This window comes from Folsomia candida, unplaced genomic scaffold (assembly GCF_002217175.1).
Source record: "Folsomia candida strain VU population unplaced genomic scaffold, ASM221717v1 Fcan01_Sc004, whole genome shotgun sequence".
Taxonomy (NCBI): domain Eukaryota; kingdom Metazoa; phylum Arthropoda; class Collembola; order Entomobryomorpha; family Isotomidae; genus Folsomia; species Folsomia candida.
The window spans coordinates 6,109,794-6,172,620 of NW_019091196.1; the positions used below are offsets into that span (position 1 = coordinate 6,109,794).

Below are 62,827 nucleotides of genomic sequence, written 5' to 3' on the forward strand. Positions count from 1 at the left end.
TCCTGAGTTTTTACAAAAATATTTTTTTTATAATGCAAAACCGGAAATTGAACATTTCTTTAGAGCAAATCTTAATTACTAAAAAGATTGTGCGTACTTCTAAAATTAAATTATGGCGTAAAAATGGACAAAATTACGACTTTCATCAACCTTGAACTTCCCTTTTTTCTTCTTCTTTATTTATGTTTGTTTTCGCTTTTATTTTTGATTTCACATTTCAAGGTTTTCAAGAAACTGAAACTCAAACGTAGCTACATTTATTTACTCTTATTGAACGGAACTTGACCAATAAAGTGGAACTGTAAACTTGTAAAAGTGTTTACGTGTCCTTCAAACAAAAGTGTTGACCATCCCTCACGTTATGGTGACTGGATTTGATTGTCAGTCAGTCAGTCAGTAGGGCAGCCAGGCAACTAAATTTACAAAGCCAAGCTTACACAAAATGCAAGGGATTTTTAGAGGAATTATTTATTGGGCCAATTCAACAACGGGAATGGTCAAGCGAGTGGACTCTGGATTGGATTTGGTGACCATAGGACCGTTTTATTTCGGGTGAAACAAGTCGTAAAATGTTATTATGTGATGGACAGAAAACCCCAAAAACGTTAAGTTGACCACGTAGATGTGGATTTGGTTTATAAATAAGCGGAACAAATTTGTGTCCTCGTGCTGCCTGATTTATGAAATGTATGTATATAGAGGCAATTCACGTAGGGGTTGGTAATTTTGTAAAATCTGTAAATTTTGTAAAATAATTAAGCAGACGTCTATAAAATAAAAGAGATGCCCTTGATCTGAGCAAGTTTACAAAAATTTGGGAGCTATGTAATTTTCATTCTAAATATGAGTAAAAGTTTACGGATTTTGCAAAATTACAAAGTACTACGTGAAATGCCTTATAGTTAAATATATATGTAGCTTAATTTGTGAAGTGAAGATTTTCGTAAGTTTTTTTATGACCATTTTTTAGTACGCCAGCGGTCATTCGAAGAATCTAATCTCATTTTTTTATACTCAAAGTTTCACAAATTTTACATTTGGCTCCATAGTTGTGGGAAAAAATTAAAGCACATTTTAATCACTTATTTTGGTAAAATTCCTGAATTCTAAAATTGCATGCTATGCTTTTCTACCCTTTATGAAAATAGATCCGTACAAAACGAAAAGTTTCGTTAAAAAATATTTCTTGACAAATTGGCACTTGCAAAAATTGAAAATCTGCCCTCACCAGAAGAATGAAAATATTTTGCATACATATTCCGTCTAGGTTTGACACCAACCCAGAAATAATTAAAATTAATTCAATATAATTAATTAACAGATTTTGTCAGTATTAGACTCCAAATGTATTGGTTGAAGAAAATACATAATTCTCAAATTCACGCTAAAACTTGTAACCCAGTAAATTGTACAAGTTATGTAAATAATCTTACACATAGACACACAAAAATGATCTCTGATCGATCTCTGTAAGTTTAAATTTACAGAATCATCTATTTCCTCGTAATCTTTGCAACATTTCGAAAAAATCAATACATATTTTATTTTACTACTTTACAAACATCCTCGTGAAACCAAATTCTCATCTGCATTTTTCTCTTTACTATCAAACTTTATCTCACGCATTTTCTTCTCAAGTTTTCTTTGCAGTTATGCCTAAGATTTCCTTTGAACTTTTACAACTGCATTTTCACATCTTGTCTTGTCTCCCTTTGACGTGACACCCACACGGCTTGGGTGACACTTCTTCTCCCTTCTTTGAATCTGTCTCTAACTAATTGAGACTGAGAGATTCGTGGCAAAATGAGGCTACTTTTTGCCACACGCAGCCAAAACCAAAACCAAAGGAAGGACAACATTACGACCAAAGACTTTGTCCACCACTCTCTCCTCCTCGTGTAAATCAACGCCACGAGAAACAATGGATTCACCTGAAATGAAATGTCCACCGTGACGAAGTAATAGCCTCAAAGGAGACGTTTTAACGATACTTTGTTGGAATTTTTGGACAGCGGGTGCGCGTGTGGTGTCGACGAGGGCACCCTCCAATACCTGTGGCGAGAGGACTGGACGGTGGTTAATCAGGAGGGACCACCACCTTTTCGGAAATGGAAATAAAGAAATAAAAATTCCTAAGTGGAGAGAAAGAGTGGAGGGACTACCTCAACATGGAATTGTATAAGTTTTAGTCGGGTAGAAAAAGTTGGAGAAGAAAACATGAAAAGTTGTAAAATTCCTAGAAGTTTTTACTGTATAGTTTTGCGGTGAGGGGAAATTTTGTAAAAGTACAAAATTTCATTGTAATTAAACAAAATTTGGTGACTTTATTTTGTCTAATATCATTGAGTACTTATTTAAGCATTTTTTTATTAATTTGAAACTTTGTACCTGTACTTGTTGCGAATCTATTTATGTTTTATTATAGACAAACAATGACTGCTTTTCTCTATCGGCATTAATAAGTTGCAATTTAGTCAAAGATTTTGGTAATCATTAAAGAACTCACTATTCTAAGATTTTACATTTGTGCAAACATAAGACACCTGTGCGAATTTGCAAAAAACCTGAAATATCTATCTCCTTCTCATCGTAATTTTTATGTGCATCGGAAAATTTAAAGGAACTTCATTCGGATTTATGTAACACAATTTTTACGCTTTCTTTCTATTATGGAGATATACATGTAACAATAGGTATTAGTAAAATGGGTTATAAATTTGTACAAAGAGAACTCCAAATTAATAATAATCTTCTCAATTTACCAAGTTTGACCCCGCTATAAAACAAACAAGACTTTTAGTAAAGTTTATTAATCTATTAGATAGATTTCCTACATGACTCTAAATTAATTTACAATGAATAAGCTTTTGGAAATTACAAAGAATCAATATAAAAAAGTAACATACATATAATTCATAAATTGTATATTTCTGTCATGCAAATTTTGCCCAGCGCAAATTTTATACGCACCATAATGGCAAATCGCATCGATAACTGATTTATTGAGATATTTGTACCAAATGATGATAACCAGTTTTAAGTATCAAGCCCATAACTAAAAATAATTTTGCCTCGGGATAACGACTTTTTATAAAAAATACAGATTTTTATAGTAATAAATAAAAACAGATTTCCAGCATCTTTCACACAAGTGTAAATATTAGCTCGTCATCTCATCGTAATTTCTGCACGTGCCATTTAAAAAAATGTACTATGGTAAAATGCTAACAAATATTTTCATTTAATAAAATCCACGAAATTTTATTATAACTGACAAGGGACACTCACGACCTGTCGTTTGAGTCCAGGGTACCCACTATGTTTTTTAGAATCTACTAGGACCCCTGATGAAGGATTCATTCATATTTCCGTGTAAAACTCATATTTGGCCCAATGGCGTGGCGCCAAACTTAAAAATTTGCATTTTCGACCAATTTCAAACCCCCATAACTTTTGCAGTTTATGTCGGATTTTTAAAATTTTATGCTTAAAATGATCAGAAAAGTCGAAATTTTAGAGAAAAAAATAAAAATAAAAAATTTTAATTTTTGAGATATTTTTTAGCATTTTTTTGACGAACCCGAAATTTCGAAATTTTGCGAAAAGTTAAAAGCGATAATTTTGGAAAAAATTTCATAGAATACGAAAGTTGAACTCCTTGTCATGATTTTTGCCAAAAATTTTGAAAATCCGTCCAGGATTTCAAAAGTTACGGCGGTTTTAAAATGAAAAACCTTCAAATTTGGCGAATTTGGCGCCACGCCATGGCGCCAAATATAAGTTTTACACGGAAATATGAATGAATCCTTCATCTGGGGTCCTAGTAGATTCTAAAAAACATAGTGGGTACCCTGGACTCAAACGACAGGTCGTGAGTGTCCCTTGTGAGTTGTTTTACGTAACTTGAAATTCGTTTGGGTTGTTTGAAGCTAGAAAAATATTAATTTTGATGATGTTATTAAATATTATTAATCATAATATGTACGCTATGTTGCTGATAATTTGTCATTTGATTTAATTTAATTGTAATTGATTGATATAGGTTTTTTAAATTTATTATATTACCATTTTATTGTATAAGTTTGGTAAAATAATTTTATCAATTTTTGCATGAGTAAAGAGAGACGTTCGTTAATCATGTTACATTTATTTTAAATGTGCACCTATTTACTAGCTGATGTGCCATTTTAAAAAGTTGCAAAATCCTAACAAAAACTTTCATTTATCAAAATCAACGAAATTTTAATTTGGATGTTTTTTATAACTTGAAATTTTCTTGGGTTGGTTTGACGCCGTTGTTGGAAAAATATTTATTTTTATAAAGTTACTATTAAAAAGATACATTATTCCATGTTGCAAATAATTTGTAATTTTATTTTTATTGTAATTGATATAGATCTTTATCAAATTTATTTAGGTTGGTAAAATAATTTTGCAAATTTTTACAGACGTGCGTTAATCATGTCACATTAGTTTAAATGTGCTCATATCCCATGTTCGTAGATATGAGCAAGAAAAAAACTTGCCTTTGTGAGTGTTGCTATCTATTTAAAATTTATAGTAGACAAACAATAATTTTTTTTATCGACATTATAAAGTTCCAATTTAGAATTTAGCCAAACATTTTGGTAATCATTAAGTTTTTGATTTTTTTTACATTTTTTGTTCAAATGGAAGGCAGCTTTGTGTAAGTAAAGTGAAATGAATATGAATTTATTTCACATGCATTTCACCATAAAAGGGAAAAACGTGACTTATTTATATTCCTTTTTGTTGTCATTTTTACGTATATTACAGGAATTTAATTCGGGTTTATGCAAACATTTTTTTAGATCTACCGTCTCAATTTGTGCCAGAAACGTGTATACATAATTCTTGGCTTTTCTTTTTTTATGACGATATGCATGCAAAAAAATGGGTCGTAATGATTTATAAATATAAGAAAAATGTATCGAAAGAAAACCGAAGTAATAAATCTTAACCTTCTCATTTTACAAAGTTTGACGCCGTTACAAAAGAAACACGAGGTTTAGTAAAGTCAATAAAAGTATAGATGTACTTACAATGAATTTGAATAAAAATGAATTTTTATATTTTCAGGGATGTAATTCTGATAACAAATTGGGTTTATTTTTTGAAATCGGATTAAAATTCGAAAAGTTACAGCGTTTTTAAAATTCCGAATTTTGGCTGAATTTTTTTTTGAAAATTCCGCCAAGGGCGTAAACATGCCCATTCAGGAAAACGAAAAAATCCGGGTCCGCTTATTTTTGAACGTGAACAATTTAAAATTAGTCCGGTGGATATCGGCGATAACCACCTCACACCTCCTCATTGTTAGTCTTCAACTCTTAATTCACAATGAATAAGCTTGGAAATCATAATGAAAGAATACATATAAATAAACATAACACACATGAATAAAATTCATAAATTGTATGTTTCTGCTACAAATTTTGCCCGGTGTAAATTTGATTCACATCATAATGACAATTCGCACCGATAACTGACTTATTGAGGTATTTGTTCAAAATGTTGATAACCAGTTTCGCGTATCAAACCCGTAACTAAAAATAATTTACCCGAATATGTACCTAATTTGCATCGTGGTAATGACTTTCCAAAAAAATTAGATTTTTACAGTAATAAATAAAAATAGATTTCCATCTTTCACACAAGTTCTTAAATATTAAAATATATTTTCAAAAAATTGGCTATGGTAAGTAAAATCCTAGCAAACATTATCATTTAACAAAATCCACGAAATTTTAATTGGGTTGTTTTTTTAATTGAAATTCTCCTGGGTGGATTTGACGCCGTTGTTGGAAAAATATTTATTGCGATGATTTTATTAACAATAAGATGTATTCGTATAAATCTGTTCATATTTTGTGATTTAATTTTATTTAAATGTAATTGATATAAATTTTTATAAAATTTATTATATTACCATTTTACGTTTTAAATAAGTTCAGTAAAATGATTTTGTCAATTTGTACAGAGGTGCGTTAATCATGTTACATACATATTTTTAATGTGTACCTATGTACATATTTACAAATTGATTTTCGTTTCGTAATCTTTGTAAATTTGAAAATTCTGCCTCGCAATGGATGTCTCTCAGCGTATGTATGCTCTCCGATTTTGAGCAAACTATAGTGTCAATCGGTCACAAATTTAATTAGCATGTCATTTGCAAAATCTCCCAATTCTTAGAATTTGGCCGAGATATTATATTTGCATCCGAAGTTGAGAAATTTCGGATGCAAATATAAAAATAAATCTGAATAAATCTGGTAAATTTTAGAAGAGTAAAATAGGTCAACTTTAAGGCACGTTTTCTCCTCTTCGGATGCAAATATCTCTGCCAAACGTGTCCATTGGGGGATCGTGTCTTTTGCAAATTTCATCCTAGTTAAATTTGTGATTGATTGACACTAATTTGCACAAAATCGGAGAGTATACGCTGGGAGACCTCCATTCTTCGTCTCAATCTCCCCTCTAAAACGCAATCTGTATTCTACACACAATTCCTTACTTTACATATGCACAGGACACAATTCAGCTCAATCTCTGATCTGATAGTGCGTGGATTGGATTGGATTTGGCTTTTAGTGCGTAAGAAAACTATTAACTGACTCACTCACTCTATTCTTCCGTGTCCTGAATTGTCATTGTTCTTTTCTGATGAATGCCGACCTAGCAAACATGATTTTGATGCTTATCTATCCATCTCTATGCAGATATACCTATGCCAATAACTTTTTAGGAATTAGCATAATAATTTGTCAGCGAAAAAAAAATCTTGTCAATGCAATAAAATGAATTGATTTTTTGCCAGTTTTCGCATCCTTTTAGCACAGATGATCAGCGACGATGTATTTGTATGTATGTACACCATGATTAATTGTGCATGGTGTGGTCTGCATGAGGCGTAGTGAGACAATTATTTGCTAATCTGTATCATTCGTATTTATTAGCGTAGAGACGAGATGAGTATGCAGATGAGTTTGCGGATCACCTTGATGCGAAAAGATGCCGTGGTCCACATCCACCCAGTTTTGACTGGATGAGTTAAATTGATAGTGGTTGCAAAATAATAAATAAGTACTTGCAATTAATTCTTCTTAACTATTTAGCACTACTCGAGCTGATTTTTTTGTCAAAAATTTTCCTGAGTGGTCAGCAGGTTTAGTGGTTTGTTAATTTTTACGGATTACGGCGTTACGTAAATTGCTGCGATTTTATCGAACTTTGACGATGGATTGATCAGGAAGAATAATTAGTTGTGGTAATGAGACGAATTATAATTAAATAATTATTTTACCATGCCAGACGAGACGAAATACATTAAATTAAATTAAATTAAATGAATGAATGGATCAGAAAAATTAGAATAAATATAAAAAATGGGAATAAAGATATGTTTTTGATGCTGATGCAATTCACGGAGTTCTTGCTAACTTTGTAAAGTCCGTAAACTTACAAAATTTTACAAAATTTTTGAAATATTTCGTAGGAAAATTAGCTTCCAAATTTTTGTAAACTTACTCAAATCTAAAGGAAAATTTGCAACATGATTTTGCAAATGCACGGATTACAAATGATTGCGTAAATTGTCTCATTGTAAAAATTCAAATCGAAATTTGTCCACGTTTTCATTATGGTTTAATTTTTACATTTTTTGAACTAATGAACCTAACCTACTTTTTAGTTTTTATGTTTATTAACATCTTCGAAATTTAATTTTTGGCGTTAAAGTTTGAAATATTTAATGTTTAAAAATTTGCAAAATTATTTTGCAAAACCTTTTTACAAAATTTTTACGGAATTTACAAAGTTATAAAGTTACAAAGTTACCAACGGCTGCGTGAATTGCCTCATTACATAAGTTAAAGAATAAAGATGCCCAGATATAAAGTGGATTTCCTGCATACGTGCAATTATTTTGGCAACAGAAAGAATACACATAAAAATGCTTGTCTTATCTGGACAGGTTGGGATGTGATAGTGCCACAAAAAATTAGCGATGATTGATAACTCATCCTATTTACTGGCTAACTGACCATATGTACATTTAATTTCAGTAAGTGAGCAAATAATTGGGGCAGGAGGAACTTTGCAATACGCAGTTCTTGTGCAAAAAAAGATGGCATTGTTATTTGCACATCTTTTGCAGGCATATGTACCTGCATGGTCCGGCCCGGCTGACTAATTGCCTATTGATGACTAGCATCTTTAAAGCCAATACATATTTTTCGTGTCCTTTTTTTCCAGGATTTCTCTAGCATCATCTGCTCTTGTAATTCCTTTGTTTCATGGGCTGGGTAGCTTGGGTGGAGGCCTTGTGGTATAAATAGTGCGAATCGTGGGACAAACTGGATCACAAGTTTTGCACGGAATAATTTGCACAGTTGAAGCATAAATACATACATAAACTCCAAAATGAACAAGTTCTTCCTCGCATTTTTGGTAATTTTTTTTGTTTACGGGGAGAATTTGGGAACATATAATTAATTTTCGTAATTGTGTGTAGATGTTGGCCATGGTGGGCATCGCTGTTGGCCAGGCTCGCTACCCAGCCGGCGTCCATCCCGCTTCCTGCCCAAATTACCCGTTTTGCAATACTGCCGGACTCGGAGCCCCAGCAGGTATGTAAAAAATACGTTTACTCACGTCAACTTTCGCATATTTCGCAAATTGAGCTTATCAATATAATTTGCGAAATTCTGCAAAATTTTCGAGATTTTGTGAAGTCATATTTTCGTTTGCATATCTTGTAAATTAAGCATAACTTGCGAAATTTTGAGAAATTTGCAAAATTTGCAAAGTCATTTTTCGAATCCCCTCACGATATATCAGAAAATTTCTCGAGCCTCGAAATTTGCTAAATAAGTTGCAAAATGCTAAATGAGACTTTGTCGTGAGTGTGCCTATTGTTATTTAGTTGTCAAATTAATTATGCCTTTGATATCATATTATCATTAATTTTTTCTTGTAGGTTACAGCTTTGACCGAAGCCTCGGATGGCCAGCAGGCATTCACCCATCGACCTGCCCCAACTACCCATACTGCTAAATGTATAAAGGAGATACATATTTGCAATGTCCAATCCAACCGTTTTATGAAACCATTTTCGAAATTTTGTAATGAATTTTTGAATAAATTTTTGTACCAGCAAAGCAAATGTTTAGTGTGACGTACACACATAAATATTGTGATTGGAAAGTTGTGTTTATTTTCATGAAATTATGGAGTTAAAACATTTTTGGCATTATTAAAACGTAGCTTGCTAAATTGCGCAGATGTCAGGCTACATCTGCAGGATCAGAAATATGCATGTATGACTTCTTTAGCATACAATCAAAAATTGTGTGGACATAATTTACATATATATTTTCTACATATTTTTTATTTTTTATTAATTATTTTTATTATGATAACAAAAATATTTATGTATGTATGTACGAATTACTTGTTAATTTGATATTTAGTTAATTGTTTAATTTATTGCGACTTTACAAAGTCGGAATATGTTTTTAATAAATTATTAAATAACGTAATGTTATTTAGATGCAATTTCCCCACCTTCAAACAAACGGTTCTAATTAATTGGTGATAAATCATCTTAAAGCTTATAATACTTGTACAACTAGTTAATTATTCTATGTAACTCTAAGTTTTTCTACTAACTGTGCAATTAAGATTTTAGATGTCGGGGTCGTAAGAGTAATTATTTGTCGTCGATCTGCTCCTCCTCCATTGTCGCATTTTTACCTGCAGGGTTTGTGGGAACACGAGGATAAGAGGTACTAAAGATAAGAGGACGATAATCATCATCGCCGGAACTATTGGTGTCATGATCTTCAAGAGAAACTGGTCTCCTGACATGTTTAGAAATATGGTTTCACTGTCAAACTTGTGCAATTGTCAAAATCTGGTCTAGAGCCTTAATTTCATAAAAGTTCGATATTTTGCAAAAATTCATAAGATCACGAAAACAACTCCGTTGCATTTAACTTTATGATCTTCATACTATTTAATTGTCTTAAAACTTATAATTTTCTGTAATGGCATCACCCCTGACAAATTTTGTACTCTTCTTAAAAACTCGTTACAAAAAATTATGAAATTTTGAAAAATTGATTCCAGGAAGTAATAAATTCCAACATAAAAGATATCGTCAAATATTTTCTTTAATAATTTTCACTTCTTCTCACGAGGGAACCTCTTATAGTGCCCGGAGCTCCCAGCATAACCACTATGTACATTAAACGTAGATTTTAATACTAGTCCGATGATGTGACAAAATTTCCGTGTCAAAATGACATTTCGTCAAGTGGTGACGACTTTAGTGACGCGCCGAACGGTCACTTTCGCCCATGCTTTCAAAAGAGGAACGCTTTTCACCACTCGCTCCTCACTCATCTCACTTAAATCTCAACCCATTTTTTCGACATAATTTCGCATACGATGGATGGATTTATAATCACGAACTTTACTATACCTACGCATTGTCTTTTCTAATTTATTTCTTTTGGCACGATTGTAGAAGTTAAGAATATTCACAATCTCTTGATAGGTAAAATTTACACCGTCGACATCTTCTTCCTCCCATTCCTGTGAGGTTCGTTGCGACAGACTTGCAGAAGCTTCCTCGACGTCTTGCTCATCTTCGGAATCCTCATGAAATTCATTAATTGTATCACTATCACTAATTAAAACGTATGCCTCGACATAAGTGTCAATATCACAATCATAATCAAATTCTAAAGTAATAGAAGATTCAAAGTCCGTATTTGAATTATCAACTAAATCTTCCACAAAACGCAAAACCCGGTCAACAATTTCAACATTGTTAACTGGAATTGATGAAGCGTTCGAATCTCTCGAATACCTGTCCTTGGCGATTTTAAGAACAGACTCACAAATTGATACAATCGAAATTATAGACAATCTATAATTTTTAAACTCAACGACTATTTCAAGGTAAAAAATAATACTAAAAGGCTACAAATAGTAAACAAGGATCATATTGTCAAAACAGTTAAATTGGATGCGAGTTTACTCAATGAGTAAATGGGTTGAGATTTAAGTGAGATGAGTGAGGAGCGAGTGGTGAAAAGCGTTCCTCTTTTGAAAGCATGGGCGAAAGTGACCGTTCGGCGCGTCACTAAAGTCGTCACCACTTGACGAAATGTCATTTTGACACGGAAATTTTGTCACATCATCGGACTAGTATTAAAATCTACGTCGAATGTACATAGTGGTTATGCTGGGAGCTCCGGGCACTTTAAGAGGTTCCCTCGTCAGATCTGATTTAGAAGCATGCATAGGTTAATTTGGTAAAGGTTTTAACTGATGATGAGCTAAATTCAAGTTGATAATTGATCAACCATTAATTTTTACCTATCCAAGTTAGTAGAAAGGAGGAGAAAGTGGGTGAAATTTTAGACTACATGTTAAAAGACGTGTCTCAGATTTATTTTATTTTGTATGCGCATTTTATTAAAATAGATCCCTGACACTCCCTTTCAGGTCGGCAAAATACAATTAAAAAATATTTTAATTATATAAAACATTAGATTAGTCGAGCGATGAAATTCACTAAATTCTGTGTAAAAGTGTAAAAATTTGCAAAAATTACGAATTACGAAGGAAAATCAGGGTATATGTAAACTTAATGTGAAATGCTGACGGTGATCAAAGGGCCTTTCATTACTACAAAACAAGGTTAAAGCAAAAAATCGAATTTTTTGAGCCCATAACTGATTAGATTTATGAAATTGAGTACAATATTTTAACGTGACATAATTTTGAACTAATATGTATTTGAAAAATTCTAGAAAATATTTTTTCAGTTTTGAAAATGCCAAAAAGTGAGTAAAATAAAATAATTGTATTAAAGTACATAAATAATTTTCAGAATCTATTATTATAACCACCGAGTTAATACATACCCTATTTTTTTATCATGTATCTGCCTTATTTACTTAAATTAGCAATTTGGGATGTCCCACTTGCTACCTTTTGTAGCGGATTTAATGATGTCAAATAGAACATTTTTTCTTTAATGGCGTTAAGTTAAGGAGGAATACGTACGACCTTTTCAATGCCAGATCTTGATGCCCTTTGGATATGTTGTAGGTCTACACGAGTGTAGAAAAAGTGAAGGAGGGTTAAGGTCCATGGGCCCTAGTTCGCCAGCCACACCCCTTTGAAGGGGCGCCCAATGCCAAACTAGCCGCACTAAAAAACGATTTGCGGACGTAAACCACCCGCCATAAGCCACCAACCAAAAGCCACTCAACAAAAGCCACTCCCCAGGAAATAAGCCACACCAGGAAAAAGCCACTCACCAAAAGCCACATTGCATGAGCCACCGTAGGAAATAAGCCACTTCTAGAAAAAGCAACTCTTATAATCATCATCTTTGTTAATAAACCGGGGGTTGGACTACGCTTAGTCCTTGTGTTTACCACACAAGCTGGAAATTTAATATTTAAATTCTTAGGGACTCGATAGAGTAACTTACGCACATTTCTGAAATATGTTGTATGCAGCTAAAATTTGATGACCTGAGACCTCGGAGCACCGAAATTGACGTAGATTTTCAAATATTTTCAACCTTAACTAAAATTTGGGATATGAGTGTACAGTTTGAGAAATCTGGTATAAGTCACACCAGATCATGAACAATCATTAGTTATTGATTTCTCGGTATTAAAATTATCCCCGACCGTAAAAATTTGATACCAGTATATTAAAACTTTAATACCGAGCTATTATTACTGCACGGTATTATCTAATTACCAATGCCACCTTAGTTGAGTTATATATGAATACCGATTGGTATAATTTTAATAGTGGATTTCTAAGAGTTGAAGATATTCAATATATCGCGAAATTATATTACGGGTGTGACTTTCAGTGAATAATGCGACCTTAAAAGGCCCTGCAAAGTTGTTTGAACTAGGTTTTATCAATGAAGATGACAAAAGTAGCTTTTTCTAGAAGTGGCTTATTTCCTACGGTGGCTTATGGAAGGTGGCTTTTGGTGAGTGGCTTTTTCCTGGTGTGGCTTATTTCCTAGTGTGGCTTATGGGGAGTGGCTTTTGTTGAGTGGCTTTTGGTGGGTGGCTGGCCTCCGTATACCCTAAAAAACTCGCCAAAAATCCAATTGTGCTCGGATTTCAATAATATTTATATATTCTTGATCCCAGATAGTTGCTTTATCATATCCAACATCAAATTCGACCCTTTTCAAATTTTCAAAATTTTTGAAAATCTTCTGATCAGGGGATGTATCGAAAAAGTGTGAAATTTCGAAAAGGTTGCGTTTGATATTGGATATGATAAAGTAACTATCTGGGATCAAGAATATGTAAATATTATGGAAATCCGAGCACAATTGGATTTTTGGCGAGTTTTTTAATGCGGCTAGTTTGACATTGGGCACCCTTTCAAAGGGGTGTGGCTGGCGAACTAGGGCCCATGGACCTTAACCCTCCTTCACTTTTTCTACACTCCTATAGACCTAAAACATATCCAAAGGGCATCAAGATCTGGCATTGAAAAGGTCGTACGTACTCCTCCTAAGTTTGATTAAAATTGCAACTGTGAGAAGTTTAATTTTGACCCTGTAAAAACTGTAGAGATGATAAAATTCGAAAAATATGTGCAAAATAAAATTGAATTGACTGAATTAATTATAATCGAAGAATTTTCTCCATGTGATACTTTTCGTGGGTAAAAATAATGCATTAATACAATTTTGAAATAATTTTTCAAGCAAATTCATGTAAATCAAACTTTAGTAACAATGTAAAATTCCCAAAAATTGTCTATAAAATATTACAAACCTTTTACACAATTTTGGAAATATTTCGAAGGAAAATTAGCTTACAAATTTTTGTAAACTTGCTCATATCAGGGGCGTCTCTTCATTTTGCAGAAGTTTGAAAAATTTACTTTACGAAAAAAAGTATTTATCAAATTCCTATGCAAATGTCGCTATACGTAAAACAGTCGTTACAATTTCAATGAAATTTCCCAAAGAAAAAATGCTGTTATTTATCTTAAATACGTTATCATTGTTGTTAGAATATAATTTCTATTTATGATTCATTTTATCCTTGTCTGGTCATATATATCATCGTGGCTTATTTTTTGTCTATCTGTGCAAAAATGGATGTAAATAATTTCGTTATGCAAAAAAAGAAAATTTTATTACATAGAAATTACACAATTTCTTAAATGAGAAGAAATTTGTAAAGTAAAACGCCGTTAAAGGAAAAAATTGAGTTTCTGAGTTGAAGATTCTTTAAAGATGGCTAATCCATACATCATTAGATTTTTTTTACTTGAATGAGTACAATATTTTAACGTGTCATAATTTCAAACTTAGAATTTTTCCAAAATATATTAATTTTGGAAAAATTCCAGAAAATATTTTCGTAAGAATGTTTCTTATTTTGAAAAAAATTAAGCAAAATATTTACACCAATCTGAATCTGAATTAATAATCTGAATTATCTATCTCATAATCTCTCGTCACCGCGTTGGCATTTATCTTAAATGGGTTATTATTATTAGAATTGAATTATTATGGATGATTCATTTGTGCTTGTCATTTGTGACTCGCGGATTAATTTTTTTGTTTATTCGTGCAAAAATGATTGCAAATAATTTCGTTATGCAAAAAATAAATTTATAAAGTAAAACGCCGTTAAAGGAAAAAATTGAGTTTTTGTGAACAAAAATTCGTTTTACAGATTTTGAATGCTCTACTGTCTAATAAATTTTTTGACTAGACTATTTTAAGGTGAGATAATTTTGAACTTATTGTTAGAATTTTTCTAAAATAAACATGTTTTGGGAAAATTATAGAAAATAAAATATATTTTGTAAGAATTTTCCTCATTTAGAAAATATTGAAATAAATTTTTAAATCTGAATTCAAATCTGAACTATCCCACAATCTCTCACCACCACGTTGGCATTTATCTTTAATGGATTGTCATTATTAGAATTGAATTTTTATTTATAATTCAATTTGTCTTTGTCGTTTATGGCCAAACCAAATCTTCGCGGATTAATTTTTTGCCTGTATGCGCAAAAATGGCTGCAAATAATTTATTGTGCAAAAAAAGACATTCTGTTGCATAGAAATTACACAATTGCTTAAACGAGAAGAAAAATTGTAAAGTTAAACGCCGTTAAAGGAAAAAAGTTGAGGTTTTATAACCGAAAGTTTTGTTAAAGGTACCGAAATCCGACTGACCAGAGTTTTTTTTATTTGAGTGACTGCTATATTTTAACGTGACAAAAGTCTGAAAGTATAAAATTTTTTCAAAATAAAAATGTTTTGGAAAAATTGTAGAAAACATATTTTCATCAGATTTTGTCAGTTTTGAAAAAGTTTAACCAAAATATTTACAAATCTGAATTAACCTAATCACCGCCCTGGTGTACAAGATATTAATGTGTTATAATTTTAAATTAGGAATTTTTCAAGAATAAATGTATTTTGGAAAAACTATAAAATATTTTTGTAAGAATTTTTCCCATTTTGAAAAAATTTAAGCAAATTTTCACACTACAACAGAAATCAAATATAATTGATCTCGTAATCTCTCGTCACCGAACTGGCGTAAAATATTTTAACATGACATAATTTTGAACTAGGAATTTTTTTGGTTTTGTAAAAATTTAAACACAATACACAAGAATTCAAATATGAATTATCTCGTAATCTCTCCTCACCACGTTGGCACGACGCCATGCATTTTGTAAATACGACAAGAAGGACATAATAATTGAGCATTGACTCATATTCTGCCTTCCATCCAGTCCAGTCCGGCTTGCATTCTGTTGTATGCACAAAGCCAACCTTTTTTCAGGGACGAAAACCACTACACACAATTCCAAAGAGCTCTTTGGCCTAACATTTTTACGACTTTTTATGACCAGCCATAATTGGTAATGAATAAGTGAGTGAGTGAGCAGGATGGAGAATAGGAGACGCAGATAAGTCTGGTGGTAAGAGTGACACCAAGTGGATGAGGCGTCCCGATAAGAGGCAGAGACGACCAAACCGTTTATTACACTTATTATAAACACCAATAAATACAGGGACACAACAGATGCAAAAAAGTAGTGGTATTTATGTAGATGGACATAGCAGGAAAGTAATAAATGGCACTTTTGGCACGGTATTTATTGGAAGCATGAGTACGGCATGAAAAATTAACAATTGTTTACCACCTTTTGACAGAATTTAAGCCAATTTTTGGATTCAAATTATGTTAAATTGAATTGGAAAAATTAATAATAAATATTAATAGTTCTACAAATTAAATATGACAAATTAATATGAGATGAATAATTCTATGAACCATAAAACCCTCACTTTAAGGAATCTAAAAAATATAATTTTCTATTTAATTGAAATGAATTATAAAATTAAACTGTGTCGTCTAGTTGAACCAATCAAAAGCAGCCTATCTCCTTGATTTAAATATGTAACAAAATGTCTTCTTATTTAAATATGGTGCAAATAAGGGCATGCCATAAATTTCTGGGGCACGCACGTAGGTAAAATTCTCACTAAAGTTTGCAATTCAATTCAATTAGAAGTGCAAAAATAATAATTTGAAAATTTATAGAAATTTGATGTTACACGTTCCCCCAAATTTTCAAAATTTGATTTAAAATATTCAAAATTTACCGACATCCACATCTAACCCTGAACTGAAGGTTATTTTTTAACGAACGAGGTAATTCTAAATGTGAGAAGACCCAAATTAAATATTAAGATTAAATATTATCTCTTTCTTTCCCCACAGACGGACGGACAAACCGTTCCCATAAAGTATCCCGGGTTGTGAATTCTCCCTCAATAAATAAATATATCGAATTGGGCCGGGTGGATTGGATAACAAAAGAAGACGGAAAAAATCATCCACCAAAAGTCATAATATTTACAAGTCGTGACTTAACTTATCTACAGCACCACTTTTTCGTTTCTTTCTGGTATCGGAAGAAGAAGACGTAAGTAATAAGTGTCATAAAAATTATACAATTAACAATCCCAATTGTATCAACTAATTCAAAGGAATTATTATATTATGCACCTCACATGATGGCTTTTTGATCCCTGGCACCGATAAGGACGACATTCTGGGATTTTATGACATGAAGTTTTTCCCTAATAAATTAAATTTCAGGTTTGGCCGGGTAAAAATCGGGTTCGATTTTCATTCATCATCGTTAAAAAGGGATGATCATGATGTGATGAATTTGAGCTGGATGGGATGCAGCAGGTACCTGAGAGATGATTGGGTATAATTGAATCTTTGATTAAAATTATGATATAGTGAAATTACTCTAATTCTAATTTTCATGATTTTATTACTTATTTTATTACTCTGCTTAAGCTAAAGAAAAAAGTGGGAATGATATGATGAGGATTGAAAAATATGGAGAACCTTGTATTTTGATAAATAAATCGGCAAAATTTTGAGAAATGTTTTAGCTTTATAAATCTCAAGATTATTGCTTAGGATTGCGTCCGATATTTAATTTGGTGAAACAATTACACACATTTAATCATGTTAGGTACATGGTTCAAAACCCACAATTTCAGGATATGAATATATTATTGTCACCAAAAATAAATGTTAGCATTGAATTTAAACTTGATCTTGTTTCATAAATAAATCGGAATTGAATTAATTTTTAGAAATGCGGTTTCAGTTCTTGAAATTCGTGTACTTTTGCATCCGATATTTAATTATTGAAAAATGTTTACACCTTTAATCATGTTAGATCCATATTCAGGACATGAATGAATATCCTATTTTCACCGGAAATAAATTTAGGATTGAATTTAACTTGATCTTGTTGCATTAGTCAATTGGAATTGAATTAATGTTGAGAAATGTGTTTTGTCATTTTTTATGAAGTTTGTATGCTTTTGCATCCCATATTTAATTACTGAAAAAATTGCACACCTTCATGCTAAATCTTATTGCAATTAATACTTTCTAAATCCTAATTTCAGGACCGGAATGAATATCCTGTTTTCATCGGAAATAGGTTTTACCATTAAATTGAACTTGATACAGATATTTGGATTAATTATTAATATAAATCGGGCAAATGAAATTAATTTTGAAAAATACATAATTTTATAACGATATATAAAATTTTACCATTGAATATTAGTTGTACTTATAATTTGGTTGCATAAATAAAATAGGAAAGATGAAATTAACATTGAGCAGCGTGGCAATATTTTAATTGCACAAAATTTGTGATTTGTGTAGTTTTGCATCTGATATTTAATTGTTAAAAGAATTTTCTACTTTGTAACAAATTTAGATTTGTCTTGGGTTTTAATGTTTTTCAGGGCAAGTATTGTCTCCTATGTCCTATATGTCTGAAAATTAATTTGAAAAGTGACAAATTTCAGAAATATCCAGTAAATTGAGATTTTTACAATGAATTGTATTATTTGTGATATGCATTTTCACAGAAATCAGGCAAATGAAATTAATTTTAAGAAATACTATGTACAATATTATCTTATAACGGATTTTCCCTTGATTTGTGCAGTTCTTCATCCGATATTCAATTATTTACAGAATTGTATCTCTTTCATTGTTAAATCAGATCATCGGACTGAGATGGGGAAGTCTTGTGACATAATAATTGGATGTTTTTTAAATCTGTAAATCCTACTTTCAAAAATACCAGAAATTCACTGGAAATACAAATTTTATCATTAAATACACTGTGACTCAATAGCTATGCTTATAAAAATAATATAGGAAAGTTAAGTTAATTTTAAAAAGCGTAGCAGCATTTTGATTGTACAGAATTTTTGATTTTGCATCCGATATTTAATTGTTATAAGAACTGTCCACTTTGGGGTTTTCGGGGCAAGTACATATGTATTGCAAGTATGTATAGTCTTACAAAAATGAATTTGAAAAATCACGAATTTCAGAAATATCCTGTAAAGTCAGATTTTTATTTTTGCATTGAATTTTATCATTTGTGATATGATTTTCATAAATCGGGGAATGAAATATGATTCTATAATTTATAGCATAAATTTTATTTTCATTGAACGTTAATTGTATTCATAATCTGGTTTCATAAATAAATTAGGAAAGATGAAGTTAACATTGAGAAGCGTGACAGTATTTTGACTGTCATTTGTGTAGCTTTGAATCTTATATTTTATTGTTGAAAGAATTGCCCACGTTTTAACCAGTTTAGATAAATTTACGGTCTGGAATAGTTTTTAATTCAATTCCTTACATTAAGGTTACATAGGAGATTTTTATGTGCAATGTCTTTGAATACAAATTTCTAAAATGGCGTCAATTTCATTGTTTCATTGAGTTTTCAGATCAAAGCAACTTTTCATACTTTAGTGGAAAGTTAATTTTTAGAAAACATGCTAATCCACTCGCCATTTTTTTCATAATAAAATTTCCTCAAAAATTATTTCGCTAGTTCTGTTATGGATTATTTTATGTAGACCATCAAAATAAAATCCATATAATTTTTCAAACCTATACCAAATTTATTCCACATTTATTAGAAATATTGTAAAAAAAATATTGGAATTAAAAATATACAATGTTTTAAAACCTGAAAATTCAGAGAAAAAATTGCTATCACGTTAATTTTCCGACGACTTTCTCTCTTTCTTACTGTACTTTCTTCTGAGGAACGAGTAGTTTACATTGATCAGAAGAATCATGATTTTTTACGCAAATTTTTCTGTAATATTTGATCTTTTTTTCTACATTCCTTCATATATATAAAGAAGATGACATGGATGGAATTTAACAACTTTTTGAGATTTGCCAAGAATATTAGCAAATCTAGATTTTGTGAAAGTTCAAAATTTTCTAAAAATGGAAACCCATCGAAAATTATTACTTTCTTTCTTGGAGGAGGAAACAGAATAACTTTTACCTCCTCCTCATCCACCACGATTTCATTATTCACTTCACTTTTTCTTCCCCTCTCATGACACGAAACTTGAGCATTTTTTGTATGAAAACTACTTAAGTACATATGTCCTCTTGGTGTGGTATGGATCGTCCTCCGCTCTGGAGGTGGGTGTGTTCTTCTGAGCGAGGTAATAATTTCAAGTTTAGAGAATGATAAAAAATCCCGAAATCTTATTCGCAGCAATAACCTGTTCTCATCCCAAAGAAAAATTGGTACAGGAGACCGACTTTCTCCTCCCTGGCTCCACTTTCTCGTCAGAGCTATGAGTGGATTGGATTCATGCCGTGTGCAGGCAGGGTTCCAAAAAATGTGTGAATCTTGCAGGGAGGCAATTTACGCAGGCATTCGTAACCTTGTAAAATCCGTAAATTTTGAAAAAATTTCAAATTTTTACAAAATAGAGAGACGCCCTTGATCTGACAACTTTATAAAAATCTGTATTCTGAATTTCTTTGGAAATATTTTGTAAAGGTAGGTAAGTTTACAGAATTTAAGGATTTTGTTTGTACAAAAGTCAAGTCTGGATTTACAAGCATTTTTTATCTAGGTGCATAAGTTGCTTAAAGGCAACGTCGTTATTACAAAATCAACATTGATTTAATATACCATTTGGCTAAACAGATCAAGTAGGTTTGTCTCATTAATAACGAAATTCATACGAGACGTATGCAAAATTTTTGCGTGTGGTCGATTTCACCATAATTTCGTCATTTTAATAAATTCGCACAGGGTTTGATAACTTTGTAAAATTTGTGCCTTTTGTAAAATAATTTTTCAAACTTTTACAAAATAAAAAGGCGCATTTGATCTGAGTATATAAGAAAAATTTCTTTACCGGATAGAATTTGGAGTTTTCCACAACTTCCGGAACCCTACCGGGTCGTGAGAAGTGTGAGTTTTGTGCAGCCTGAATAATACAAGACGATGAAGTTCACTGATGAAATTCAAGTGTCCCCAAGGAATTTGCAGGGTGGAAAAAATGCGTCAAATTTCTCCCCCGAGATATTCTTACACTTTTTATTCTACACCCTTTTATTCCTCCTCCTCCATTACGATGCAATTTTATTTTCTTTAGGAAAAAAATCCATGCGAATATATTGTACACCTGATTTACATATTTGTCGCAGTGCTGAAATCTAGGGGTGGACCTGTCGAATCAACTAACTAATGGGTTAGATTTAGGATCTTAGATTAGATAAGATGTTAGATCCTTAGTTTAATAAGACACGTATTTTTTGCAAGTTTTCATTAATCTTGTAGTATTAGCTTGTATCAAAATTCGTGAAAATTCATGAAAATTCGAGACGAAATAAAAATATAGTCATTTATTAAGTTTTCTTATGCATTTCAATTTCAAAATTTACACGACGGACAACTCTTCATGCCAGAATCTAATCATTCTTTAAATTAGTAATGTCTGTAAAAATTTTGTAATTGGTGTTCAAGATAAAAATTATATATAATTTTGGTCAAAACAAAAACAAATCTGCACACGATTTTTATTTATTCACTAGTTAATTAGTTGGTTCTTGACAACTGTTGTCGGCAAGCTGAAAAGCTATTGGTAAGCTGCAGGTTTTTATATAAGCACATAATTAAATTATTTACAATATAGAAAAATTGTCCACATTTCTTTGTCACCATTGATAAATCTATATTATAAGCTGGAAATGTTTGTCTGCAACGGAAGTGAAAGTAATTTTCCGTGACGGAAGTGAAAGTGGAGAAAGTTAAGTTTCGAATGGCGCGAAAATTCAAAATAAATTAAATTCAAAAAATTAAATACCAGAAGGTGTGCTACTCTTTGTATGGGCTTATGGGGGTGGTGGTTTTATGGTGGTTATCTGGGGGTGGTGGTTATCTGAGGGGTGGTGGTTATCTGAGGGATGGTGGTTATCTGGGTGTGGTGGTTATTTGGGGGTGGTGGTTATCTTAGGGTAGTGGTTATCTTGGGGGTGGTGGTTATCTGAGGGGTGGTGGTTATCTGGTGGTGGTGGTTATCTAGAGATGGTGGTTATGTGGGGAGGTGGTTATCTAGAGATGGTGGTTATGTGGGGAGGTGGTTATCTAGAGATGGTGGTTATCTGGGGGTGGTGTTTATCTGGGTGTGGTGGTTATCTGGGGGTGGTGGTTATCTGAGGGATGGTGGTTATCTGGGTGTGGTGGTTATCTGGGTGTGGTGGTTATTTGTGGGTGGTGGTTATCTTAGGGTGGTGGTTATCTTGGGGTGGTAGTTATCTGAGGGATGGTGGTTATCTGAGGGGTGGTGGTTATTTAGGTAAGATAAGTGGGCAGCGAGTAGTACTGTGCCCAAGCCCAGCCCAAGCCCAGCCCTAGCCCAATCATTCCTTAGAGTTATATTGAAAATCACAGAAACTACCCCCGTACCGGAGACAGACTTATACCCTAGGTGTAAGTGGTCACTCCGCTGCGGATTGGAGTAGGAGTGGAGTGGGAGTGAGTCGCTAGCACACCGAAATGTCACTCGACTTGATAAAGTGGGAGTAAGGTCCCGTTACATTAATTGAGTACAACACCGCATCGTGGTTCATAGTTTGAAGACGGAGGTTAATACAATTGTACCTCCAATTTAATTTAACAAACACCGTGAATAAAGAAAAACGGAAGTATTCTGACGAAGGCACTAGACAGACAGAAAATTATTTAATTTACTTCGACGTGCTATTGTACTCAGTGAGTCTACATTAACCTCCCACATCGCAGCGAAATAGTCAAGATAACCACCCAAAATAACCACCATTTTACGACCATCCCAACATAACTACCATCAGACATTGAATTTTTTTAATTTAATTTGTTTTTACTTTTCGCGCCATTCGAAACTTGACTTTCTTTACTCTCCCTTGCGTTGCAGATAATTTTCTTTCACTTCCGTTACCGACAGATATTTCCAGCTTATAATTTTCACTCGCCCGGCGGGAGACGGGCTTATACGCTAGTATGTATAAAAAATGATCAAATTGTCTAAAATTCGAGTCCCATTTATAGTCCGGCTTATCTACCAGTTGTGACTGTCTGTCTGAAAAGATGACTTGTTGGAAACGCCAATAACATTTATAATTGGCCCATAAGTAAGTCCAATCTTTTAAGTAAATTCGCAAGCCCAAAATTTCGCAAATGTTTTCAACCTCTACTTATTTTACATTTGCGAGTCTAAACTCTGTCTCGGGCTATGGAAAAATCTCTCTACTGCCAAGTTTTTTTTACGACTTTTCACTCTCAATCAAATCAAAATCCTTTCCATTTCATGTCATGATTTTTCAATTTGTAAGCTCATCTCATCTCATCCCAACTTTTACAATCCTGGAGAAGAATGAGTCACTGAATTTGTGTCGTCTCACTGAATTGTTAGGCACGTCTTATTCAATTCTTCTGCAGCAGAATAAGACCCACCAAGTCGAAATGAAATGAGACAATAAATAATATAATACGAGTAGCGTGTGCTTTTTGTTGGTCTTGTTTTCCTCCTTCAAAAAGGGTTAATCTTCTATTTGACAGATTTTTCTATATTTCGGAGAAGCATTCATTTTTTGCACAAAAGTTCGGCACCGTGGGTCAAATTAGGTTTTGCGTAATCTTTACGAGTAGTAAAGTCACAAAAAAAATGTTTTTTTTCTAAAGGCAGACAACAATACAAGGCTACTTATGACTTATGGCACACACCATTATTAAGTACTCATGATTTTTTGAAATGGTTTACTCAAGTCTAGAAAAGTCATAATTTTGTGTAAGTAATGCAAGGGCAGAGATTTTGTGTGCCTCCATTCAATTCAATTTAATGACGTCCCCTAATAAAATTTTGAAGCCGGGGAAGAAATGAAGAAGAAATGCTAGAAATAGAATTTTATTTTCCTGCGCCACTATTTTTGGTGACGAATTTTATTTTATTTTATTTTACAACCTGCCGAGGAGAAGAATAGAACAGAACCATAAATAATGTGAAGTCATCATCAAGCGGTGGTACAGATTTGTTGACACTTTGTTGACGTGGTCTGGTCATCTATGCTGGAGAAGAAGAAGAAATGTAAGTAAGGCAGTAGTGCACTTGGCCTTTGGGTCAAAATTTGAACAATATGTGCACTGTTAGAAATCTAGTATAGTGAGGCAGGTGTTGATTCCTTGGTATTAAAGTTGCTAGTACCGCTTGGTGTTAAAATTGGTAGTACCGCTTGGTATTAAAGTTATGTTTATGTAAAAATTTGCTGCCGATATGGTAAAATTTTAGTACCGAGCGAGATTTTTACACCGTACTAGGTATGAATTTGATATAGTGATGTATGTATGTAATCTGGGATCGATTTTTCTACCTATCGATTTTTCGGTATTAAAATTGTTAAAGCCTGGTATTAAAATTGACCCCGCTTGGTGTTAAAATTGACCCCGCTTTATATTAAAATTGCTACCGCTTGGTATTAAAAATATGTTTACAGGTCCGTAAAAATTTGCTACCGATATGGTAAAATTTTAATACCGAGCTATTTAGTACTATACGGCATTACTTATCAATACCACGTTGATAGAGGCATTTTTATACAAATATTGCTTGTATTAATTTAATACTGGATTTCTAAATGTGTAAGAAACGCTGTTATAGATTAAATTTTGTCTCATTTTTGGGGTTGTTTGTCCTAGTAGAAATTTTATAACGGTACTGAATTCAAGAGATGTTGACGTAGGGCACGAGGTGACTAAATAAGTTGTTAATTTTTTTCATATAGTTTTTTGGAAATTTTGAAAAGGCATGATTTCTTTTGGAGAGAAATCCATGAAAAAAAGAGAAATCTTTCGAAGAAATGATACATGTTTTTTTGTTGCAAGAGATCTAATTTCTAAATTGCTTTTACTTGGAAGGAAGAATCAAGAAACTGATGGAGATGATGATAAAGTTATCGAACTGGCTGGAGAATTTTAACCCGTTGTTTACCAGGAAGGAATTGTTGTGTAACGGATTTTACAACTCTTTTTTATTATTTATTATTGTATTATATGGCTAAATTATGATAAAATGCGAGATGTCTGTATCTTACGTAATTCGTATCCCTTTTTTTTCATTTATTGCGTAGAAGGGTACGGACGGAAGGAAGGAAGTAGAAAGTCAATAAAATGTTGACTACTTGGCTACTTACTGATTGAAAAGGGCAAATATGATGAAATGCATAATTTATGTCTAGGACTTGAGAGACGAATAAAATGTTGAAGGTCAGCCAGATTTTTACTTCTGTTGAATTGTTGACAATGATGAACAATTAATTTTTAATTTTTAAATTTTAGTAAGACAATTTACGCAGTCTTTGGTAACATTGAAATATCCGTAACTTTCTGTAAACTTTTGCAAAATTTTACATCTATTTCGAAGGAAAATTGGGTTTCAAATTTTCCAGAAGGGCATATTTTTATTTAGTGCAAGTTTGTAAAATTTAAAAAAAAAAGCTAAAGGACGGCGTGAACTTCCTTATTATATATTTGTATTTAAATTACCAAATTAATCGAATAAGTTTTGATCTGACGTATATCGAAGATCTTAAAATGTTAAATTTTTGCAAGGGTGGTACAGCTAAGGAGGGAAGCTTGCGAGGTTGATAATAACAGATCTTGATGCCCTTCGCATATGTGGTAGTGTCCTATGAGTGTACTAAAACCCGGAAGTGGTTTGACTCCATGGCCACATTTGCGCCCGCCACACCCACTCAAAAATGCCCAAAAAACGCTTTCAATCGAGTTTTTACTCACTCGAATCCACCCCAAAAATTCAATTTTACTCGGATTTTGAAATTTCTTTCACCATTACAATCCCAGATAGTTGCTTTCTTCAATCCAATATAGGGAAAAAATAGGGAAAGGATAGAAATAATAATGTTTTGGCGTTGAACTCTCAAAATTAGCTAGTTAGTGTTTCTCATTGATTTTTTTTTTTGTAAAGTTGGATTAACTCATCATGACCATTTTGATGGTCATGATGAGATGCGGAACACCTCTTTTTTATTTCACACAATTATTTTTTGGAAAAGTGCAATTTCGAAAATTTCCCCCATAACCGTAATGCTATAACTTTTCAGAATTTTACTTTTCAAAAAAATCTCTGTATGCGTGTGTATAAAAAAAACGCACTGATGTATTCCAAACATCAAAACGGTCAGAATGAGTTGATCCTAGTTTACAAAAAATAAAACCACCACGGAAAAAATTCTAAATAATATGTGCGGCATGCCTTTTCTTATTGTTTAAATACGGCTTTTTGTACATAATAAGTGTTGCCAAATTATGGTGAAATGCGACATGATGAAGAAATATATGGCTAGATTAAACATTTTCATAAATCTGGTAATGGTAAATTACCATAACCAGAAATTCATTTCCTTTTTGTAATTTTCGGATTTCTTACATCTACAACTAAATATTAAATTATGAATTTTCCAAAAATTCTTATTTGGCATCAAGCATATCCAATTACTCTATTAGATAGACTACAAAAGCGCCTCTACAATTGGATTTTTTGGTATTTTCATGAAATACCTGCCTACAACCTATACATAAGTTCGTTTTACTTACGATGGCTGGCATCCCTTTTGCCTGCTTAATTTCTGTTTACGGAAGGAAGGAATGGTCACCGCGATGAAGTGATGTCCAGTCCAGCACGAGCTAAATGAGATTATTCGGGACAAAACATGCCACAATTTGTGACAGAGTTCGTCAACCTTCTCACAAATTGAAGTCATCTTAAACCAGGAAGGAAGTACCTCAGTCGTACATACGTACATACGTAATCAACCCTTTAAGTCATAACGGAATATCCAAAAGTTCATTCCCTTCCGGTCAAAATTCGTCCCTGAAGTAGGACGTTGATTTTGAATCTGATTTAAAAAGTGAACCATATAATAAAGGGTTAAGGAAACGATGTGCATAACATCACGCTAACAAGGACACCCATTGTGTAACATTATTATTGCTACTAAAATTCTGCTGCATGGTTGGTCGTATTTATTTATAAGGACGACGACATGACACGAATCCGATGGAGAATCCGTCTCTCAAAGGGTGTGACATGTATTACATTGTGTGACTTAATTTATTGGTGATGTTACGAATAACGAATTTGTAGGTTAACCCAAAAGGTATTTACCGTTTAAATGAGAAACGATAACTAAATTTCTGGATATATTTCTGGGTGGTGCGCGTATGTATATATGTAAATTTAGGTGTCGTGTCGTATAAGATGTACCAATTTGGGACTTTATTCTGGGTAAACATTAATAGTTTTTCTATTCAAATTAAACTACTTATAAATGTGCTTAGAATTTTGTACCAATTAAAATTTTGAGTCCAATCTACCATCTAATCTGGAAAAATAATTAATAACCCGAAAATACAGTAATTCACATTCGGACTTTTAACTCCTACAACTTTTTGGTAAAACCATATTAAATTTAATTAATCGATGAACAATAATTACATATTTTTAATACATTTTCTCATCTAAAAAAAGTCCCTCTTTTTTCTTTGAAAAAGAGGTCAAAATAAGGTCCCTTTCAATATAAAGGGACGTAATAAAGACGCTTCTTCTTCTTGTGCAGCGTAAAGCGTGCTGATGAAGTGGTTTAGCCTCGTTGGGTAACAAATGTCGTAAAATTATCCGTTTTCCAAGAAATTATTGCTTTATTGGGGAGAATATTAGTTCTCGGCCTCATTTTATTTATGGGTCCTCCTGCCCTGCCTGACACTTACATAAAATCAAAGAATGCCTTCATTATTAAGTGAAGAACCCGAAGTCCCGATTTACTTACTTAAGACGTACTAAGGAGCAGCCATTCTGTAACAAATTCCGTCCAAATTATGGAAAAGATGACCCAATTTCGTGATACACAGAAATTTGGATGGATGTTATGCATTACTTATTATTTAAATGAGGTTGGTAACAGTGGCCGCGGAAGCGCTGGTGGGGATAATGTCCCCACGGGTATTCGGTTTCCCAATCATCCTCCCATGTTATATAAACCCCTTCCTCCCCTGTCCTACAATGTTAGAGTCCCCACATGTCCCCACAGCTTCCGCGGTCACTGGGAGAATTCAGGGTACTTAAATGCATGGAAATAATGCAATGGCCGCGGAAGGGTGGGAACGGAGGGACAATGTCCCCACGGTTGTTTGATGCCCCCATCATCCCCCCATGTTATATAAACATCCCTACCCTATCTTACAATGTTAATGTCCCCCGATGTCCCCACAGCTTCCGCGGCCACTGGTTAGCTTGGTAATAAAAGGTTTTTAGAAGGAAAGCGAGTTTTTTTCGATTTTGTGTCACGTCATTTTGTTGACAACGGTGCTTTTTAAATCGGAAAAAAACGATATGATGGAATGACTCGTAAAATGAAAGTTGGAGAAATTGGGCCTTAAAAAAGTGTACCGTACCATAAACCACGACACCGTTAAATTACGGGTGCAATTTGAGTTGTAAAGAATTCAGTGAAATTTAGTAGGAGGGAAATTTCGAGAAATTCGTTTTTATTGCAGGCTGCATGCACCAGAAATTTAAAGGGGAGGATTTTCCAACGGTTTTGTGGCCTCTGTGGAATAAATAAATAAAACGTGTCCTTGTCACTTGTTGACGAATGACGAGTGTCCTTTGATTTTAGGATGTATGAAAGCTGGGTAAATTAAGTTTCGTAAATTTGTAATCCAGTCAGGAAATGTAATGTGTTGTTTTGTTGTCGGAATGGCTTTTTGATAAATTTTATATGAAACAAGTCAAATAAGTAGATTTTGAATGGCTTCGGGTTAAATTTACCCTATTTTGTACAAGTTTATTCACTAGTATTTGTGACTGGTCAAAAATACTAATTTATTTCTCGTTAAGAAATGTGATGTGCTATTTTGATGTCAGAAATGATGTTTTGATAAATTTTGTATTCAAAAATTGGAATAGATCTTGAAGGGTTTTGGGTTAAATTGACTCCATTTTGTACAAGTTTTTTAACTGGTCAAGAATAATGTCGAAATTCACTCGGATCTTTGTAATCGAATAAAAGAATCTGTAAAATTCCCACAAAAGAAAAATTATGAAGCCAAATCATATCACAAATCTGGTATACTTTTTCCTCATTCATTACATAACATTTTAACGATAATTTCAGGTACGATAAAAAACTACAGCATAAGTTGTTACCGAGACGATAATAATAATTATGTAAATTATCCATCGCGAAATTGAAATCCATTTCTCAAATTTCGTATGAATGACGCAAATAACACTGTAAAATCCGTAAATTCTACAATCCTTCAAAATTTTACAAATATTTCTCAGGAAAATTAGTTCACAATTTTTTGCAAACTTACTCAGATCAAGGGCGTCCCTTTATTTCGCAAAGATTTGTAAAATTATTTCACAAAACGTAACTTTTTTGCAAAGCTATGTGAACTGTCGGCATATATAATTTGATAGAAGATTGTTACCACTACGGTGACAATTTTGTCACCGCATTATTTATTTACCCTGCACCGCCAGAAAGGTTGACGTATCGGTAAATGATGCGATTCAATTTTAAATTTCATCCCCTCTTGAAACTGAAACCCCGAGAGAGGTTTCAGTTTCTCTTTGTCGTGCGTGTAAGAGGTAATTATTTCTCGTCGAGTTTATTTAATTCGATGGGTTGGAAATAGATTTTGGATTGAATTGAATTCGTTAATAGTTAATTTAATTATAAATTAATTCAATGAGATTCAAAACCAAGGGTGAAGTGGAGGGCATGCCATATGGCGTAACTTGTCACTTTGGGGGCAGGGATTGAATCCATCTTTCTGTGTCATTTGGTCATTTGAAGAGCGAGGTGATTAAAGAAATTATGAACAAGAGGGAAATTAATTGGTGCGATATTTCTCGAAATTTTATAATGCAAAATTTAAATTTTTGGAAAACATTTTGGTGGTCTTTAATTAGGGAGATTCACTTGGACGATGGTGAACTGCATATGTAAAGTTTTTTGAATTATTTTTGAAACTTTTGTAAATGAAGAGACATAAAAATTAATTGGTTCGATATTTTTCCAAATTTTATGACGTAAATTTCAAATCTGGGAAAATTTTGATGAGTATTTCTTATTTGATTCACTGGGATGAGCGTAAACTGTGTAAGGGTTTTTTAAATTAATTATTTTAAAGCCTTTATAATGAAGAGAGATAACAACGCCGTGCAAATTTGTACCCTGATTTTTCTTCATAATCCTACCAAATTTTTTTTAATGCACGAGTGAATTTTAGCGTTTTTTTTGTAATTCATCGCAGTGAAGGTCTCACCTTTCATGAATTTCGACTACAAAATTTATCATTTTATTACAATCATTTATCATTTTCGAAGTCAAATCGACACCTTAATTTTAAATGGTACACGTAGTTTTAGGATTTTTTATTGGGTTGCAAACACTAGAGTGAATTTTGACATAATTTTTACTTGTGCCTGTCATGATTATGACAAATTTTTTGTGATGCTCGGTAAAAGACTCACCTTTTTACTGATGTTAAATATAAATTTTATTAAACAAACTCATTTCCGACATCAAATCGACACATTTAATTTTTTACTTGTAAACGTGTTTTTAGGAAATTTACAACGTAAAATTGTGTGAAAGAAACAGTGCAATTTTATGAAATAATAATATTACAACACCCCACTGAATTGTGACATACATAATTTTTATTTAGGTTTAAACAACCAGTCAATCAAGATTATGACGAAATTTTTGTAACGAGCGGCTTGACGATCTACCACCTTTATGCCAATTTTGTAAAAAACATTTATGACAAAAGTCATTTCTGACGCCAAATCGACACATTTAATTTTTTTAATTGTAAACGTGTTTTTAAGAAATTTACAAAGTAAATTTGTCTAAAAAACGTATAATTTTATGAAATAATAATATTGCCACACCCGAGTGCATTGTGGGATACATAATTTTTATTTAACCAGTCAAGATTATGACAAAGTTTTTATACGAAACATGCATCGAAATCCCACCTTTTTACGAATTTACATTACTAAATTGATTCATAAAGTTATTTCCAACGTCAAATCAAACCTATATTTTTAAAATTATAAACACATTCTTAGGAAATTCGCAAACTAAATTTATGTTAAAGAGACCATGTAATTTTATGAAATTATAACATCACCACTTACTTATTAAAGAGAAAAGACAATACAAATTTAAGCGGATTAGTTACTCGTCGGTTTTGGTCTCATCCCGTTGTTTGTTTGGACAGGGACACGTGGATGAAATTAATGAGGGTTGGTTGGTGTCAAGATTATGACAAACTTTTTGCAATATGGTGCTGCGAATTATCCACCTTTTTACGAATTTTGACCATGAAATTTATAAAAACAAGTCCTTTCCGACGTCAAATAACATATTTAATTTTGTAAATTGTACCCGTGTTTTTAGGAAATTTACAAAGTAAATTAGTGTGAAAGAAATCGTGTAATTTTACAAAATAATAATATCGCAATAAAAATTTAAGCGGATTTGTTGCTCAGCTTTCTGTCGATTTTGGTCTCGTCCCGTTGTTTGTTTGGACAGGGACACGTGGATGAAATTAGTGAGGGTTGGTTGGTGTCAAATGAGGAAGAATTGAGTGTACGGATGTGCTAAGGGATCCAACAAATCCCAAAAGTCACCACTACTGATTTTGTTGGTCGAGGAAAGAAGGGGACACACAATGGCTGGGTGAGGGTCACAATCCATTATGTAACTGTTACATACGCACAAGCGTGAAATTTATCCCCTTCACGAGATAATAGGCGTAAAGAGGGAGAAAATCGTCTCACTTTTCCTGTGATGATTAGACAGAGATGCAATTCACAAGGGTGTTTGTAACCTAGTAAAATGTTTGCAAAGTTAGACACAACTTTGCAAAAATTAGGACACCAAATCAATCCAATTACATACACGCATTCCAAATTTACAAATCTGCTGTAATAAAACTTTGAAAAGTAATTTTAAAAAAGTTTGTAACTCAATAAAATTTGCAAATTTGAACTAAAAATTTGCAAACAGTAGGAAGGCAAATCAAATTATATATTGAAAATCTCTTTACTTTATAGCTTTTTGCGAAATAATTTTTTTTAATTAACAGCTTGGTTTGCAAATATTGGATTGAATTTCCTCAGTATTTGAGAAAGTTAGACGTCCTAACGCATTTTTGGGTATTATACAAATACATAAATTATGTAACCAGATATTTCACCTGGCTTGATTAATGGCAATGGGAGGATTAAATTGTCTTGATTTGTTACATACACAAGTCTCAAATTATTTGGTCCAAGTTTACAAAATATTTTCAAAAAAACTTGCATTGTTTACAAATATAGGAGTGAATTGGGTAGTAGAAATATTTGAAAGTTGGTAGAAATTATTTTAACTGTGCTATAAAAAGTAAATTAAAGTCTAACTGCTGATAATTTACTTGATGTAATAAAAATTATGAAGTAATTTTACATTGATGTAATTATTTGATCAAATAATTCATGTCAGACTGATCTTTATACCTTTATCTTTATACCTTTAGCCTTTATCAGATATAAATTTAGTTTTGCAAAGGCGTTGGACTTTGTGTGAAGTAAAAACTTGGTGAACAAAAATATTTATGTGTAAAAGTATTAGTTGTAATTCTTTATTAAAATTTTTCAAAATTCTTTATTTTGAAAATTGATAACTAATTATTTTTTCAACTGTGTAATTCTCATATTTGATCTAATTAAAATTGAAATCATGGTACGCAATTTTGCTAAATATGGCTTAAAAATAAAATATTTGTACTTGATTAAAAAGCTGGATTGCTTATATTTTGTCCGTTACTCATGCAATTAAAATAATTAAAAATAAGGTCCGGTTTTTTAAATAGGAAATTCCCGGACACCTTGTACTTTAGTCTACAAGGGAATATGAATCTTTTATTATGTTCAATTAGTTAACTATAATTTTTTTTCATAAAAGTCGTCAAAATCCACCAAAAATACGTCAAAATTTTTCTATCGGATCAGATTGATACTGAAAATACGTTGTAGTTTTTTTTAAATTAAAAATTCTTTAAATTAAAAATTCCCAAAAACTTCTTGATCACTTAATAATACAAAGGGAAATCGACATCTACTATTCCTGTTTAATTGCGTAAATATCATATTTTTTTCGTAAAAGCCGTCAAAATCGAGCTGAAAATGTAACAAAATTTTTCTCTCGGATCAGATTGACACTGATTACAAGTTACTTATTTCCGTTACAATTTGTCACCACTCTTTAATTTAATGCTCCTTTCCAGCCTAAATAACGGTGGTGGTGACTGCCATACGCAACTTGCTTACTTTTAACACGGTCCACAATAAGATAAATGATTCGAGAGAATGACAAAGATAAAATAAAATGGATTGAATGAAACGAAATGAAACCCTTGAATTGAAGAATTTTACAATTACAGTGACAACAATACGTAATTGTCGAGCGGGTGGTGGTGGTTAAAGATGCAATTTATTTGTCACAGGGACACACATGGCATGGTTATCATCACGGGAGGATAAAGATAAAAGTGGGACTGATTTCACCTCCTCGCCATTTGGTTGGCAACTCGTCTCATCTGTCCACGGATCGGTTGGTTGTGTTTTTTTTAAAGTTTTTTTTTATTTGTCACAGTGAGAAACTGAGAGTGAGATTGATCACAGTTTTATGGAGATTTTTTTTTGTTAAAAAGCGTTAAGTGATTTGATGTGATGACACCTTTTGTATTTAAGGGGAGGGAATATATAAACACCTTTTTTATTTTTTAAAAAGAGGATAATTAGTGTGGGGAGGGAGGGATGAAGTGAAAGTATAATGAATTGTTGAGGGGAGGAATGACGAGGCAGGTTGAGAAACATTGTATCGTTTGAAATGTACAGGATTTTTAGCGAGTAGGAAATTGTGGGGGGTTAATTGTGACAAAATGTTTGTTGAAATTTCAGAAATTGTCCCAAGTGTTATGAAGGACACGAATTAAATCGTGATCTGTTCACCGAATCAAGTATCCCATGCACAATTTGGAATTTTATGGGGACTCGTTTGGTTGAGATTTTTGCTAGACAAAGGGAGGATTTGTCTCATTTTTCGTCCCCACTGACTGACCACACGAGTACAATAAATATATACAAACTACAAAGATGTGCCTCCGTAGTATAGATAAAGGTCACACATTTACCCAAAGTGACGCCTCATCTCAGGCGTCACACTACTTACAGTACAAACTGTGTATCATTTAAACACTAACTACATATAACAACTCATTCATATTTTAATGAATGAACATCTATTAAAACAGTTAATTTTAGGGTTTTTAAATGAATGAATTCGTGTACCCTTATTTTCTTAATGTCATGAACGAACGGTACATATGAATTTTGGATAATAATGAAATCCTTGTAAACACACTTATCTTTGTGATATTGATGAATTTTGACCCTCTCTAAAAGAGAGGAAGTTTTGTCTATGGGAGATAAGACAAAAATAATACTGCCAGTAAATAAACGGGACTTAAAGTAGCGAGATTCTCGGCTGAGGAATAATGGACTTTGTGCTACGTACGTTAGGAAAATGTGGTGGATCATCTCCTTCGTGAAGATCGATCCATTACACGGCCGACGAAGAGACGAAGATTTTTTCGGAGACGGGATTCTCACTTCCTCCTCCGATCCAGAATCTAAAAATGAGGAGAAAATGTACATAGACTTTTACTCTGCCATCCAGAGTCTCAGTCTCCCCTTTGGACCAGATAAGGAGGAGGAAGAAGGGCTAGAAAAATTGTGAATGAAATGCATCATCAAACCCTTTTTACCGAGGCGAAACTTGACCGGAAGACAAGTAAATGAGTGTAGTTTGTTAAATATGTGGGTATATTATGCACCGTAAATAATGTGGGGGTAGAATTTTTAGGGAAATTTTGGTACGAAAATTTCCTTATTAGACTTTTTTTCACCAGGATGGGGAAATTAATTGTTTCTAAAGAATTTCAATGTGCAGAATTTAAATTTATTTAGTAGAGTAATTGTTGTGGAGCAAAAAACACGGGTGAGAGAGCTCAGTTGTAAGCTAAGAAAGTCGGAAACGCTTTTTCAAGAAATTTCATATCCATAAATTCAAACAGGTCGAAGAAGTTCATCCTCAGCCAAGAAGGTATTTCGTCATAACATTATAAACATTGGGTCTGGCTGGGGTAGCTTAAACGATTGAAAAAATTAAATAATACCACCTCGGTTGTTTGGAATAAAGTAAAGTAAGTTTTGTGCGTTACTGTTTTGTCTCGACGTCAGAAGTGAGTTTTTGGATACATTTCTAACGCGAAAAATGTCAAAAGATCCAATATTGTGGGTGTCGATATGTTTTTCGAATTTTTTTTTAACTTCCAAAAATTTTGTCAAATTTCGTCACATTACTGTTTCGTCTGTCCGGACTAAACTGGATCTAATGAATTGGACTAAATCTAATCTAAATTAGATTTGGGCTAGTTTAACCCATTTAAAAATCAAAATTATGGCACAATTCCTTCGGATCCTTAAAAATCTGCAAAACTACACCAATTTCTACAAGTTTACGTACTACATCCCAAATGAAAACCCCCAATTTTATCCCAAACTTATTTAGAGTGGAGACAAGTCTAGGGTAGAATTTGTGTAAAGAAAGTGACGACGACTGTCTGCAAGTCTCAAATGGAAAGTGTACATACTTTCGTCTCCTTCTTCTTTTTCCTTCCACTTCCTTAAACTCTGATGATAATTGAGCCCATAATTCATGAACGGATGAGGATGAAAAGTCTGCCTGCATGGAAATGTGTATTTGTACATACGTTTCAGGCGAATCATTCATTTCGGTATTGAGCACAGATAAAAAGTTATTATGAGAAAAATACCAACTTTTTAGGGCTCTAATGGGCTCATAAGTCCTCCGCTAAGTGAGACCGTTTACAGGGTGGCACCAGACCAGACAGCCTCCAAATCCTCGAAAATGTGTCTATTGGATCCGATTTATTTACGGATTTTGCAAAACAAATCTACATCTAAAAAGCGACGACTTAATGATTTCGCACCCAATTATCGTTATCGCGTCCTGACTTTTTGCCAACATCAACAACCATGTATTTGCATAAGTATGTATGTAAATGGATGGGTAACATGTGCAAAAATAATGATGAGTTGAGTATGCAGATGATATCAGAATTAGGGTTGGCTAAGTACATGTACTTATGAAAATGAGGAGTTATCTCATGTTTTTTGGCACGGGAGAAAATTTTTGGATTTTTGCAGGTTTGTTTAAAGGGGATTTTTTAATGGAGGATTTAATTGATAATTAAATTAACGGGGGTGCTTGTGAAACTTATTCTGATCAAGGGCGTCTCTTTGTTTTGTATTTTTCAGTCTGGAAATACTTTAGGTCAAAGTTGTATTTATTTACACAGTTTACAAACCTTGGAGTGAATTGTGGTAGTATTTGTCAAAGTTGAAAGTCTGTATGGATTTTAATTTATCGAGCAAGATCGTAACATTATTTAGATCACAATTTAGGTTGAATTCATTTTTTCAGTAAATAATTTTAGACCAAATAGACATAATAAATTGACAATTTTGCTTAGGTAAATGTTCAGCAGTGTAAAAATAAGCTAAAAAAAAGTTGTATTCATTTATTTGCCCAGTTTACAAACTTCGGAGTGAATTGTGTTATTATTTGACAAAGTTGGAAGTCTGTACGCATTTTTGCGTATCGTACAAGACCGGTTAATTAATTAGTTCATCCGGTGTGGAGTTCTTGAGGTATTAATTTGTTTTCAATAAATTCTTAGGCCAAAAGACGTAAATAAATTGACAATTATGCCCTTAAATATGTAGCAATCTGAAAATAATTTTGCAAAAAGTTGTATTTATTTATTTACACAGTATACAAACCTTAGAGTGAATTGTTTAAGAATTTGACAAAGTTGGAAGTCCGTATGCATTTGTATATGTCGTGCAGGATTGTTAGATCTTTAGGTTGAATGTATGTTTTTCAATAAATATATTTAGATCAAATAGACGTCAATAAATTGACAATTATACGGTTAAATATCTAGAAGTCGGAAAATAATTTTGCAAAAAGTTGTCTTTACTTACACAGTTTACAACCCTTGAAGTATTTGACAAGAAATTAAATGTGTTTCTTCACGTCGGAAATTATTTTTGATACAGTTGTTATACGTAAACCATATGTAGATTCATTCCGTATCCGTATCGTAAGTGATAATTTTGACAAAGTTGGAAGTCTGCATGCGTGTTTACGCATTATGCAAAATTTTTTTTTAACAGTATTTAGATGATTAGTTTCTCCGGGCTTAATTTATATTTTCAATGAATATTTTTAGACCAAATAAATGTAAATAAATTGACAATTACGTGCTTAAATGTCAAGCAGTCGGAAAATAATTTTGCAAAAAGTTGTCTAAAGATTATAAGAATTTTTTTTATTTGACAAAGTTGGAAGTCTTTATACGTTTTAATGCATCGTGCAATCAGTTAATTACACAATTAAGGTCAGTTGTTCCTTTGTTATAATTTTGTTAAATAGATATTTTTAGGCCAAATTGTAAATAAATAATTTGACGCTTATCGAGCCGCTGAAGCCACGGCGGGTGCTGGTACCACTTCTGCCGGCGTTTCTTGAACAGGGGCAGGTTTTGGTTTGGTGCGTCTTCGATTACTATTGTTATTCGTGCCCAATCTGTGAAAAAATGCAAATTTTTCAAAAAAACTGAAAATGTAATTAGTAATTAAGGTGAAATACGGAAAAAGATTTGATGTGTCATAGATTTTCAATCTCACTCAGCCCCTACTCAATGTCTTCAAATACAAATTTCTAAAGTGCCATAAATTTCGTGAGTTTTCAGATAAATTCAACTTTTGATACTTTAATGTGAAGTTAATTTTTGGCAATGCAAGACAATTGATTCGAAAAAATAAGAGAATTTATTTTTGAGGAAATTTATTGTGAAAAATGGCAAATGAATTAGCCGTTTTTGTCAAATCGTCAGTTTTGTCAGCCAAATATTATCTTTATTATAAATTAAAGTATGAATAGTTGAATTTATCTAAAAACTCTTGCAATTTTAATGTAAATAATTTACGTTACCGAACTTGAACGCCAGTACAAGTTTTTTTTTTAGAAAAGTGAAAGCGATGTAATTTTGCAAGATATTTCAGACTTTCCATAGCAGTTTAAAAAATTTTGATATAAAGCTGGAATCAATTTCGACTCCTGAATTACAATTTCATGACTAATTTTAAATATTCCCATCATGCACAAATCTTTTTGTAACAAATTTTAAATAAAAATAAATTCCATCCCTGAATTTAGACGCCATTACAAGTTTTCTGAGAAATTAAATAAGACCTAAGTTTTTAGATTCTTTATTAAACTTGCCATTTAGAAATTTGCATTTAAAGATATTGAATTGGAATAATAGGGTGAGATTAAAAATCTATTAAAAATAATTTCCATCACCGGACTTGAACGCCGTTACAAGTTTTTTGAGAAATTATGAAACGAAATATATTTTGTCAGATATGTCGCAAGTAGTGGTCTCAACGGTGCGGTTCGGTTCGGTTCTTGGAAGAACCGGTTTGGAACCGAGAACCAGAATTGAAGAACCGAAACAGAACCGAACTTTTTTTAGCTGGAACCGAACCGGAACCGGACCAAACCGTGACCGAACCGGCGGTTCGGGTCAAACCGGTAGTGTTATTAATATGCAATAAACAACAAACAATGCTAATTCACGTGTTTCTGATGAAATTTCACATACAAGCCAATAACTTATCTGTATTTAAACAAGCAAATTCTAACACATGTCAACAGCAAAACCACTTATGTATGTATTATTGAAGTTAGAAAACAATTCCAAGTTTGGGGTGCAACCAAGTCAAAATTCCATTTTGGAAACTTTGGGGTGTGACCAAGTAAAAATTTCATTTTGGAAACATAGGGGGTGTAACCAAGTCAAAATTCCATTTTTGAAACATTTGGGGTGTGACCAAGTAAAAATTTCATTTTGGAAACATTGGGGGTGTAACCAAGTCAAAATTTCATTTTTGAAACTTTGGGGTGTGACCAAGTAAAGATTTCATTTTGGAAACATGGGGGGTGTAACCAAGTCAAAATTTCATTTTGGAAAGTTTGGGGTGCAGTCACGTCAAAATTTCATTTCGGAAACTTTTGGGGGTAAAAATTTCGTTTAGGAAACTTTGGGGGTGAAAATTTCATTTTGGAAACTTTGGAGGTGTCATCAAGTCCAAATTTGGTTTTGCAAACATTGTGGATGTAACTGTAACCAGGTCAAAATTTCGTTTTGGGTAACTTGGGGGGTGTGGCCATGTCAAAATTTCATTTTGGGAACTTTGGAGGTACGGCCACGTCAAAATTTCATTTTCGAAACTAGGTGTATTTCGGGAAATTCGTAAAACTTTTTCGGAAATATGATCAACTTCGCTAATGTATTTATGTATGTAGTTCGGTTCAACCCGAACCGGCCGGTTCGGTTCGGTTCTCTAAGACTTGGAACCGGAACCGAACCGGTAATAAAAGTTTCGGTTCGGTTCGGTTCTCCGTATAAACCGGAACCGAACCGAGCCATCGGTTCCGGTTCGGTTCTATGAGAACCGAGAACCGTTGAGATCACTAGTCGCAAGCGCAACTCAAAAACTTATCCACCAAACTTGCCATTTTAGAAATTTGCACCTAAAGACATTGGCATATATAAATTTTAAGTCTCACTCTACCCCTTTTCCTAAGAGGTAGAGTGAGACTTAAAATCTATGCCAGCATTATTCCACCTTAACCATTTTTTCCTTACCTTCCGCCACACGTGGAGAAATTATTTAAAAACGGGGAGCAAAATATAGCCGTCATAAGTCCCGTCACGAATTCTCTGACGGGTTCATTGTTCCGAATGCTGAGAGCGTTATCCACGATGCCCGGAATGTCGAGATTTGTCACGGAGGAGAGAATCCCGTTTACCGAGGAGCCAATCTCTTGGCCACGATTTAATTCGGTGGTGGGACGTGGACGGGGTCGCCGCGTCGTAAAGGTCACCTTGGTCGTACCGTTTTTCGAAGTGGTGACAACGCTAACAGTTTTGTTAGGGTTTTTGGCAGCTTCTGGTACGAAAGGGGAAAATTGGGAAGTATTATTATTATTTTAGAATTTTTTTTTTAATTTAAAAAAATAAAAATTTAATTAACTTATTCTTTCACACTATCGAACATGGTAAAAAAAGTAATTGGCATCAGCAAGCATCAGCAAGAGGCATCTTCTTAATTATTAATATTTGCTAATTTTGAACAAGTACAAATTTTGATGTGGAACCTGTGCAGTTCTAAATTATGAAAATTCTCAACACAGAATATTTCCGTGTAACCTTTGTAAATTAGTACCTAAACTAATCTTTGCAAAAGGGTGAAAAATTTTGGGGACAAAATTTTGCAAAAAATTTATGGAATTTTATGCAATTTGCAATCATTTACCGTCCACTTCCGACGCCAGATTTTGGAATTCTTGCGAAAACGTCATGTTTTTCAGGTGGTCGATTTTTTTCTTTGGTTTTAGCGTCGTGACGGGAACATTGACTTCCGCTGCGGACTCGTCCTCGTCATCGGGACCTTCTTCGTACTCGTATTCATCTTGAGAGGCGACTCCCTAAAATGTGGATTTAATTAAAATTAAAATTAATTAATTAATTAGATTACAATTAAGGACTTGGTTCAGGATCCCCCGTGGTAACACTAGGTCACTTTTATGCAACTTTGTCACAGGTTTGCGCAAGATGGGTTGCATGTAAAAAATTTGAATTACACGAAACGGGTGAGGTTTAGGGCCAACAACTGTATTTTATCTATTTCTCGAATAGTTTTTTTCAGTTAATGAACCAGAGTCGAAAATTTTGCATGCAACCCATCCTATGCAAAGTTGGAGCAAAGTTGCATAAAAGTGAGTGTTACAACGGGGGATTCTGAACCAAGTCCTTAAATTGAATGTTTCGAACCTGAAGGAGAAGCAGCCCCAAAAATATGAAAAGTTTCGAGTCCATGTTATCCTATCGTTATCAAACCAGAAATGAAACTGGATCCAAATGGTAGATTAATCAGATAAATAAAACATAAATCTGAATAAATACCGAAAACAATGGAGAACGGTAAATTGTGATGCAGGCCACAATTGTGGCGTCATGATGGGAACATGAGTACTAAATAATTTGCGAAAAAATTAATCGTACATTGCTATTTGGTATAGTGCGATGGACTCATGATTAACTAATTACAGATAGAAACAATTATCCGCGTGTACAGAATGGTTTAGGCTCCTTTCGTCGTTTCAAATTTATCCTGCATGAATTGTGATTCCAGAAAACGGGTAAAATATGTACCTAATTTTCGCAAAAAAATCATGTAAAATTTATAAAATTCGGGGAAAAAACTATTAAACTAATTAAACACATTTTTGCAAGCCGGACGTCGTGACGAAATTATTGTAAAATATGGCATAGTATTTAAATATGCAGGTATTAAATTATCCAAGTAGGACAAATATATGTTCAAAAACCTCAACAGATTTCCGAAACGACACCCGCATCGAAAAATCTCTTTCGTTTTTCATATTCTATAACCTGTAGTACAAATGATAAAAGTGAAATCCAACCCGAAGTCAAGGGATAAAATTCTGAGAAACAACTATTCCCTTTACTACTACTAGATTAAATATGTTTGAGTCCGACGTCGTGATGCAATTATTGTAAAATATGTATGACATTAAAATTAAATATAGGTCAACCTATCGTGTTCAAAAATTTCGCTGGTTATCCCAAACTACAGTCACATTTAAAAAATTTGTTTAAAAATCCAACCCGATTTCAAGGGTTAAAATTCTGAAAAAAAAATTATTTCCTTTATTATTAAATTTTGTTTGAGTCAGACGCCGGTACGAAATTATAGTAAAATATGAAATTAAATTTAAACATGTAGGTAAATGTGCTCGAGAATATCACCAAATTTCCGAAACGACACCCGCATCAAAAAAATCCTGTACACAAAATCTCATCTATTTTTACTACAACATTTCGTACAATTTCATGACGAACTCCAACCCTACATGAGATTCATACCTACCCACTTTGGCATTTAGGTAATTAATTAATAGCTCCATTAACCACTTTGCTAATAAAAAGAGCCACCACCACCACGATTTAATTACTTACATTATGGCCCCATTCCAAATTGATTAGGCTTATCTGCCCCAGTATTAATTAAGTATTGGGACATACATACACCTAATTGACCCCCTGAAATATGTCCGTATACATACATTGTACATACAACAATTACCCAGCATCTGTACCCAAGTCAGCCCGTCACTTATTCGTGTTACGGATGGAAAGCAAACCAAATGCTCAATAAAAGGTTGGCCCGGCTCCATTAAGACAGTTTATTACACCATTTCCAGCAATGATTCCGCCGTTGATGGGCAATTACATGGTGTTCTGTTCTCAGATACGAACAATTAGAATATTTCACACGTTGTTGCTTCTCCTTCTTCTTCCAAGAGAGAGGCTGGAACTTTTAATGAAATTTTGTCCACAAATTTGGTTCCTTTCGTTTCACAGAGTTTGTCTAAAAGCCCATAATTTCGACATGATCGCAGCTGGGTTGAGTTGAGATTTCCGGGGAGAGTGTTTTAGCTTTTTAATTGATTGTGCTATCTCACTTAGGCCACGCCACGAGACGGGGTGGTGTTGGTATTAATTCTGGTGTACATTTATGTACTTATTTATTAAGGGAATAAATGGCTTTTCACGCTTTTTATATGTATGAAGTGCATGGCACATACACCGACAATCAGGACGATGAGATGTTAAATAAGAATGGGTAAAGGTGAAGGATGGGAGACAGGGTGTGTTAAAATTTTGGGATTTTTTATGGGATTTTCTGAGTGAAATAAAAAATATAATTTTTTTGAAGATTTTTAAAACATTTTGTTGAGTTTGATGACGTTACGGAAAAATATAAATATTTAAGCGTAATGTGCAACTACAGGTTTCATGTTACAGGTTGACAGGTTAAGCAATTCAAATCTTAATATTGCAAAGGGGGTATATTGATGTCATAATTTCGCTCATCATAACTGCAATTTCGTAACAACTGCAATGATAAGATTTTAATTAATTGCTTAATTAGACGAGTCCACCAATAAATCTAAAATTTACACAACCCTTAAATATTTCCAATATTATGGAAATCTGGCATTAAACTTTCACGTTCTCTAAAAAATTACAAATTTCTTTAAAACAACGAATGGAAATATACATAAACTACAACTTTTATTTATTCATTCATGATTTCGTCGATCTCTACACGAAACCGAATTTTGAAAAAAAATTTCGGTTGAAATTTCTTTTATAATTTGCCTGCTACCCATATACGAAGCTCTGGTCATCACATAATTTCATAACTTTTCTCGTATCCCCGGTCCGCTTATCTTTATAAGTATCCGTCTCTTTCTTATCTTAATGTGGGATGTAATTCCGGTGAAAAAGTGCTACTTACAAAATTATTACTACTTGTCGTCCCTGTCCATACGCAAGTAAACCTTTATCCAAACAATTTGGTATTTATAGCACGTTTTTGTAGCAGGTTTAGGAAGCTATTAGTATGTCATAAGTTTTTTTAGGGAAGGAATCCTTTGAGCACTTGATTGTGTATTTACCCGAAGAAGAAGGGACATAAAATTCATGCTCAACAAACTCTCCTCCTCATCGGCTGCATTATTATTATGACTATAAATATATCTAAAATGAACGTTGAAAGGAAAGTGAGAAGGAAAAAAAGAAAATTGACTAAATACGAAAAACGACGAAATATGTATGAACATAAGTCTGGGAGCACTTAAAATGTCAACATTCTTTAGTTTGAGGAAGGAAATACCGAAAAGTGGGGAGCCCTGCAGGAGGATGGAAGTTTGGACGGGATAAGGGCTGAATTTGGATGAGGATCGTGGAATAAATCGTGATTTTTTTTATTAGTTTAGACGAACATTTGAAAATAGGAATCAGTTTAAAATTTAATTTACTGTTGTTTAGTCATTAACTAATTATAGTATTTATTTGTAAATGTATCAAACTTTACGATTAAGTTGAAAATATCAAAACAAACACAGCACAAATGGGTTTTAAGAATCTGAGTTTTTCTAAATTTAATGATGAATTTCTAAAAAAAAAATATTACAGCCGTTTACATTTTACACTTTGTAATGGAAGTATTTAAATTGGAAGTAGTATGAAAACTAAGTAATTCCCGACATGGCATAAACGGCCCTGGCATTAATTACGAGGACATTCTCCAAAAATATAAAATCAAAATAAAACTAATTACAAAAAACATCAAGTTCTCAATTTTTATTTTAAAAAATTATTCCTATTTTCGAAATCTAGCCCAAAATGAGACACGACTACAAAAAAATGCGAGATACACATCAAAATTCTGTCCCTTGTTATGTCACAAAAATGTCAAAATCCCAACATCACTTACGCAGGGCCCCTAGTAAAATAAGTCAACTGCACATTTTTATGTGCATGCCTGCCTTGCACACTAAATCTTTCGAAGGGAAGGGGAAGGGTTTCGGAGTTGGAGGTACTTTTAGTACATATTTTTGTAGCCTCCGCCGGTTTACACTTTGAGTATCGAATTCTTCCGCCGTGTCTTTTTGACACTTTACTCGTGTAAGATTTCAAAGTATCGGTTTCATGCGAGACTAACTTGTTTCTTTTTTTTAAAGGAAAGGGTTATTTTGTTGGAGAGAGAAATGTTCACAATTTTAATTAGATTGGAATAATTTATTCCAATCTAATTAAAATTGTGAACATTTCTCTCTCATTTCTCTCTCGGAATAAATAAAAGAAATGGTAAAATTTACAAAATGCAATGACAAATTTGTAGAATTAAAAAATTTGGATGAGGCAGACGCCGTGAGAGAATTATTTGAAATATTATAACTAAAATTCAATTTGAATTTAGACTGTAAATTTTATGAGGTTACAAAGTTTCAAAATTTTACGAAAATTTCAGCAGTAAAATGGAAAAATTTATAAAATGGAGACATTCTTCACGAAATGAAATGTGGGATTAATAAATTTTTGGATGAGGTAGACTCCGTGAAAGAATTGGTATTAATATTTATGAAGAAAATTTAGTAATAGATTTAAATTTCGAAATGTAATAGTTATAAATTTTAAACCATGTAAATTTTGTGAGACTACAACGTTTCGAAATTTTACGAAATTTTCAGCAGTAAAATGGAAAAATTTATCGCGAAATGAATTGCAATGCAGAATTAAGAAGTTTTTGGATGAGGCCAACTCCACGAGAGAATAATTTATTGTAATAAAATAAATTTATAACAGATTTGTTTCTCTTGATTATTTAATCGTTGTAAAGTTCAAGCATTGCATAAATATTATAAAGTTTCGAAATTTTGTTAAAATCTTGAAGTGGTAAAATTTATCGCGAAATGAAACATAATGACAAATTTGTAGGATTACAAATGTTTTGAATAGGCAGACGCCGTGACAAAATTACTTTTAATATTAGTTGAAAAATTTAATAGTAGATTTATAGGAATTATAGGATTTATAGGATTTCAAACCATGTATGACGTTTCAAATTTTCGAAATTTTAATCTCAGTCTGCCTCCTCAGAAAACTATTTTACTACTTTCATATATGTCAAGGAAGCCGAAATTTATCACGAAATGGAAAATTCGTAGAGTTAATAAAGTTGTGGATAAGGCAGACCCCATAAGAGAATTATTTATAATATTTATTAACAAAATTTAATAAAAGATTTGGAAATTTTTGGAAGTTTTTTTCAAAGCTTTCAAGTAATCGTTAAACATTTCAAACTGTGTAAATTTTGCAAGGTTACAAAGTTTCGAAATGTTGCCAAAATCTCAACTTGCCTCTAAAAACCAATTTCATATATGTATGTCAAGGAAAGAGGGGACTCGTAATTTTAGGGGGAATTTATATTTGTACTTTTATTCGTAATTTATCGTGAAATGAAATACAATGACAAATTGTAGTTTTGGATGTGGCAGAAGCCGCGAGAGAATATTTTTAATATTAAGAAAACTTTATAATAGATTTCAGGTGGACCTGTATTACGTCGTTGTAAGTTTCAAACTGTGTAAATTTTATAAAGTTACACAGTTATAAAATTTGCTAAAATCGCAGCAATTAAATGGTAAAATTTATCATGGAATGAAACATAATGACAAATTTGTAGAAGTAATAAATTCTTGAATGAGGCAGACGCCGTGAGAGAATTTTTCTGAATATTTATTTTCGAACAAAATTTAATTACAGATTTCATTTTGATCGTCCTAGAAAACGATTTCCAAATTTCAAATTTCAAAGGGGGTACATAAATTCGTGTTTATAATTTTACCCGAAATTTATCTCCAAATGAAATGCAATGCAAAATGTGTAGAATTTTTTTAAAAAATTGGACGAGGCGGACGCCATTAGAGTTATTTTTAATATATTTGTTAAGAACATTTAATAACAGATGTACTCTTAGTAATCGTCATAAATAGATTCGAACAGTGTAAATTTTATAAGGTTACAAAGTCTCAAAAATCTCAGCTTGCCTCTAAAAACCGATTTTACCAATTTCATGAAAGAGGGGACTCATAATTTGAAGAAAAATTCTCATTTATTTCCAATTTTATCCGAAATTTATGTATGCATTTGACTCTTCTCGTTAAACTAAACCTTCCTTTTTAAAGAATCATTAACTATATAGTTTTCCTTGTCGGGTAAAAATCAAGAGCAGGTGCAGCCATAATGTCCCCTTGTTTGGCCAACTTGTCGGCTTTTTTTAACCGTTTATCTACACGAAACCAAACCACCCACGTTAACTAAATATGCAGAATTGTATCTACAATACTTTTATATATTTAGTAGCCACATTAAAAAATTTAATTTTTTGATGATTGACACGGGCAAAGAGAAGGCGACTCTTTTCCTAAATCGATCCCTTTTTACCGTGTCCCGCTGTCCGTCAAGTTTTTCATCTGTGTGAAAATATTAAGGCGAAAAAGGACGACTTTTTTATGAGTGAAAAGTCACAATAATGTCGCTGTTTAAAAATACGGAACATAATTGGATCAAGTCTGTCAATTTTTTCGGCTTTTTTTCTTTCTTTTATTCTCAAACGAAACAGGGGAACGCATTATTAAGAAAAATTATTAGAAAAGCGTTCAATACAATCGGAATCCTTTATTGAAAATTACTAAAAAAGGGTACCGATTTTCAGAAATTTTTCTAAAAAAAACTTGACTCTTCTATCTGGATTTACTCTTTCTGTTACTTTTGCTTTTGCGACGTGACGGTGGCGATTGATCATCGTCGGAATCCTTTTTTCCGCGTTTTTTCTTCCCTCCTTTGTCGTGGTCGTGACTTTTCTTGTTTTTAACTTTATGCGTACTTTTTCTATGTTTGTCGACGACGCTGTGCCGACTTTTGCGGCGATTGGAACTTTTCTTGTCGTCCTTGTGTTTGCCCTTCTTTTTCTTGTCGTCGTCGTCACTACTTGTCGACGAGGAGGTGGAATGGCGCCGTTTACTCGTCTTGGTGGAGCTTTCTTCTTTCGAGACGTCTTTGTGCTTCGAGTCCGGTTTGGTGGACGTTTCGGACTTGTGGGGTTGAGATTTGTCGTCGGGGCGTTTATTTTCACTGGTACTTTTTTCAGGGGGAGGTTTCTCAACCTTTTTGGGGGGCGGGGGAGTCGGAGTCGTCTCAGGTTTGGAGGAGGATGCCGGTGGCTGAACGGGTTTGGACGTGGCGACAGCAGCCTTGTCGACATGTGGACGTGGCGGCGGTGTTTGGGCGACGGTTTTATTCTCGTTCGTCGCCGGGGCCTGTGCGACAGGTGTCGTTTTCGTCACGGGAGTCAATTCCTGCCTGAATTCAGACGCCGTCACTGGAACATCTTTACTCGCCCGTTTCTTCTTTTTCGGGACTTCTTTTTCACTCCCGAAAAGTGTCGAGGATTGTTCCACCGGGGGAAGATTTTTATTCAGAGCCTCATTCTTCATTTCTTGCCGGTCAAACAGCGCCACAAAGTTGGCCGGTCCTTCAACCTTTCTCCGCACATAGTTCTCCTCCACTTTTGCACTGCTATGTCTTCGCCTTGGTTTTGGTGGAGCGTCGTCGTTCACGTTGACGAGTTCGTCCCGGAAGAGGGTGGACGTTAGCGGGGTGGCAGGTTGGAGGGGGAACGACCTCGTTTTAGGCTCTTTCTTCTTTTTGACGACTTCTGTCGTCGTGTCGTAAATGGGTTCTTCTTCGTAGGGCGATTTCACGACGGAAATGCTGAGGTCACGAATCCTCTTGGCGAGCAGGTCGTACTTCCGGTCGACCAGTTTTAACACGGTGATGTAAATGCTGACCACGTAGATGAAATAAATGTCGAACGTGATGGCGCACATGGCGATGAGGGTGAAAACTGCGGAGGTTGAGGTGACCGAGTACGAAGCGTCGAGATCGGATTCGAGCGGGGGGAGTAAAATTGTGACGCCAAAGCCGGTGATGAGAACGAGGATGAAAACTATTTTGGCCCAGGACCATGTGGCGCAGAGGGCGATGTTCTTCTTTTTAGAGCCGATAAGGAGGAGCAGGGTTAAGGGGATGGTGACAAGGCCGTAGGCGAAGTTGATGTAGCCGATGGAGGAGATCACTGCGGGGTTGGGAGAGATAAGGTTAAATCAGGGGGAAGATAAGGTGTAAAATTGTGGCGAAAATGTCGAAGTATTGGTAATATTCGGAAAATTGGTAGAAAATTGGGGGAAATTAAGCCAAATTCTTGCCGAAAATAATAAATTCTTGGAAAATATTTTGTCAAGAATTCGCAAATATTGTAAACCGGGGTTAAAGATAAGGCATAGACAGAAAATGTGTAAAAAAGAGTTGTAGAAATGTCGAAATATTGCTCAAATTTGGAAAATTGGCCCAAAATCGTCCAAACAATTAGGTCAAACTCCTCCCAGAAATGGAAGACTCTTGCAAAAATAATGCAAAAAATTTGAAATTATTATAAACCGAGTCCTACGTTTCTTTGTCTCTTTGTTCTCCGCGCTTTGGACATCTTCCTCATCCAAGATTTCCGTCAGCGAGAAGACTTTCACTAAATTGACCGGAAGCGTGACGCACAACATGCCGAAGATCATCGTTAGTCCACTCCTTATCTGGAATAGTGATCAATTTTTTCCAAAAAAATTGAGCAAAATTAACCATATTTCTCACCAGCTCGACCCAAATTATGACCTTGACCGCGGTGTGGAACGATTTCACGCAACAACACGGACTAGCACAGCAGCCAGTGTCGTTGATAACCTCGTCCTGATAAGTCGGTTCTTTGGAAAAGTATTTACTGGGCGAAATCGGGCGCAGAACGGGTGGCGCGGAATTAGGGCGAATATTATATTTGCTCGATTTTTCGACTTGAACTCGAGTTTTTCGAGTGCTCCGATTTCCATACGTTTCTGAAAGGTCGGCAAGTTCTCGTTCCCCTTTGAAGCGATAGTTTGTCTCCGATTGGGAAGGGTCGGTAAGGGTGTAAACGCTATTTTGTGGGGGGTCGTCCTGAATCCGGACCGCGGTGAAGGATGGGGGATAGCTCTGATTAGTATTTGGATAACCCTGTTGCTGCTGCTGCTGGAGATAATTGTTGTTTGTTATCATAATAGCGTCGTTGCCTCATTTTGTGTGTTTGGGTGGGTGTGTCCTTGAATAAGGGGAAATTTTAAGGGATGCATCTACATGGGAAGGTTGGAATTTTGAATTTTGTATCGGAATTTTGGATGAATTTGGAATTTGGATTTGTTGATAAAGTTTGCGAACTTTCTGTGGAAACAGAGCAAGAGAGAGAAGAAAAGGTTTATTTTTTAGAAAATTAAAATTAATTAAAATTTTTAAAATTTTAAAATTACTGTTCATTAATTAAAATTATTTAAAATTATTTTAATTGCAAAATTAATTTTAAATTAATAATTAGTATAAGTAGTTAACAAATAAATTTAAATTAATAACCAATGTTATGAAATAAAACTGCAATATTTATAGTAAATAAACCGTGTAATTTTTGTAACACAATTTTACAACGTTTTTTTGCAAATTTATGACGAAATATTCCTTCGTATTTTTTCAAAATTTACAGAAACATATCTAACTTTACGAAGCTTACAAACATCCATTTCTTCTGAGATGGTCGAATGATACGTCCAACTCCGGTCTGGTGTCACTTTGCATAACGCATTTTGCATACAAAATTATCCCCTAACGCATTTAACCTAAATAGTCACTTTGCATACAAGGTCATTTTGCATACTGCTGCTTTGCATACCACGCGTTCATCTCCTCATCTTTTCTCTTTACACAGCTTCACCCGATAAAATATTTGATAATCAAGTGATTCAGTCAAATGTCTGGGTTCTTCCATTACACCTACGTTGGATTGAGTACGACGTCTGATAATTGTATGGAATAGTTACACAAGTTTTGAAAATTCCACTCCTTTGTACGAATAATTCTGTAGAGACTTGGCATTTTCGAATGAACACCATTTGTAATAGGTCTCATCTAAGTATGTGGAATTGTGTCGAAATTTTGAAGGCTGATCAAATACATTGAAAATTGGAGGTTCAAAAATTACAAGTTGGGTATCAGGTTGATGAATATTGTTGAAATTTATACTACAGTTAATAATATCAACTTGATATGCTGCAATATTTTCGAACAATTTCGTATTATCTATCTACACGATTTTAGTTCTCATTAATCAGAAAAAATGTCTTTTTTAAAATTTATGAGAAAATATATTATGGAAAGTGGTTGTTTATACCATGTGACTATTATGGGATAAAAATTCTGCAATATAACCGTTATGGAAAAGGGATTATGCAAAGTGACCGGAGACGCCAACTCCTAAATCGTCGTCCGCACAATCGTAGATACGAAAGTTGTCCCATTATTTTCACGATTTGATTAGAAAACTTTATCTCTGACTGAAATGAGATGTATGTACGAACGAAATATGCAAATATTTCCTGCCCCATTTGCCGAGAAAGTCGATACGATACGATACGCAGTGAAAGTCCACCAACTTTCTCTTCTTCTTCTTCTGGGGGAATAATGGAGCATCATGTTGCAGACTTATCACTCAATCATGGCGAGATTGATGAGGGCATGAAGTCAAGTCGAATGGAAATTGTGGGCATCATCTTCTCATCTTCCCAGCCTTCCTCCCAGATAAATAAATTAGGCGATATTTTACCCACCCCCCGGAAAAGTGGAGAATGATGAGAAACTGACTGAGAGTTTATTAATCCTGTCGTGAATAGCTGGGTGGCTGGATGCTCGGAAATAATAATGGGGGCGAAACAGCAGCGGAGGCAGGCAAATGGCGGTATTATTTTAGCGAAAAAGAGTGAAATATGACGCGTCAGTTTGGAGAGGAGGCAAACAATCCATTACTTTTGAGACTATGAGATACGGAGAGATAGATATATGAAGAAGACCAATTACCATTCTGCTCTGGTATTCTGGATTCACCTACGAAATGGTTTAAAAGGATGAAAAAAGCGGGGAGGGATTTTATTTTTTTAAGGGGGAAGGATTAGGATGAGTTAATTTCGATTTTTTTTGTAAGTTGTGAAATTTTTATGAAAAAAAGAATGGAAAAGCGACGTCATATTCTGCTCTGGAATCCTCGGGGGATCGGTTTTAGTAAGAGAAGTAAAAAGTAGGGGGAGATTTTATTTGGTGAAGATGAGGATGAATAAGTTTCAAAAATTTTTTTTGCGATTTTCGAAATTTTTATGAAAAAAAGCGAAACGCGACTTCACAAATTATGTTATTTTGTGGAAATGTGTAGTGGGAGAAACTTTTTGATGGGATGTATGATTATGATCGGGTATTGAATTGTATGTAGGAAATACGGATAGAGCGACCTAATTTTAATAAACAACTTACAAAATATTTGTGTTTTCTTCATAACGGCGTTGAACGTATGAAATTTAGAATTTTATTTATTTCAATTTTCATGCTAGAAAAAAAAAACTTTTCATGCTTTGTATCTACGTATTTATGCCTATGAATCCACTTATTTCATGTAATGCAACTTTTTTACGACGTGTTTCCTACCAAATTGTACAATTTACCTTGATCCTTGCAGACAGAGAGACGTTATCGTATTTTATACGTGCATTTCCACCATCCAAGTAGATTTAAGGGAAGCGAAAACTGTAGTCAGTAGTGGAGAAAGAAAGAAATACACATACATTTGGTCAGAATTGGTCTAGTTTGTAGATAAATTTGAATCTGGGATTGAAATCAGCGTCGAAATTATTACTCACTAATTGCTTAATTGCTCATATACTGCGCTCCCTGTTTATTACGTTAATAATACACTTATTAATTATCTTATGTTCGGGTGGGTAGAGTTGTTCTGGGCCACATGTCGAGGACATTTGTGAGCAAAAATTCTGTCATAATTTTATTTTTAATGGAAAAGAGGGGTTAATGAAAATCATAAATTTGTCCAATTTTGACGTCATAAGTTAATTTTGTAATTCTTTATATTATAGAAATGAAACTAGATAATACTTCTTCTTAGATGAATTAATTTAATCAAATAAATTAGTGTTTGAGTACAAATATTGTTCTATTAACTTGCAAATCAATATTTTTGACATTTTTTGACATTCATAATTTTTTTGTAATCTTCCCCTTAATTTGATACAATTTTGAACATGAAGCAGCTATAAAATCCATTTTGGAATGTTTCTGAAAATCATAAATTTATCCAGTTTGATCTTAAATTAATTTTATAATTCTTTACGTTGTAGAAATTGAGCTAAACAGGTACGCGTCTCTTTCCTCAAGTTTCAGTGCAAATATTCTGCTCATATAAATTTCCAGAATTATAGATATTTTTCAAATTTATAAATCTTTGGTAATTTTCCTCTCAATTTGAATGTTAAGCAGCTAAAATCTATTTTAAAATTTAACTTTTCAATGTTTCTCAAAATCATAAATTTATTCAATTTCAACGCCATAAGTTAATTTTATAATTCTTGTTACAGAAATTAAAATAAATAGATTCACCGTTGTGAGCCTGTAGTTTTAGTGTAAATATTCCCTTCATGTTAATTTCTAGGATCATAAATATGTTTCAGAATATAAATTTTTGGCAATTTTCCTCTCAATTTGACACAATTTTGAACGTTAAAGCCATTTAAAATTAAAATTTCCCATGTTTCGGTTACAATTTCCTATTTCTACTGTTCGCCCCCGACTAATTTAACCCACATTAATTTATTTATGGCATGCCCTATTTGCCCCATATTTAAATTAATAATCCCCCTAATAATATTATACATAATTAATCCCGATCCAATTTATGCCCCCCCCCCAAAAAAAAAAATTCCACCTTCACCCCCTGCCCATCGCACAACTCTCCCCGTCACACAATCCGGTAGCTCTTTCTTGCTAATGAGAAAATGATGATTTTGCCATCATTTCATGCCTCCGTCGCAAAGAAGAAGCCAGATAAGAACAAGGAACGGAACCGGAAAAAGCGCCTGGCTTTCGGATTATTATTATTATTACGAGAGAAAAACATATGTGTGTAATGGTAGAATAAGTATGTAGACGGATTTATGAGGTTGGAAGGAGAGCCCAATAAAACTAAAATGAGATGCAAAATTAGATATTTTTCCGAGAAATGTGAATTTTTATGGCGCATTTTATTATTTTATTTGTCATAATGTAAGTATAACTTTAAGGATAACATAACATAACATACTCTACACACTAGGAAATCCAATCCATTCCACGTTTTACGCTATTATAAACTAGGGACTAAAAAACTTCTCATTTCTGTCTGTATTATTACGACGGGAAGTTTTTATTATGAGAGAGAAGAGAAGAGAGCGTACTTTTATCCTATTTTTTAATAATACTAGAGACACACACACGTAATAAGAAGAATGAGATTGTAGTTTTTTGTAGTATTACATGAAATTCGATCATAAGATATGACGCATAATATTATAATTTAGCTACCAGCAGTAAACTTAATGTATCATTTAAATAAAAAATATTATATTTTTTTGAAAATTTTGTAAATAAAAAAACAACACGTATAAAATTTTTGTTCGTAAAATGAGGAAATGAGGCGATTTGGCAGCTTGATTATCTACGGCAGAGAAATTAAGGATAAATACTAGTACATATTTCTATTAATTAACTAATTAATTAATTAAATACTTACTTATTACAAAAAATATGGCTAATATTGCAACCATTTTACTAACATGTTTGGCACACTCCGAAGTAAAAATTGTACATACACAATTATTATAATCGACAATATAAGTACTTATCTATGTAATGATGACCAGCTTGTCCTGGGGGCGAGGCGAGATTATTATGCAAATACACACCACTTTCTTCCTCACATCAGAGAGAGCAAAATACAGAAGAGATCACTTTTACCATGTAACAAATCCTTTTTTACGAACTACGCCTTCGTGGTCTCCTTGTACGGTTGGAATAACGTTGGTGTCGTCGTGGTTGACGCTGACGCCGTCGTCGCCCCGGCGGAACCGATGGGTGGCGAAATGGGCGACGGACTCTTCGTCGCCCCCCCACTGCTGCCCCCACTACTGCTGTTAAGACTGTGATTATGGTGGTGGTGGTGATGGTGGTGATGAGGACCGGGTGAAAATCGGGGACTTTCTAACCCACCATCGACCGAAATGTGACTGTGACAGTTCCTTTCGCCCCCGTGATTCGAGGATGACGAGGAGGACGACGTCGTCGGGGAGGTGGACGACATCGGGACCGGAATTGTGGACGGGGTTGTCGTCGTGGTGGTTAAATCGTCCATGGATCCGTTTCGGAGGAGGTCAGATCGCCCCGGGTAGAAATTCGGGGTTCTCATCTGCCCCGGGTAGGGACCTTGTTGGGGGGGATACCCGCCTCGGAGTGGGGTACCGCCAGTAACTTGACCTTGACCTCCGGGTTGACCTCCACTTCCCGGGAAAGGATTTCGACCCCCCATCGCGGCATGATGCGGGTAATACGCGGCGGCTTGATACATTGCCGCCGAAGCGGCCGCGGCGGGTCCGTATGGGCCGTAATTCGCGGCTGACGCGGAGGCAGCCGCGGCATGGAGAATGTACGCTGCCAGCGCGGGATCCGCGTAGGGCCAGGCCAACGCCATCCTTTGACGTTTATCCTTCATGCGACGATTTTGAAACCAAACCTGGAAAAATTAATTTAAAAAGTGAATTTTTTTTAGAATGAAAAAAAATCTAATCAACACTTTCTTCTTTTTTTCGGGGAGAATGGCAAGCAAAAAGCGGGGCCGACACCGAGGAAAAGTTGAGATTAATATTTAATCAAGAAATCATTTCCTCACTTTTGACCCCTTTTTCTCTCCGAGGACACATCATCAACCGACATGATCTCATCTTTCGGACGGACCGGGTTGGATTAGAAAAAAACGAGGCGAGGAAACCTTCTACGAGTGAGATTATGAGGGGGAAAAAGGCGAAGAACGTGAAGTCTCACGAGGTTCTCGATTCTCGAGCTGGAAAAGTTGCTAATTAAATTTTAACGTGTTTTTTCGCCCCTTGAATTCCACCGAGATTTTAGCAGCTCAATTATCGAGCGATGATACTCTCAAAGTTGGAAAAGGGTGTGTAGTACCAGTGCGTAGTATAAAATAATCAAGCTTTTCGAGCCTCCTTGCTTTTTCTTGTTACATAAATGTGAACACATTTAACAAGAAAGTTCTGATCCACCACTTACAGAAAATTTGGAGAAGTAAGTGAGAAGATTATTCCATCTTAAAGATGGGATTTTGTGTTATTTTATTTTATTCCATTCCCTTTTACGACCACCTTTTAACACCATTAGGAACACTTTATGATTGATATTATGACCTCTTCCATGTCATGATTTCATTCCGCCACGCCACGCCACGCTATTTACTCCATTAGCCAAGAAGTAAGTAAGTAATTGACATTTCATCCCGAAATCGACAGAGTTGAAAAGGCAATAAATTATGAAATTATGGAAGAAGAGTGGATGGAGTTAGTTAAAACCTTGAAAATAAGAAATAATCTCGTTATAGATTTGGATTTGGATATCATGATTTTAAGCGAATTTGGAACTTTCTAATCTAATCTGACTCCAAATTTTGGGTGGATGGATGGATTTGGATGAATCTGCTTAAAGTTTTCCACTGAAATGTTTGAAGCCGTATTAATAATAATGACCTTGTTCTTAGCCAGGCAATGATCTCCCATTATGACGAGGCAATTAGTAGCCTTGTGTTAAAATGTGGATGGAAAGGAGAAGAAGGTGCACATGTTTTAATCTCGGACTTTACTTTACTTTACACGATATGAAAACTAAAGTACAACATTTTCTTCATCTCGTCTCATTTTATGAATATTGCATTCAGAAGGAAACGAAGTACATGATCACATCACACAGCGTGCTAAAAGTTTTGATGATTTTCTCAGAGAGAGAAGATTTTACTGGGAGGGAGATCATGGGTACAAAGTTTGGGCGTCGGTCGGGTCATGATTAGTGAGTAATCATGTCGTAAATGAAAACCGTTATGATGAGATGAGATGAAATGAAGGAAGAATTTGCAAGGAGGGGAAATATTTGCAAAAATTTTGCAAAAAAATTAATTATGTGCCTTGATAGTAAGAAAGAAGGAATTTGCGAGGGGGGAAATATTCGCAAAAATTTGCATAATTCTACATACCTTGATAGTGGACTCTGGCAGGTTAAGTTGCGCCGCTAACTCGCATCTTCTCGGTCTCGAGACGTAGTTTTCTTTAAAGAATTCTTTCTCCAGTCGGTTCAACTGTTCTCGGGTGAAGGCGGTCCGATAGCGGCGAATCCCGTCCGCATCGCGAGATCCCGACTTGTCCAAACAATCTGAAATAGAAGTCATGATTTAGAAATAAAGTTGTTACTTTACTTTCTGGAAAATCTATCCAATTAAACGAGACTCAGATTAGTATTGGACTACGTTGCAGCAATTAAGCATCACGCTAACTAAATAACCCAACCGCAAAACCAACACGGCCACTAATACGGCTGGAAATCCCGAAATAATGAAAATATACACACACACATCGGTCTCTTCCCGGTAATCAAAGTCGCCACGGGAGATGGGAACTTATGGTCACCCACACGGCCACAGCCACACGATTCATGAAAACAAAGTCGTGTTACTAACTTTGGAGTCAGCTTTTGGTCGGATTATTTGTTATTATGCGGCCTAAAAGCGGCATAAAAGTGAGTAATCTCATGACATGACAGAGGTGAAACCAGCCTTAATTTAAGTAATATGTGTCTCTCCATCTCTCCACAATTTGATGATTTTCATGTCGAAATAGTCTTCCCATTCATTCCGGAATGAATGAAGAGCAATAAATAAACAGATTTTAGCTTGGTTTAAACTTTATATTTCGAAACAAAGGGAAAAGAAGGCATTAATTTAACGCTGGTTGGTCAATTTTAGCGTGGGTGGTCATAAATAAATACGATAAATACGTTTGTTATTTGTGACTTGAGAGAAGAGAGGTGACCACTTTACTTGGGGAATAAAGGAGTCTTTTGACTCTACAAAAACTGACCAAAAGGGAACAAAAGATGAAAAGATTTTTGGATAGGTTTGACTTTAAAAGGATGTTGGAGTTGGACTTTTGGTTGGGAGCTACGTATCAATGGCATCGCATTGTCTTGATGCAGAGATAGACAAAACAAGGGCGAGAGGACCCTTAGCTTTTGGCTTGAGTGCAATTTCTCTAGACAAGATGAGACAAAATACATACTTTGTTTGGGCATGTGCCCCGACGTGACGACGACGACGAGGATGACGACGACATGACAAAAATCATACAAGCTTTGGCACTTATCGGGGTCAATTTCTGGAGAAGAAAGTGATGTCTGTATGAAAATAGTGGAGGAGCGAAAAGGTCACCGGGTACGAGAGGTGGAATTTATTATCGCAATTATTATGACAGGTGTGTAGCACTGATTATGCAAATTATTATGACACGCTAATTGAAACGTGGAGGAGTGGATTCGTAAGTAAATACTTAGATATTTTTCATGGAAAAAGCTAACTAAAATGTGGAGTAGATTCATAAATAAATTCATATGAAAAAAACGGCCAACATTTTTCATGGAAAAGCTGATCAAAATATGGATTTTCATTTCAAAAAATCATGAAAAAAACGATCAAAATTTTTCATGGAAAAACTAATGGAAATTTGAATAAATTCATGAAAAAAAAAACGATCAACTCACCTTTCCCACTGTCCGGAGATCCCTTCTCATCCCTTAAACTGCTGCCCTTTGAAGCCTTGTACGAATCTGGCGAGTGCATCGGCGGGGTAGCCGGAGGACTTTGGTCGGGTCCGATGGGTGGGGAAATTGGCGAGTTTTTCATCCCCACCAGTGACCCTCCACCAAAGGGGGCGAGGTGAGAGGTCAATTGGTGTTGCGGATGGTGGGCGAAATGGTGGTGTTGTTGGAGGTGATGAGAATGCAGGTTGGCCAAATGGTGGGGGTGGTGGACCCCATTTAACATGGGATTATTGTGATGATTGATGAATGGCGTGGCGTTATTTGCGCCGTTATTTGTCGTCGCGGGGCGAAGAATGTCTTGAATCCGTAACAAACCGGAGGCGCACATTGTATTAATTTCCGCCGCGGTGGGACCACCCGCTTCAACCTGGTCGCGAATTTGTTGGGGCTGCATATTTATTTGCTAAATTATTAAGGATGTCACTTTTCACTTTTCAAGTTAATCTTAATTCACAGTTTTTGACAACACGGAAATTTGTGTGTAATACTGATGATAACGATGATTATTTCTGTCAGTTATGGGTAAAGTTGAGACTTATCGATTCCTGATAATCCCTACTGATAAGTTTCACTTAGACTGGGTAAACTTGAGACGATCCAGTTATTCAGAGAGAGCCTTGCCTTTAGACCCTTAACTTTGGACGAGCACTTGCACAATGACCCAACCTAAGGTGGCGTCCTTCCGTGAAGTACTTTTAGTTACCACCACCAACTATATAAGTAAGTGACTTATCTATCATCGCCTCTTACCACTTGGGTTGGTTGCCTAACTGGAAATGAAATGAAATGAGCTGTGAACAAACAGGATTTAACAAAGCAAAGCGTGTGTCGAGTTAAGAATCCAATCCAATCCAATCCACTAAGGAGGAGAGACCCTCTACATGTCATCTTCAGATCTTGATGCCCTTTGGATATGTTGGAGTACCCTATGAGTCTACTAAAACCCTGAAGTAGTTTGATGCCATGGCCCCATTTGCGCCCGCCACACCCACTCAAAGGTGTAAAAAACACGAAAAAAGCCCTGTTTTCGTGTACTTCAACTGTCACCAAAAATTCAATTTTGTTCGGATTTTCATAAAATTTACATTTTTGTCATCCCAGATACTTGTGTGATCATATCCAGTAGCAATCTCAACTTTTTTGAAATTTTGAAAATTTTCGAATAATTCATGAGCAGTGGAATGTCCAAAACTTTTGAAAATTTCAAAAAAGTTGAGATTGCTATTGGATATGATCACACAAGTATCTGGGATCACAAAAGTGTAAATTTTATGAAAGTCCGAACAAAATTGAATTTTTGGTGGATTTTTTGAAGTTCGTAATTTTTGTGTTTTTCATCCCTTTGAGTGGGTGTGGCGGGCGCAAATTGGGCCATGGCATCAAACCACTTGAGGGTTTTAGTAGACTCATAGGGTACTCCAACATATCCAAAGGGCATCAAGATCTGAAGATGACATGTAGAGGGCCTCTCCTCCTAAGTGGTGGAGATGATACGGTGAATGTATGTACATTTGCCACCCGGGTTAGGTTTTCAGGCAGGCAGCAGCAGCATTGTTACCAGGAGGAGGTGACTTGTCGACCAAGGGGCGTTTTTCCCATAGCCTTAGCAGACCAATCATCACTCGTACTGTGCGAGTCATTCACGATTTCGATGAGCGGACAAATCATGCCCCAAATTATGGGATGCACGCATGGGATGTGTTCTCCATTTTTCTATCCTAACCCGGGAGGAATCCTGTTACCCGGGTAGCTAGCAATTTATATGTATTATATCCAGTCGGATTTAATCTCGGGTTAGTTTTCTTCTTTTTTATTTGGTCGGGTTGTCGTCGCGTCGGTGCTGGATAGAAAATCCGGGTGTTTTCGGAGAGGAAGGAAGGAAGGGAGAGTTTTGAGGAGATGGGATGGGATGGGATGCGTAAATGGAAATTATTATCTAAATCTTGTCCTCTTAATAATATTACTTATCCGTTTTGTTCTTGTCGCTGGGGTTTTATGTGGGAGAAGATTTTTTAATAGAGTTTTCTACTGGGTTGGGAGGAATGGAGAGAGATACAAGTCGTGATAATTTGGTAGGGAATATTGTGTAAGCATTTAAGGACTGTGCGGAAAGGATGTGGGGGGAGATTTTGACCTTTGACCCTGGAAAAATATGTAAAGAAAGTTTGGTTGGTAATGTCAATTACAAGATCATCTCCTCTTAAATGTGTACACTTTAGGCATTTTCGTGATAAAGTGGTGGAATATTGTGTAAGCGTTTTATTTAAGAGAGAGATGGGACCATGCGGAAGGGATGTGGGGACAGGTTTTGACCTTTGACCCTTTAGGATAAGATGTAAACAAAATCTGGTTGGTCATTTCAGTTCACATTTACAAGATCCAAGATCATCTCTTCTTAAATGTCTACACTTTACACGAGACTTCATATCTTAAATGGATTTGGCGACAATAATATTAGTAAAGACGGCAAGTTTTTGTCTCATTTTCATTTCATCACTACTTCTCCCTTCCAGAAACCTTTAGTTTCTTTCCCTGTGAAGAAAAACATCTTGCTTGACTTGACTCGACTGGAAATGGAATAGAAAGAAAACTGGTTTGGTTTTTGGAGTGGTGCAGGCAAAAGGAAGAAATGTCGAAATGTTCTTCTGTTCAGAGAGAAGAACAATGGAATAAAGTTAAAAAAGGACACGTATTGTTCTCTTTTTCCTGGAAAATAGTTTGTTAAAGTAATAATAATAATAATTGGGGAAAATGTCTAGGTGTACATACCGATTAAAAATACCACCTGGACAGAGCTACACAAAAGTCTGTAAGTCTAAAAGGACAAGAAAAAATTCAGGATAATTTTACTCACTTATTAAGTGAAGGGACCCGAATTTTCTTAATTTTCTATTTAACAAATGAGGCTTAACTGGAGTAATAATTTGGTTAAAATATAATGATCCATCCATCAAGTATTTACCTTACTTAATCCCACCTAGAGCTTATCCTTAATTTCTGTCAAAATTCTAGTTAAAAAGCAAAACACTAAAAAAAGTTGGGGACCAAAATAGGCATGTGTATTATGTATTTGTAAGACTGGCAGCCTCTTAAACTTATCATAATAGCCGTTGATAAGTGAGTAGGAGAAAAAAGTAATGGGGAAAAGAATGAGATGAGAATTGGAGGACAAATATCAGTCCTACGATCTGAAATTATTACGGAATAAATAAACTGTGGCAATAAAATAAATAACGTTTCCATCCAATTTTCTGCTCCAGTCGTGATTACGAGATAAGACAAAAGTGCAATTTGGCAAATAAGTGACTACGTTACGTAATAAGAACATGATAAGAACATTATTATGACATTTTTGCGTTGGAGTTTTGTAATCTCTCGATCTGCCCCATTATCTCGTCAGCAGCGTCTCATGTACTCGAGGAATTTTAGCAGTTATGGAACGAAACAGAGATGATATTACGTGAATTTTGTGTAAAAATGAATTTGTTCTGTTTTTTAGCCCGAATCAGGGCTTATGTAACCATCATGTCCGTCCGTCCGTCTTACGATAAGCTCATATTATAGACTTGAAATTTGGTAAATAGTTTATGAGAAATTTGAACATGTGCAAAATCGGTCAAGTGGGTTGAAGGTCGGGTCGGGTCGTTGGAGCAGAATTTCGGAATGCTGATATTTTGAAGAGATGAAATTACGCGAGTTAATGGATTTCATGTAAAAAATAAATTTTTCTCATTTTTTGGGATTACGTTAATCATTTTTCTCAAAGTGAACTCGGATCTAAAATGTTTTAAATCTATTCAAACTTTCATTATTTTATTTTACGGCGTCATAATTGAGGCAAAACTATTAATAATTCTTGTGATGGATAACAATGTCTCATCCGAATTGCAGGAGGATGATTGTGATACGTTTCGTTATCATCGAATCCTACAGAAAAATGATAAGTCTCCGTTTTCCCTTCGTTATGATGTCCCTTCATAATATGCAACTTCGTCACTCCGTATTAAACTTCTTTACGTGGTGACATTCTAATCCAAAAAATATAGCCAAATACTAAATATCTTCCCCACCCACGGGTGACATCATACACATCATGATCCCATAATTTGCCATGTAACCAACCCTGAAAGAAATCAGTGCAGGAAAATGCATCCAAACGCACTTTAGTTTAGTTATAACCATAAAATCAACGTATGTATAGCAATAAATGAACTAGAATGCAGATAGATAGGCGACA

The 62,827-nt window shown here is 34.3% G+C and overlaps 2 protein-coding genes across 3 annotated transcripts; both read right to left on the minus strand.

Moving 5' to 3' along the window:
• Window positions 1-37,528: 37,528 nt before the first annotated feature.
• Window positions 37,529-41,206, minus strand: LOC110849232. 2 transcript variants are annotated; one of them, XM_035851552.1, is made up of 4 exons: window positions 41,125-41,206; window positions 40,607-40,778; window positions 39,937-40,237; window positions 37,529-37,808 (listed from the first exon to the last, which is right to left on the minus strand). In XM_035851552.1, the coding sequence occupies exons 1-4, from the start codon at window positions 41,167-41,169 to the stop codon at window positions 37,694-37,696; spliced, it is 633 nt and encodes a 210-aa protein (XP_035707445.1). In that variant the 5' UTR covers window positions 41,170-41,206; the 3' UTR covers window positions 37,529-37,693. The 2 variants fall into 2 exon arrangements, with proteins under 2 accessions (XP_035707445.1, XP_021952308.1); XM_022096616.2 differs by having other exon boundaries at window positions 39,937-40,240.
• Window positions 41,207-53,914: 12,708 nt separating this feature from the next.
• On the minus strand, window positions 53,915-59,348 carry LOC110848328 (homeobox protein vab-7). Its single transcript, XM_022095516.2, has 3 exons — window positions 58,531-59,348; window positions 56,975-57,150; window positions 53,915-55,456 (listed from the first exon to the last, which is right to left on the minus strand). The coding sequence occupies exons 1-3, from the start codon at window positions 58,982-58,984 to the stop codon at window positions 54,710-54,712; spliced, it is 1,377 nt and encodes a 458-aa protein (XP_021951208.1). The 5' UTR covers window positions 58,985-59,348; the 3' UTR covers window positions 53,915-54,709.
• Between the last annotated feature and the right edge of the window lie 3,479 nt (window positions 59,349-62,827).

What these genes read in the sequence shown, in the direction of transcription:
- LOC110849232 (XM_022096616.2), bottom strand. Translation starts at nt 41,169, where the DNA reads ATGGACTCGAAACTTTTCATATTTTTGGGGCTGCTTCTCCTTCAG. An exon ending in TGGGGCTGCTTCTCCTTCAG is followed by an intron (nt 40,779 to 41,124) that starts GTTCGAAACATT and finishes TCCACATTTTAG; the next exon opens with GGAGTCGCCTCTCAAGATGA. An exon ending in TTCTCCACGTGTGGCGGAAG is followed by an intron (nt 37,809 to 39,936) that starts GTAAGGAAAAAA and finishes ATTTTTTCACAG; the next exon opens with ATTGGGCACGAATAACAATA.
- LOC110848328 (XM_022095516.2), bottom strand. Translation starts at nt 58,984, where the DNA reads ATGCAGCCCCAACAAATTCGCGACCAGGTTGAAGCGGGTGGTCCCACC. An exon ending in ATCTCCGGACAGTGGGAAAG is followed by an intron (nt 57,151 to 58,530) that starts GTGAGTTGATCG and finishes CTTCTATTTCAG; the next exon opens with ATTGTTTGGACAAGTCGGGA. An exon ending in TGCCAGAGTCCACTATCAAG is followed by an intron (nt 55,457 to 56,974) that starts GTATGTAGAATT and finishes TAATTTTTCCAG; the next exon opens with GTTTGGTTTCAAAATCGTCG.